A 63,197-nucleotide genomic window follows, 5' to 3' on the forward strand; every position below is an offset into this window, starting at 1 on the left:
TGTGAACGCGAAAGCATTAATGTCCAACTGAACGCAGCTGAGTGGTCCATCGAGTTTTGCGCTGCAAGTTTGTGTTTTCCAGTTTTGCGATTAAATTGGTGTGTTTTTTTTTCTCTTTTTTTCTTTTTTACAGTTTCCACGTTTGCATGTTGGCTGTAGACTGGCATCATTTGGACGATATTGCTGAGAAATCAAGGTCGCCGCATGCCACCAACGTTCTGCGCGACGAGACACCGTGGAAGCAGCAGCAGCAGCAGGTAATTAGTTAAAACGTAATGATTTTTTGTTTATTAGTCGATTGTGCATTTTATTTTTTTCCAAGTAATGTCCGCATCTTCGAGCAGACCAGCTCACGGACTAGAATTGTGCTATCTGCCAGAGGCATTTTTTTTTAACTTTCTGAAAGGGTTCGCTAAAACACCCTGTATACACCTTCCTCGAAGATCACTGTTACATTACGCCCACAAACCTGCCGTGGTTGCTCAGTGGCTATGGTGCTGCGCTGCTGAGCACGAGGTCGCGGGATCGAATCCCGGCCACGGTGACCGCAGTTCGATGGGGGCGAAATGCCAAAACACCCGTGTACTTGTGTTTAGTTGCATGTTAAAGTAACCCAGGTGGTCCAAATTTCCGGAGTCCCCCACTACAGCGTGCCTCATAATGAGATCGTCTTTTTGCACGTCAAACCCCATTTTTTTAATTTTAATTAGGCCCACAAGCGAAATACACATGCGTGGTAAAAGCCTAGTTACAGACCAACGAGGATCTTGGGAACTTGGCACAGCATACCATAGTTTCAAGTTAATTCATACATCGCCTGGAACGTAATTGCAAGTTCAAGATTGCTGTCGCTCTTGAAGCGTACGGCTCCCTTTTGCAGTGCGCGTGCAGCAGACGAGACGCGCTCAGCTTGCGTGACGCAAGGCGCGCGAAGGTAGAATTATCGCATGTCGGACGCACTGCGCATGCGCACTGCTTCTAGGTGCCGCCGCTAGACTGCGTTGGCAGTACGGGAATCTGGAAGTACGGAAAGCGGGTTGGAAAGCTAGAAAAGGAACTTAAGAGCGAACAGTGGCAGACAAAGGTGGTAGAAGAAAAGCTAGCCACCGTAGAAATACAGCTGAGGGCCACCATTACGCAAGGCAATGGTATAGCAATGGTGAACGTATTGATGAGAGCACCGTGAACGGAACTGGCTCCGATGCGGGAACATCTAAGGAAGCCGAAACCACCACGCTGGAAAGCAGTGGCGGAAACGTCAGTAGTGGGCACGACGGGGCTACCTACAAATTCAAAGCCTGATTTCTCTTTGTCTCATCGTTCGCGGCCAGCAAAACACAAGGTTCTGTGATCCGCCGCCAAGCTCACTATTACACTGATTATTCATTACATATTTCCTTTGCTTTGCGACGTTCGATAATTTGTAAAGACATGAACCTAATTCAGTACATGTAGGACAATGGTTGGTGTAAAGTTGCAGTCTTTTTTATTGTTCGCAAACTACAGCCTTTCTGAAGTTACGTTGTGTTGTTTGCAATTTGTCCATACTTTAGAGCAAGAGCGTGCAGCGCGTATCTGGATTTTCTGTTAGCGATATCTACATTACGCCAGGTTTTCGCCGTCGCCGCACTTCGCCGTCGCCGCACTTTGAGCCGTGGCCGCACTGTGACGTCACACCACGGCCCTCGATTCTCCACCAACTCGGCTCGTCGCGGTCGCCGCACGGCCACTGCTCCCGCAATTGGTAAAGTCCCTATATAGTACCGCCATATACTTTTCCTCCGCAGCCTCCTCTCCTAAAGCGCTTGCTTTTTTTTACTTTACTTTTTGCTTGCGAAAGCCAAGTCTATGGTGGCGCACCTAAAAAGTCTACGTTGAAGCTTTCAAGCCGTGCGCGTGCCGCCGCCACCGTCGCCGACGACTGTGGCTGCGCAGAGGACTTTCAACATGGCTCTGAGACGGAAAAAAAGCGCACGCTATCATCGTCCAATGTGATATACAGAAGAGAGAGAAGCGGCGATTATGAAAGGATGGCGGTACTTTTCTTATATAGGGATTTTAGTCATTGGTAGGGACCTACAGCGAGCCTGTTGTGTGTGTTGTTACTACACAGCGCTTGCATGTAGCTCCCTAGCATTGGGCGTTCGCCGCGCACTCTCGTGGACGTCACACCAGGGTGAGTCTACGGCGACTCGGCTCGTCGCGGTCGCCGCGCGGCCACCGCTCCTACAGGCGCGCGTCCGCCGTTGCCTGGCAACCGCCACAGCTGGCGACCTCTGTACGACGTCACACCCACGCTCCGCAGCTGTGTTAACCGGGAGTAGATAAGGGGAGAGCTCGCGTCGCCGTAGACATAGTTGAGGCCGCAGTATGGATGGTGAGTAGTCGGCCAGCCTGAAGGAGGCCAGGGATCACCGTAGAAATGAAGAGGAGACAGCGCGCTAAAGAGACTGAAGATGAGCATGCCGAACGGTTGGCAAAACGCCGTGAAAGCGATGCCGCTAGACGCCTAAGCGCAGTCGGGGGTCTGTAGCTATCGCTGCTCCACTACGTTTAACCAGAGCTAAACCACAGACAATTTTTTACATGGTGTTTAGGCCTTGATCAAAATCGTTATAATAATCGGTTCTTATCAAGAGTGCAAGCTTGTTGTTGTGCAACTTTGATGTAATCAATATGTTGTGTTTGGATTTCTGAACAGCCTATTGCTCAAGGCTGATGTACAGGAATTGCGCGCAGGTCGTACGTGCCTTTTTTTTTCCCATTACGTGCGTCAGCTGTTAACAAGTACTTTTGTGTGGCTCTCACGGGTAAGGTTTTAGGAGGGAAAACACGAACGCATATGCCCGTTTTATCTTTTGTTCGTGACTGTTGCCACCGCGTTGCCACCTTCTTTCCTGTTGCTCATTGTAATATGAAACATTTTATCAAGTGTGCGATCCAGTATTTTTATGAGCTATCAAAATGTAAACAAGAAAAAAAACTTTTTATGAAACCACTGCCTCCTATTGTGTTCAACTGATAAAAACCGCTCAAAAACGGTAAGAAATTCCATAATAGCAGCTCTGATCGCTTTCTTTTTCCAATCTGCATGACCTAATTCAGCCTCGCTTAGGTTCTTCGAGAATCTTGGCGATCTTTCCAGTAAAAAGATTGCGATCCACGAGTTTACTACCTATGTATGTATGGCATGCTTAAAATTAAACAATAAAGCGTTTGCGCTCCACTATAGACAACGTAGTTAAACATTTGAACAGCCAAAGATAAATAAGAATCGAAACATTGCTATCGAAGCCGAAACAGTGTTAGCCATGCGTCTAAAATCTCGGAAGACAAAAATGCGGTCTGAGCAGCCGCTCGGGGCGCTGGCGGCAGTGCAGTAGCTCGTCCGCAGGGCCCTACGGGAGTGTCCGCTCTTACGTTAGTATGTTTCTCTGTGGCGCCCTTTCGGATAACGAACGCGGTGCGACGCGACTATGGTAAGACCACGGAGTAAGATAAGACAGGAGCGCCGACTCCGCCGCCGCGCAACGCATTCGCTCGGGACAAAACGTGCAACGCAAATTATACATCTCGTAGCGCCATCTGTCGAGGCGCGTGGAAAACACTCAACAGCTTGCCATGTGCGCATGCGCTGAGTGGCGGAGACCGGCGGCGACGGCGGCGACGGCGGCGCAGAACGGACAGCGCGGCACCCGCTGAGCGTGTCGTCTGCTACAAACGTGGACCGTCGGCCGTCTCAATTTGACAGCAATCAAACACAAAAAATATATGCGTAAATAATAAAAGCGCAAAAAACACGCGGTAGCGCTTTTATGCCCGCATACGAAACATTTTAGATGTCTTTAGAGGGAACAGACGATAAATGATGCTGTACAAAAGACACAACACAGAAGTACTTGTTTTTCACTCCTCTACGTCTGCGCGGAAGCGAAGGTGCGAAATTTTCGTCTTCTTGCTTTGTTTACCATGTCTGCAGTATGTTTATTCATGCCTGACGGAACAAGGTATTGATACTTGTGCGTGAAGAGACTGAGCAACAGGACAGTGTTTTGTTCCCGGCTGTAAATCTGGTTATGGCAAAGGACGCGATAAGTTTTCGCTCTTCGCTTCGCCATCTGATCTTCAACTACTCCACCAGTGGCATCAAAAAATGCCTAAAATAAGCGAGCACTCAAAGCATTGGACAAAATATGTGCGCGACACTTCGAGAAGCAGCTTATTTTGATAGTTATTCAGGAAATACAAATGTGATGTCCTACTAGATGTAAAGAAAGTGCCTCGACTTCGAAGCGGAGCAGTTCCTTCAATTTGTTTAGGGAAGCCTGGCGTAGCTCAATGATGCTGAATGCCAGGAGGAACCAGAAGACGCCAATGCGGAAGGACGGGAGGAGCTAAATTTAAATTTCTCTTCAACTAAACACAGTGCAGTGCCTTTCCTTGCCCAGGACATGCCGTAATGTAGAGAGAGAGAGAAAGGGAAAGAAAGCCAAGGAGGTTAGCCAGTGTAAATACCGGCTGGCTACCCTGTAAATTCTCAGCCTTGCCTTCGAGATGATTCCCCAGTTATGCAGACACAATCAGAGCTTCTATTGTGAAATAATAAGCAGGAAACACTGGCAGGAATTCCCAATTATTATGTTTATAGAGAATGGCGATTCTGCTCGCAAGAGAACCGGACGACACGAAAAGCACCGCGAGAAGCAAAGAAGCAAGCGAAGCATCTTAGCACTTGATGCGTGCTCAGATAAAAAAGAGCGATAAACGTCAGCTTTTGCGTAAAACTTCTTTTCGCTGTCGTCTTTCATTGCTTGAGACCACCCGAACTGCCGTTATATCGCCTTACCATTTGCTATAGTTTTTCTTTCCATCTTTGTTTATTTTCTGTTCCTGTGCCTTGTAAAGTTCCATGTAGGCCACCTGACAAATGCCCTGCATTTGGCCTGTATAAAATAAATGAAATAAAATGATACATGACTTGCTCTCCTGCTAACATCACTTCGTGAACCACAACAGCTATGCGCGCTACAGGCGTCAGGACGTGCGCGGAGCAGACGACAAAACGGATAGGCAAGCAGCGCCGCGACAGAGTCCCCGCGCCTTTGCTCCTCTCCGCTGCAGAGTTTTTCTTAAGTCGTAGCGCCGTCTGGCGAACACGCTGTGAAGCAGGAGCCGGCGTTGCAGAATGTGTCCCTTCCAGACGAGCGGAGTCGGCGCTCCTGTCTTATCTTACTCCGTGGGTAAGACCATGAGTAGTGCGTACTCGTGAGGAAGAGGCTGCCTACCGCGAGCGTCAGCGAGAGTTGGCTCGTGAACGGGCTCGTCGCTTGGTCTCATTGCTTGGGCGGAAAAAAGGGGCGGCGCAACTTGCACGCGAACAAAGAAAGCACGCCACAACACAGGGATACCTCACGCGAAAAAAACAAAAGAACACACACACTCAGAGAACCGCAAATATGTAGCATGAACCAACGAGGCAACGCACAGAGCTGCCGCCGACGTCGTCCGCGTTTCCCCGCGTTCGCGCCGAACGCGCGGTGTACGTGACTGCTGCCGATGCCTCTGGCGGCGGCTTGGCAGGTTTAGACGAGAGAACTGGGCACTTGTCGAGTATATATATATATATATATATATATATATTTGTAGCGTCGGAAGTCGCTGCCTCTTCTCGCCTCGCAACGTTTTGATACAAGTTCCTATTGTAGATATGTGTTTACCCAATTGGATCACGTGCAACACATGCACATGTAATACTCGGCGTAACTAACACACCGTCGCAGTACGACCACCATCATAGAGTGGAAGGTTCGTCAATTTTTCGTATATGCAACGCAATATTTTTGGTTGGAATTGCAACCAGTGAAATAAGAAATAAATAAATGCGGGTATTAACGTCCCAGAACTGCACAGGCGCCAAGGGACGCCAAGGTGGAGGACTCCAGGTTAATTTTCACAATGTGAGGTTCCTTGAAGGCCAATTGCAACAAAATTTCCATAACTAAATTTGTTATGAATTAGTACATACCACTGAAGCAATCTTGACAAAATTGCATAGTTTTCTTTCTAGAAGCCTAGAAACACGTATACTGATACTTATGTTGGGACTATTGGGGGGCACGTCGTATACCGTGAATTCAGCGCCGAGCAGACGATGTGGATGAACGAATCTCGAAGGGCGTTCGTTCTTCCGATGGCTAAGCAGTGTTGTAGCTTCCACAGGGCGGCAAACAGGCGACGGTGCACCGGGGGGCTGTCAGTATGACGCGAGTACCAGGTTACCAGATTAGCTTCAGTTTGAAACTGCGGCGCGAAGCGTGTCACCTTTCGGGTTCCTTTAGGTCCGGGCTTCCCTTCAGGGAGCCACATACACAGAAGCGCACGCACACACACAGACGCTTTATATACAGATACCCCATTAGACAGTTAGCAGAGCGCCGCTTACGCTCCGCTCTGATTTCCCGTCTGAGATATTGCAGGAACTGCGTAGACTTCGCATTTGATAAGCGCGTCTTGCCTAGACGGGTAGGACGCGCTATTAACTCGGCTGCAAAACGAAAAGAGGCCAAGTAGACGCGCTGTCACGCTCCGCTCAGTCGGCTTTAGCGGAGCGAGGGATGGTCTTCGTTCCGCTGCCGGTATCAGCGACGTGCGCAAGCGCAGTAGCGTTCCCGCTATTGTGGTCGCATTTGGTAGCGGTTGTGTGGCATTTTGCTAGCATATGCCGGTCTGAGCGGGGCGGACAGCAAGCGTCATCTAAAACGCTCTATTAACTCGAAGTATTCAAAACTGTAAGACTTCCGAGATAAGCGGAGTTTCGAGATTAGAGCACTGCACAGGCCGATTTTTTCAGCCGGAGCCCGGCCCGGGCCCGTTTTTACTTGGGCGGCCCCCGAGCCCGATCAAAACATATATGGCGAGACGCGGGCCCGGCCCGGCCCGGAAATAATCTACGTTACCCGCCGGCCCGGCCCGCCACCCCATTACCTTAGGCCCGAGCCGTGCCCGAGCCGGGCCCGAGCTCGGCTCGAAACTGGCCCGAACTCGGCCCGAGACCGAAAAATACATTTTTTCAGAGTTGAGACGCCCGAGAAGAACTCGCTGCAAGTTACATGCACACTACCAGAAAGCCCGAGCCCGGCCCGGGCCCGCGTCAAAAAACCCAAGCCCGGTCCGGGCCCGCGTCAAAAGCAGACGCCGTGCCCGAGCCCGGCCCGAGCCCGTGAAAAAAACTGCTCTACCCGGCGCCCGGCCCGGCCCAGGGTGAGCCCGAGCCCGTGCAGTGCTCTGTTTGAGATTGCCCCAGAGTTTTAGACCGAGGAAACCTCCACAGGCGTCGTACTGACCGCTTAGAAAGCGCAAAATGAACTGCCCCGGATAAGCCATCGCTCCAAAATCACGGGGGTAGGGGATTCCAAAATTGTTTCCGCCGTTTGCAGCCAGCTGAACAATGGCCTCAACATCGTATCTCTCGAAAGTGCCATGCCGCGCGTTGCGACAAAAACGCCGCGGGAAAGCGCTCGCCACCACCCTGCTTAGCAACGTGACCACCGCCAGTGCAGCCACAATCAATTGCTGCCTCCAGCACTGCGGTGTACAATGGCGGTGCGCTCACCTGTGGCCGACTAGTGTTCCATATTATATGCACAGGGACACTATGGCCGATGCTACTCTTCTCGCACTCTTTGCAAGCGATTTAGCGATGGATGAAAGCAGCGGCGTGGCGCTGCGAAGCATTCGCGAGATTTTGTTTCACATGCATTTTCCGCCGCGAATTTCCACCGCTGTGAATATCGTCCTGTGCGCAGGCTTTCCCGCACTAGTCTTCCACTGGTCACGTGGCGAGGTGGGCCGTCGTTGGTACGGAAGCGGTGCTGCCGCGCTGCCGCCGTGATAAAATTACAACTTGCCCTAACCTCGCCGCTCCAGACGCTAGTGCACCGCTCGAAACAGGTTTGAGCGCCGTGGCGGCCGGAATTGCGAGCGTTCTCGCTCGCATGTGAAACAGGCTTAAGGTGATGGAGGGACTTTAGTCGTAGCGACGGTCCGCCTGCGCAATCAATGGGATAGGCGGCCGAGAACTGTAGATGAGGGTCAAGTAGAACGAAGCACAAGGCAATGGACAAAATTGCAGGCCTGGTCGGTATTTTGCAGCGAGGCGTTATGTTTATAGGCTCCGTACAGTGAACAGGCGGCGTGCTGCGCAGCAGCGGTGGCGCGATGCTCAGCGTCGCATGTGGCGGGCGGCGCGAACTGGGAAGTGGGGAAGACAACGAGATTTCGGAACTACGTATACACGCCTCCGAAAGCGCACAGTATATCCGCGATCCGCTTTCTTTTTTTGTGCGTGTGTTACGTGAAAGTACAAGCGTGGACCTCTGTGATGGCACAAATAGTTTTTGCGGGGTTCAGACCTATTAAAAGAATAGACGATTACTTTCACGGTGCAGCGTTAACCAGCGGAGACAAGCTCTACGCTGCTTAGCATGTTGCTGTGTGAAAGACGGCGTGGACATTCACGCGAAGTGCCATTCGCAACAGGGAAAGCAAGTATACGTCGTCATCCTTCACGTGAATACGTTACTGTTAAACTAAAATGAAGTCACTAAACTGGCACCCTGAAAAGTGACCCCGAAACCGATTTTTAATCGACGCCTCATGTGGCAATGCATGCCTCATTTCGCTAAGGCGCGTTGTACGCGCGGCCTATCATTTTTTGCCCCTGTCACACTGTTACTTTAGATTGTCATACAGCTCGATCTGGACCGCGTGCAGCTACACGCTCACTCGTAGGCTGTCGTCAGCACAGTCATGTCGAGTGAGCTAAACGATTCGGATTGTTGGATCGTGTGTGGCAGTGACTATGCTATCCTCGTTGACTCGTTTGGGACCCAGTCGGAGCCACCTGCTGCGCTGATAAACGAGATTATTAACTAGGCGATCTTAATTTACATGACGCGAATTTTCGTTCTTCATCATGTACAATGATCGCGGCTCATTAGGCCCCTTTCACGAGATACGATATCGCATGCGAATTCCTTTCCTTGCATACGCGCTTTGCTTTTACAATGATACATCGCAAATGTATATCACAAGAAAATCGCACCATGTGAAATCGGCCTCTCAAGCGCCAGCGGCCGAAACGAGGATCGTCGAGGGTGGCTCGCCAGCCAAAATAGGCGTCCTTGGCGCAAAATATTGCTCATCGCACATGCCAGTGCTATGCTGATCATACCGAATGCTAAGACAACGGCAAGCACTCGTCAAATCAGCAAAGTCGTGAAAAATTTCTTTTAAATGTTCAGCAGCTGGCCATGGCCGCTGGCGTCGCACAACGAGCTGTGAAACGCACATGTGTAGCACGCTTTACAGAACAAAACCTTGTCACAAATATCAAAGAAGCTGACTTACTTTACTCTCCTCACAGCTGCGACCCATTTCTTTCGCCGTTCGATCTCATAAGATTTGCCAGGAAACCTGTACAACTTTATTACCGGCTGGCCTTCGTGGTTGTGACAGCCCTTTACGCAGCAGTATCACCGGTTCCACTTGCCTTTTTTTTTTCACCTCCGACGCTTGCCGATGAAGCGCATGTCATTGCACCGTCGCAAGACGTATAAAAAAATAAGGAGGCTGGTGAACAAAGCAAAACGGCTTCAACCGTGGCCGAGACTAAATGTAGCGCGCGGGAAAGAATTCTCATCAAGCCGGCCAAGCTGCGGCGCCCACTTCCCAACACTGTTGCGTCGCTGCGCCAGGTGGCGCCAGAGCAGCCGCAAACTCGACTCTACGGAGCCTATAGCGAGGCGTTATGCTTTGATGCAGCGAGGCGTTATGCACGAAAAGGATTTAGCCTCGGAAAAGGCGTCGCTAAAAAATTAGGGGCGATGGTTACACTTTTTGGCGATGCCACAGCGGCACAAAAAACGTACAAAAAACGTTTGGGTACCGTCTTTTTTCAGCATTTTGGCAGTCTAGGTTTCGAGATATTCGGAGTTCGGTGCAGAGGAGTTTTGAGATATGGGGTGAAAAACCCATGCAGTTGGCACCTTGCCAGGGAAAAAAATCGACTTGCCGATAATTCCAGATATCAGTGTTCGAATTAACCAGGATTTACTGTATCTTACTGAAGTGTTGAATGTCAGAATCCGGCAGTGAAGATCAACTCCTGGCCGTCCGGAGAGCTCACAACATCGGGAAAGCCTTTGGCCTACCCGTGCTTACGTGGGCGGAGCCACCGACCTAGCCTGGGGGCTTTTGCCCTCGGGCCCTAGTTTCTCTGGACCAAAATAAAGTTCCTGTCATGCCATGCCAGGCCGCGACCCCCGGGGCCGCGGTCTAGATCGATATACCTCGCATTCAAGGTTGCACAGATATACCTCACTGATCCTAACACTAATCACAGAGAAATCATCGTGCAGTGGACAAAAGTCACGGTGATGACATCATACGACCGTGACATTTCCAGCCCTGTAGAGCTGCTATGTATTGCGAATGTCATTTTTATGTGATAATTCTGAGCGAATATATGAATTCCTTTCTGTGCTATTTCAGGATCTTCCATGTGTTCTCTGAGCTGCCCTCGCTACAGCTGATGCCAGGCGTCATTCAAGGACCACTGAACCGCTACATCATGGCCGCGCGCCTTTCTGCGCCGCACTCGCCGATTCTGTGCTGTGGTCCACCAGCACTCATGGACAAAGTATGCAGGGCAGCGCTCGCAGATATTGGCTACAATAATGAACACGTCCTCTTTTATTGAGCCGGTGACAATGAAACACCACACTAGGTAAACAATGCTTTCTATATGCTTTATTTTATAAACAAGTGGCACATTAGTGGGTTCCCAACTGTGACACATTTACTATAAGTACATTTACACATTTACCTTAGACTTGGGCTACAGCACTTGTCCTTGTCGATTGTTACTTTGTCATGCACAAATTAACATCTCTGATGGAGTTAGATACTGCAAGGTCATAAGACAGGCAGGATATGTCTGTGCCCAAGTGATATTTACATTAACTGTACTGTGCCGTAAAAGTGCAATGGGCTGGTCAAGTTGGCAATTTTCATTGTACTTGGGCTACAGCACTTGTCCTCGTCGATCGTTACTTGCTTCACAGTATAACCCTTGCATTGTTTTATGTACTGCCAGTATGCTTGTGAGAAATTAACATGTTTGCTGCAGTGACATACTAGAAGGTCGTAACAGGCAGGACATGCCTATGCTAAAATTTTAAGCGATAGAAATGCAGGCCTGCACATTGGAAATAAAACTTAGGCGCCATTTGGACTCACAAGAGAAGGCTGACAGCTAGAGCTCTTATTAAACAGTCCACTAAGCCTGTCGTTCATCCTGAAGACAGCAAAAGACAAGAGAGCAGTCAGATGCTTCTTCGGCAGGCTGCTGTTGGCGCCGTCTCGCTACTTTTTTTTTTCTTTTTTTTGGGCGGGGGGGGGGGGGGGTCGTCGAAGCAACATCGAAGCATCGCAGAGTGGCTACAAAAGTGAACAAGGCCTCCTTGCTGAGCCGGTTACAATGAAACACCACGCCCTGCAAACAATGCTTTCTCGACGCTTTAATAAATAAACAGGTGTCACATTATTGGGTAGCCCCACTGACAAATTTACTGTGGTGTACTTTAAAATTGCAATGGGTTGGCTTAGTTGGCAATTTTAGTGTACTTAGGCTACAGCACTTGTCCTCGTTCATCGTTACGTTGTCATACATGTGCTTCACTCTGTAACCCTTGCACTGTTTAAGGGGAGATGTGGGTATTTGAAAAACTTTATTTTTTGAGATATGGTGCTGAAAACATGCACATACATATATGTATTGTTATGCGCTCATTTCGAATATAAGATTCTTTTTATATAAGTTCACATTCCACTCTATTTGCTATCTGCCGTGTGCTCACGAAGAGCTCTTCGGAGTGTCAGCATCGTCGTCGGTAGCTCGCATGATGCTCAGCTCGTGTTGAATAAACGAAGCGAGCGAATCTGAAATCGGCTGTTCTGACCAGTCCTGTTCCTGCAAGAGACAAGAGGGCAGAAATCAAAACTGTGCAAAAAGAGGAGTATTGCACGATACCTCCGACAACATCCAAGATACAATGTGAAGGAATGAACATACATTCATGCAAAAAAACACAATTATAGTTCAACCACGATATATCGAAATTCAATATAAAACGACTGCCTAAATCTATGTAGTTTATAACTTGTGCTAATAGAATACCAGGTTATTAGAACCTCAATATAATAGTGTGTTTATACGCGATTTTTAAGTAAAATAGTAGAAGTAGCAATTAATAGTAAAACCTCGTTAATTAAACCCCCGCTATTTCAGAAAATGGAATAAATCGGACTCGTGCTCTGGCCCCGGCAGGCGTATGCATTTAATGCAATCAGACTGTCGTTAATTCGGACGTATTTGGAAGCACATCGGTTGATCCGGACAACTGTCTGAACTCGGCGAACGCGGAGCGCCGCAAGTGTACCACGCAAGAGAGCAAGAAGGGCGCTGGCGTCCAACTGGAACTAGAGTTATTGTATACGCTACCTACGGGAGCATAGTTGCGCATAGTTCCGCCATCTTGCCCGCCGACGCATCCGTGTTAAGCAGAAAAGCCACTCCTCTTGAATGCAGAATACGGCGCGGCTCAGCTGCGGGTGTGCTTGCTCCTTCATGCCTCGAAGGCGGGTGGCGGGGCGGGCGGCAGTGCAGCCTAGAACACTGCACGGGCTCGGGCTTAAACGAAAGCAGTTTTTCACGGGATCGAGCGGGGCTCGGGCATGGCATGTGCTTTTTATCCGGGACCGGACCGAACTCGGGTTTTTTGACGTGGGACCGTGCCGGGCTCGGGATTTCTGGTGGTGTGCGTGTAACGTGCAATGAGTTATCCTCGCGCGTCTCGACTCTGAAAAACATGTCTTTTTCGGTCTCGGGCCGGGTTCGGGCCGGTTTCGAGCCGTGCTCTGGCCGGGCTCGGGCCTAAGGTAAAGGGGTGGCGGGCAGGGCCGGGCGGCTAACGTAGATTATTTCCGGGTCCGGGCCGGGCCCTTGTCTCCCCATAAAGCTTTTGGTAGGCCTCGGGTGGGGAGCCCAACGTAAAAACGGGCCCGGGCCGGGCCCGGGCTTAAACAATCGGCCCGTGCAGTGCTCTAGTGCAGGCCATAGAAACTAAGGTGCAGGCGCAGCCGTGAAATTGGCTTTTCCTCAAAAGGCTGCTTTTGCGCATGTGACCATATTTGGCGAATAGGGGCGCGGCGCGTTCAATCAGATGCGCAACTCCTTTCTCCAAAGGGAGCATATACAGTAACTCTAACTGGAACGAAGAGGCGGAGTCCGCATCACTATAGTCATCAACGGGAATCAACTTCAAAACTGCGAAGTCGCCATCTATGACCGCGTCGATAGCGGCTGCGGTACGGTGGCTAGATGGGCAGGTGTGCCAACCGGCGCCTCTGGAGCGTAGTTCACCGCTTCTCCGCGTCATGACGCAAAATTGGCGCTGCGGTCAGTAGAACGGTTCCGCAGCGCGCGTCGTCTGCTACAGGGGGCTGGCGGACTGGCGGTGAGCAAAAAAAAAAAAAAAAATAACAAAGCCCGTATTGGAATAGTTGTATGTCGTCTGTTCGTGTCAGATTCAAAGGTGAAGAGCTCCGCATCTCGTACTGTTTGTAAGTTCCTAAGCGATGTGGAATGTTCCAGGTCGGAAAAATGACCGGCGAGATTAGCGGCGGCGTTGCTCCACCAATCAAGACCACCAAGGAGACTACTCCTTCGCTCCGAACTGCAAGTCGGGCTCTAAATTTGGGACAAAGACAGCGGAAATGTTCACCCCGAGCTGCTCAGTAGCTTGCTCAGTATCGGTACGGTGGCTAGATTGTATCGGCGACGTTAATGAGCAAGCGGTACACCGAAAAGCGGATGTCCATGAGCTCCTCGACGTAGGAAATTTTCAAGCCGCACATGAGGTGCTCAGCGCCTGCGATATCGAGCACCGCTGCGCTGCTACAGGGAAAAGAAAAGTGATTCTAGGCTGATATTCTATATAGCAGGCTATGTAGCAAGGAAGTTCCTGCAAAGAACCAAGTGCTCCGATTGCTCAGGGACATTACTAAATTCAACAGAATGAGTAGGTCAGGGCTGTTGCTCCCTTCTGAAGCACTAAAAAAACTGGTAGCATCGCTCGAAGACGCCTTAAGCTTTGCTTCAGTTTAAATGAGGCACGAAGGAACAGTATCGCCGACTTTGCATCCTTTCTGCAGCTGAATCCTTCGAATTTGATCGCTGTGAGCGGCACAAGGAAGAGCTCACACAACGATGTCGTGAAGTTCTATTCAATTATACGCGTTTACTTTCTTGTCAAGGGCAATAACATGGTGGGCGAAAGCAACAGGGAGAAGAAGAATCACCTGAAGTGGAGGCGTGTGCTGTGAATATAATGTTATGATGCGGTGGACCAACGTTGCGGCCTTGCTGGCGCTAGGCTATTTATGTTGGTGCGTTTGCTGACTCAAGTTACGAGAGCGTTTCTTGTATTTTAAATATATTCACGAATTTAGCCCAAGACGTATTACTCTATTTTATTACAATGAAACAGTGAACCATATGCACTTACCAACACAATTCTTCTCGCACCAATTTAGATACCGTAACTGACGCAGCAATAAAACAATAGCTGGATTTCTCGAAATTGAAACATTAGAACTCGCTAAATATCACGTAAACACGGTTCCACATACCGTATAAAACCATTGCAGTATTGTTTTATGCATGGAAAAAATGCATTTACGTCTTTAATGCAATGGGCTGGAGCGCCGCCTTTATATCAATAAATGTGACCGATTGCCAAGCTAGAAAATTTACTTCAGCATTTAGTTTTTTCTGACTAGACGACAACAACAAGTTCCTCATTCTGGCTTGGCCTACACTGCTCAGAACGGTATTATAACGCGCTCGTCTACACAGCGCAGCCGCCGTTGCGCGCCGCTGAACCGTTCTACTGTCCGCAGCGCCAATTTTGCGTCATGATGCGGAGAAGTGGTGAACTACGCTCGGTCGGCACATCTACCCATCTAGCCACCGTAGCTGCGGTATCGTCCGCACTTGCTGCGGCAAGTGGTAATTTCGTTCTGACTCGGTGCAAAGCTGTCGAGGATGAAGAGCACCGGCTACATCGCGATGGACGGACGATCTGTTGGCGACCAGCTGGCGAAAAAATAATTGGCATGCGCGCGCCGCGGCCGCGCTGCATGGAAGGTCGCGGGGCCATCGCCGCTGCGAGAGTCAATCATCACGATATGATGAGAATTGCAGCTTCCACACTGCTTTGGAGCAAAACAGAAACAGCATTTGCTCGTTCATTCAGTAAATAAAAGTGCGTTGGCGTAGTAAGTTTCTTTACTTTTCTTGATTCTTCGATAATCGGACATTTTTTTTCGGTCCCGTGAAATTCGAATTAAGGAAGTTTTACTGTATAAATAAATATAACGGCGTCCACGAAGGAGTGCAGAGACAATAAATCGAAACTTTCGCGGGCGCCGATGGTCAAATGGTTGATTTGCAAGCGGCTGCTTGCGAACACACGTCTCATATTGCACGCCGCGCGATCGCACGCGAGCGCCGAAGTAAGCCAACGTAGCCGAAGCAAAGGAGCGTCATGTGCTTATACAAAGTAAAAACGCGATAAGGTCCTATCTCGCTCTACGCACTCTACGCTTTGGGCATGAGTGAAAGTGTGCGAGGGTGAGATGTGCGAGCAGGAGGAAGGAGAGGGGGGAGCGGACCCGTGGTAACGCAATCAAGCGCGCGCGTGGTAGGGGGAGGAGGTTGGCGTGCGTCTCCTTTTCTAGTGCAGCCGTGTTTGTGCATGGCTGTCAGCGCGTCTGAGCGCATACGCAGTCTTCGCGTTCGCCGTTTTGGAGATAATCTGCCGCGTACGCAAAAAGTGGGCGTGGCATCATGTGCGCTGTCTTCCTGCGCATTTAGTACTGGAGGTTGCGTAATCTCGAGTTTCGGAAACACGTTGAAATGATACTCAGATGAAGCATTCGCTCACCAAATGTTGGCGCATTTCATGATAGTGCCGACCCTATCAGCTGCGGGGGCACAGTGGACGCGAAAGCATGGCTGGCTTCGCTTCGTACCGCCGTTGTGAAGATATCGCCCACACGGCATGAAACCGGTCTTTCGTCGCGCTCTCAAATTCAACAAATTGAATGTTATTTCTCCTTCAGATTTGCTTTTTCCGATTGCTGTTCATAGTTGGCTAAATTTTGAGGCCCCTTCCGTGTAAGAAAAATCCATCGTTGACTGCACGCATTTGTATAAAAGATCAAATGTCAATATAACGAAATTTCGATATAATGAACAAAACTGACAATATTACAGATTTCGTTATCGAGGATTAACTGTACCAGTAGTATTCATTCCTGAAGTGTACGACAAAATACATGGGTACCATTTATATTGTGTTTCAATGCGTAACGCGGTGTTTTGTTACAAAAAGCGGCTCAACAGTCCATGTATATATACCACAAGTTTGATGGCTCATATCATGGTGCACATCTCAAAGCCCGTGCCATCCTCCGAATTCGTTTCAAGTGGACAAACCTTGCAAGCTCACCGGATACAATGCCTAATCAATACGTGCAATGAAGTAACTAATAAAAGTTGATTAGTGATTTGTTAATTAGTGGAAGACGCATTTCAATTTCTCGTGTAAGCAATGTGTCTCGGAGTCATCCAGCTTAGTAGTACAATTAGGCCGTTTCCTAAAATTCTGTATAGTATGAAATAAAACGCCCGGTATGAACAAGTGCCAGTGCAGAGTTTCCATCCGGTAAGTCTGCAAAACACCTGGTAAGTGCGACAAAGCAATGCGACTTACTGCCTCCTCTTCCAGGCATACCGCCATAGTGGCGAGGCTGAACTGAAATTTCCATCAACCAACGTTGGCTGCCTTGCATTGATGATGAGACTATTCTTGATTTCACGCAGAGGTGGCCACTGCAAGCACAAAAGGCACCCACATTCAGAGCTGCCCTTTTGCTAGTACTACACCACTAATGTCGACATTTTTTACGACACTGTTGAATGAGCTAGCATTTGAACGGCCCCTATACACTTTTTGTACATAGACAACACTGCCTATCTGTGTGAACATAGACAACACTGCCCACCATTGGCTAGATTTGTGATCACCAGAATATTCTCAGATTCTCCGTAATAGTATTATTGGGAATTTTGAGTTAAACGAAAAAAAACACATATGTCTGACCTCAAAAAGGCTGAAAAACCATTTCAGCTAAGCACTACTGGTCTACACACGATGGTTGTGTGCAGCTGCGTCTGCTTAACGTGGCCTCTGAGATAGCAGCAGCATGCTGAGTAGCGTGGTCTACCACGGATACCACGGCTTCCAATGGCCGTCGCAATGAGACCTCTCGCTGCCGAAGTGCTTAAGTTTTCTACGGGGCTTTGCCACTTAGGCTTCTCTCCTGTGATGCTTCCCGCTCGAGTGGAGACGAAATGAGATTGAAAGTTGCTCATCGGTGTGACAACTATGTCTAATTCTGCTTATACTTCAAGGATATGAACATTTTATTGCGATAGCAATTATATGGACACTCCAAAGCAGATTTCTCCATCGGCGTCGTCGTCGCCGTGTCCGTCGCCGTCGGAGAGCAAAAGCGCGTTCTGCGCCGTGCTGCCTGAAGGGCTGCAGAATCAGGCGTCTCTTTCCTTCTTTACAATCACCATATATAGACAGCAAACGCGACTTCTATCGCGCGAAAGGCTTTGTGGGGACGGGATGGAGTGAGTGAGTGAGTGAATAAACTTTATTGTAAAATAAATTATTCAGCTGGCCTCATGCGAGGCTTATCTATGGTCGGGGCCCCTATTTCAGGGCTCCGCTGGCTTCCGCAAGTGTTAGCGGACGGGATGGAGGGAGGGGAGGCGACGGTTAGCTGCGGCACCAAATGCGTATTTATATAAAAACGTTTGCGAGGCGAAAAGGTGGGTAAGGTTTCGGACGCTGCTCGACGAGCGTCCCATTCTGATCTCGTCGAAAACCTCCCAGCCACCCCCAGAGGCGCCGACATCAGTCACCAACGCCGCGCGCGTTCGGTGCGAACGCGGGCAAACACCCATGGCGTCGACAACAGTTCTGCGCGTTGCTGGTGCTGCTGCATGTCCAAGTTTATACAGCTGATAAAACCACTATCCTTGCTCCGTATATCTCTCTACTAATTTGCTATCGCAATTGATGCTTCGTCTTTCGGGCGAAACTGCGACATTTTTTTTAGGGCAGGAGGTTTGCGAGATGATGTCATTTATTAGTGAGCATGCCGTTAAAGGACCGCTTTGATACGCGAAGAGAAAGCAGATGGGACATGCCGCGTGAGATGCGGTCAGCCATTCTGTGGTAGCGGTAGCCTGTAAATATTGTCATATACAATTCCGTCTCTCCCCTGTACTTGTGAATCCCCGTGACAATTTGGTGGAGGTGCGGGGTACCAGAAGACGCGCTGTACAACGAAGCTCCGCAGTGGTCGTCGAGTCGGGGTCATGATGATCACACACGAGACCACGACGACGCAGCCTGCGCCGGCCAGTACGACGCCTGCACCAGCCCCGACAACAACGTCAATGATCGTCCTTACGCATCCTAATGACCCAGGGACGTTCTGGGGCACAGATGAGGTTGACGTCAAAGGTTGGATTGAAATTCACGAACGCGTCAGTGAGATAAAGCGTTGGGAGCGACGATGATGCTGGCGAACGTGCTGTTTTATCTCAAAGGAGCGACAAAGGTGCGGTTCAATAACCATGAGGCGGAGATTTGAAGTTGGGACACTTTCCAAGCAAAACTTAGTGCCTTGCTAGGGAAACCCATGGGTCAAAAGGCAGCCGCAATGAAAGAGCTATCCATCCGCACTCAGATATCCACTGAACCATACATATCCTACATTCAGGACGTCTTTGCTCTTTGCCGGAAAGTCGACATGGACATGACGAAGTCGGACAAGGTTAGTCAGGTGTTAAAGAGAATGTCACACATTTGCGTTACACCTATTACTGTGCCGAAATTGCGTGACCATCGACGCAATTATTGAAGAATGCAGGCGTTTTGAGCACGCCAAAAGTAGAAGTATTGCGAGGTAATTCGCTTGGCTACCGAACACCGCTACAATGTCATCATGCGAAGAAGGACAGACCTCTCATCTGCAGTCGTCGCGGCTATCGGAACTTACACGAACCCTCCTTCGGGAAATCGAAGCAATTGCTGCCACTTCCCCAACAACGGCCACGGCGATTTTCACGTGCCGGCCGGTTCCTAGTCCAGTCCATTGCGCTGGGCGTAGTGGCATGAATTCTGCCGCTAGCGAAGTTGCGGCACGCGTGTCGGGAGTCGGTCAATTGACTTCAACCTGTGTTTGGGAGAGCACGAAGGCTATGGCCGCTTCCTCGGCTTGGAGGGATTGTATCGGGTGAGCGAAATGCTGCTCCGATGTTTTTTGTTGACGATTACGGTGGTTGTTGTGGGGCGCGTCTGGTGTAACACCCCGCATCCGTGTAAGCGGTTGAGGGTAAAGTCCCGTATCGCTTGTGTATGGCCCGAGCCCGGGCGTCCCTTCGCTGTGCGTGGTGCACTGGGTGCATGTTGCGAGGTAGAGGAGGTACGGTGATGTTGCTCCCGAATGGCATGGGGTAAGCTAACACTCTGAGGTGGCGGATGGCTGAGAGGAGCAGATAGCCGCAGACATAAGAGAATGGACCTCCCCGCTTCTGTAACCGCCAACCTTGTTCGCTGGCTGGATAAATGTGCCTCGATCAGCTCCTCGGCCGTGTTGTGCACGCCTAGTCGTAGTAGGCGTTCTGTGGACGTATCGATTGGCATGCCCATCACCTGCTTCTATGCCTTTCTGATCGTTGTGTTGATTTTTGTGAATTTCGTCGCGTTGAGTAGTGCGTATGGAATAGCGTAAGTTATTCGAGACACGACGAAGGCTTGGACAAGCGTCATAGGGGCTTCCTCAAGCCCGTGGGCGTCACCTGTCGTCTTGTTCAAAAAAAAGGATGGCAGCTCGAGATTTTGCGTCGACTATCGTGCCTTAAAGAAAATAACGCGCAAAGACGTATATCCTCTGCCAGAGATCGATGACGCCCTGGACGGTCTTCAGGGTGCGAGATACTTCTCATCCATATATCCTGTGCTCATGTTACTGGCAGATTTAGGTTGATGACTTGGACCGAGAAAACAAATGGCTAGTTACTATTTATTAGTTGGAAAAATGCGTCAGGGCCCCTTTAAGAAATCTGTAACCTCTGTAAACAAACAGTAAATAGATTGAAACCAGCTGGCTGCTGTCGCCTAAGACGCAGAAGTCTACTGCATTTTTTTAAAACTACAAGTTACAGTTAGCAGGACTGGAGAGCCACAATCTACCTAAACAAGAGAAGGAGTGCTAAACAAGAGAAGCATGTAATAACATTACGCAGCTTTGTGCGCAACCTTGCCGACTTACAGAAATAGGTTACGCAGTAAAACAAAACATAACCCATTTTTAGATTTACTTCATGATTCAAGTTACGAAATTTGCCGGCCCAAATTGGAATCAGCTAGCGCAAGACAGGGGTAATTGGTGATTGCAGAGAGAGGCCTTCGTCCTGCAGTGGACATAAATATAGGCTGATGATGATGATCCGGTAACATTTATTGTGCTCAATATACAGAAGAATCACGTTAGTTCGACCTCCATGGGGACTAGAATTTTATTTGAGGTAAACAAATTACAAACAAATGAGAGACCTTTAAATATGCACCTGATCAATGGTGTGGTAGAGTAAACAAACCCAAAACAGTTACTGGGCTTGCATTGAAAAAAAAATGTGGCCAGCTTGCACTAGTGGTACAAGGCTGGAGTAACCAGCGGAGCTGGTGATCGACCTAGCTAATTCCAGGTTTTACTCGGCTTGGCTAAGTTTTACTAGAAAATGCTAAGTGCTGCTAGGCACGGTATTCAGAATCGGCGCCCCGCGAAGCGCAGATTATCGCTTGGCCGCGCGACGCGCTTCTACATGAGCGGCGGCTTCTTCAGATGTCCGGATATTGTTCGATCGCCCCATGCCAAGGCTACATGTACTCGCCACCGAATCAACGAGTTCTGTCGGCGTAGCGGCGGCTCCGAGCCTTATCTCCCCGAGGACGTCATGGCCAAGCTGCGTCTCCACACTTGCCGGGGCATGCCTGGTCTAAACCTGCCGAGCCGCCGTCATAGGCGCCTGCTAAAGTCACGGACACCGCGCGCGTTCGGCGTGAACGCGGGGAAACGGAAACGCGGCCGGCATCGGCAGCAGCTCTGCTGGCATGATGGCATGTGCTGGCCGAAGCGTAGGCTCATGCTCATGAAGTCCACGTGCACGAAGATTGCACCTCGAGTGTCGTTTGCTGTGTGGGTGAGGGAAAATGTGCGAGGGTGAGCCGAGAAGGATGGTGCTTTGAGTATGCCGTACTCCCACCTGCGCAATGTTGTAGATTACGTGATCAAGCGGCTCCTTCCTGCTAATTTTAAGCCTGGTGAAAAAAAAGGAAGCACGCGATGGCTCTGCTAGGTCCAGTTGAGTCTTGGCTTTCAGTGCTTATTTCCTCGTCATTTTTTCCGACACGTGACATTCAGGTAGCTAGTGAGGCATCCAACCTTCGCCTATGGCTTGGGTTTGCCCAAAAAGCGGCGCATGGGAGTGAGAATTTGTTCGAAATAACTGTTGTGTCGTTTTTGGAGTTCGAATTCGTGGCAGGTTTTCTTTATTCAAATAGATAGGGCTTGCCGGGACCACCAAAGCAGTTCGAATTATCCATCAATTAAAATTAATGTATTGATATTTATATGTATCCAGTAGGCGAGTTCGTCTAGTTGACTGTAGTAAAGGAAGTATTTTTTACATGGTGACGCAAACAAGCCCTTTGCCAAAATTGTGTCCAGATGTGTTGATGCCTGCTGGTGTTCCTGTGGCAGTATTTGCAATTTTAACAGTATCTCTTGTAATACTACATATTGAACACAAAGCTCTTAGTAAAGATGATAAAAGGTATAAAGAAGTATGCTTGCATTCATTACATGGTTGGCACTTTACAACTACTGTATCAGTGTGCAATATTGCACAACCTCCATGCACAAACTTATAATTACTACGAAGGTTGTGTAATTTTTTATGCTCACAGCAGGACGAAGGCACCCGCCGGGGTGGCTCAGTCAGCTAAGGCGTTGCGCTGCTGAGCCCGAGGTCGCGGGATCGAATCCCGGCCCCGGCGGCCGCATTTCGATGGAGGCGAAATGCAAAAACGCCCGTGTGCTTGCGTTGTAGTGCACGTTAAAGAACCCCAGGTGGTCGAAATTATTCCGGAGCCCTCCACTACGGCGTGCCTCATAATCAGAACTGGTTTTGGCACGTAAAACCCCAGAAAGAAGAAGAAGAAGCAGGACGAAGGCCTCTACCGGCGACCTCCCATTGCCCCTGTCCTGCAGAAGCCGATTAGAAGTTATAGCGGCAAATTTCTCAATTTCATCGAACGACAGAATTCTTGAGTGTCCTCCAGTGCACTTCACTGCCCTTGGCACCCATTATGTAACTAGTGGACGCCAGGTTATCCACTCTATGCATTACATTACCTGCTCAGGCGTCACGTGCTCGTGACGCCTGCGGCAGAAAGGATGTTCCACATCCGCCCTTAGGTTTGTGAGTGGTGGCGCTGGCTAACACTCCCAGTGTTAGTTCTAGTTGTAAAACATAAATACCCCAGAAAGTGGATGGGAAAACGGCTCCGTGGTAACTCAATGGTGAGAGCATCACACGCGTAATGCGAAGACGTGGGTTGGTTCCCCATCTGCGGACAGTTGTTTTTTCATCCGTTTTTACTTGCATTAATTTATCATTTCTTTATTTCAATTAGTAAGAACAAGTAATTTACCCTATGTTGTTCTTTGTGTCATTGTTTGTTGGCTTCCTATGATATGATTAATAAAAATCGGGCCCCTCGGTTCCCTTTTTTCTCATTCATTAAATTGTACCATTCATATACAGTACGCCATAAACAATACTAATCGAATGATCGCGTACTTATGGCGCAGTTTTTCCAAAGCACCGCCTGCTTTAATGCTATACAGCATTACAAGACTAATACGCTCAAAACTTCAATATGCATCTGCAATATGGGATCCCCGAGTAATGTTAATCTCACTACTTCACTTGAACTAGTACAAAATAACTCTACCCATTTCGTTCTTTCTAGTTACAACCGTACAGCGAGTATAACCTCAATGAGAACTAACCTAGCATTTCTTCCACTATCTAATTACCGAAATGTCTCGAGTCTTTCGCTATTTCATAAAATTTTCCATCACATCACACTACACGAGGAGTTCACACTGTGGCCTTAATACATTTGAAAATGCATCGATCATCACAGTAAGGTAAGAATCGATTCATGTCACACGAATACTTTCAGTCTCTCATCCCCCGCACATCTCGAGAATGGAACCACCTTCCCTCAAGCATCGTAGCCATCGCTGATAAACTTTCGCGAAACATTGGCTAACTTTGTACAATCAAGGGAATCATTGTACTATCAAACCTCACTGCACTAGTTCGTTTGAGTTGCTTTACTACTTTGTAAACACTGCCCCCCTTATTGCCATATTTCCCCGAGGGTACTCCAAATTTAAAAAGAACACGAAAACGACTGTTCGCTAATATGGCTGCAAGGTGTCCAAGCTTTCCTTCATTGGCGCATGCATATGTACTCCTGAGCGCAACAGCCAGCCTTGGCCACCTGAGCTATACGGGAAGACACGGGACTGCCGCACTTGTTTCTGAAGGTGTAATGAGTTTACAGGCGGAGCCTTGTGCTAATTCCATTTCCCGCATTTTCATTTGTCATAATCTCCTTGCTCCCTCTCAAGTTATTCATTGAGCGTACACTCTTGGAGGGGGGGGGGGGCAGCAATATGCAACGGTGGATGGACAGACGGCGTCTAGAAGTGAGGGGAGAGGAAGAATAAAAGCAGTGTTCGGACGACCATGTTTGTACACGCCTGCAAACTCCTGCTTGCGTCACATATGGTATATATAGACAGACAGACAGATACACACATCGCAAGAACAGTAACGGTTCGCTGCAGAGCAATTACGATTCATAGCTTCTGTTCTTTAGCAAAGCAAGCATGCTTCACATTACGTAGATGTCAACTGGAGTTTGCTTAATTTTTGCTCTCCTAAGTCACTGCTATATCCATGTGTTATCTTGGCACTGCCACTAAACACCACCTCCAGTTCCGTGACAAAGGCCCTGAACCTAAGCAAATGATTAGCATTTGCAGCAGGAGCTCAAAGTGCAACTGCGTGTGCCACTCGCCTGGTGGAGCCACTCGTTTCTGGAGTCTCTAAAGCCGCAAGGTGAGCTGGCTGGCAGTGGCCACGCTGTAAGAACATACACACTCCGTGGCTGGCCTGCAACAGGTCCCCTACGGCCAGGACTTTGCTGGGAGGCAGCTGTCCTTGAAGCTTGGCTGGCAGCAGCATCTTCAAGGGCCTGCCGCAATAGACAGGACTGTGTGCGTTTTTAAAAGCATACTACAGTTGAAAAGGCAATGTTCATCTAAAGACACCCAAAGGGCAGTAGTGTGTTGGTGTGCAGTCGTCACTATCACAAATTGCAGTTTGAACTTGGCCATGACGACTGTGTAAACACTATTTGAATGAACGGTGCGTTTATTTACACGATCTCACAAGGCAATGAGCCCAAAAAAGTGTGGTTATCGATGAGCACAAAGAATTGTGTTCACCATGCTCATTTTTCGTTCAGTAAGCATTCAATCATAATACTTATCAACTAACCCGCATCGTATCATTTCCATGAACAACTTTCACGAACGAGTTCCATGTCAATTTTCACCCAAACCCTCACCTGCCCAGATTGTATGCATAAGCAGTCGCGTCTTAAATGACACATATTGCTTTATCTCAGGAACTATTACATCACTCAAACAATCTCAGACAGGTATTTACATAGCACGTGCAAAATCCATATTACTGATTGGATTACCGAGCTACCTTACATACACTAACGATAAATACATGCATTTTATGCTAGAAGATCGTTCTAAATCTACACATGCATTCACTCAAAGGCTGAATTCTAGTAGAGAAAATGTCAAACTGCATTCTTTAACAGTGAGCGCCAACCACAGTGGTAATACCAATGCTCTACCTAAATGAATTTAATGTGTTTAGCCTCTCATGCTGCAGAAATGTCTAAAGTAGCGATGAAGTTGAGCCTGCCTACTTTTCAATGCCGTAAAGTTGTTCTTTTCCTGACGATCAATTAACTCGCACTAAACATACGCTGCCGAAATGTACTGCGGCGAAGAGAACTGGTGTAGGAAGCTTGAAGCAACGCCAATACATGTGTATTGTTCTTTTTTCTCTTCCGGCTTACCAAACTACCAGTAACAACAACATTGGCATACTTAGATTTGCAGAAGGACAACACGGGATTTACTGAATGATGTGGTTTAACATTTAACAAAGGGACTATGAGAGATGCCGTAGCCAAAGACTACAAATTATTTCTTACCAACTGCGATTCTTAATATGCAATGGAACCTCTGTAACTGAACAGCATTCACATTCGATCCTCATCACAGTGGCGGCTGCGAGGAATAGAATGTGCGACCTCACGCCCAAGTAGCTAAACGACTCTTCCACAGAACCATTGCGATTGTGGTATGTACCATATATTTCTCTTCAGCGTCTTTATGAAGAGGGTAGTTCTAGTCAATCGATATTTTTCAATTACAAATAAAAATATCAAGAAAAGCTGTCTTACTGTGAGGGGGGACTTAAGTAAGCCAGATATAATATGAAACCAAATAACAGGTGGTGACACACAGATGTGATAGTGTCTGCGTAAGATAAGTTGAGGCTGTTTAGGAGAAGGCATTCAAAAATTAGCCATGACTAAATCCGGCCAACTTCCAGAACTTCCTCTGTAGAAAGGTGTGCGGAAATGATGAAACTACAGTGTAGACTGATGCTGAAGTGACGTCCAAATGTCCTCATTTTCATTCCTATTAAATGCCCGATAGAGCTCTGAACGAAATTTCTAGCAGAATATTGATATATTGGTTGCCTTTAAATCGCTCTACCTCTTCAGTCCAGCTCAGAAGTAATTTGTATGGATGCATGCGCACCATGCGCATGCATCCATACTACCTACCGTAAATATTGGAGGACGCTTAAGCTTCGCCTTTCTGAGTCGAACGCGACAGCATTCAAAGATCCCTGACTGCTTCTCACGCTTCCCGGCAACTACAGTTTATGTAACCCTAGTGCTTACCGGGAAACGCTGGCGGGGAACGCTATGCACAGAGGCGAGCTTTCTGGTAGAAACGCGGCCTCATGCGTGGGCCGATGCCGGAGGTTGTGCATAGCCGCGCCAGAAAAATTACATCGTCTTCTGGTTTCTTTAATAATTTCGCACCTTTAATGTTTCAGTCTGAGGAGATTTAACGTAAAAGGCATGCGCTTTCGGTGTTTTGTTTCATGTCATATGTTTGTGGGCCGTCATTCTCACACTTCGGTGGAATGACTTTGTCAAGGATGTAAGACAAGGCATGACCAATTTTAGTGATAGAAGCCCATGTGATATGTATGCATATGCGCATATAGCCGCATATATGCGCTATATGTGCATATAGTGCATGTCCACAAGAAAATAGAAAGATACCTACAAAGAACGGGGTCTTGCAAGGAGGCACAATCTCTCCAATGCTAAATAATTATGGGGTTTTACGCGCCAAAACCACGATCTGATTATGTGGCATGCCGTAGCGGGGGATGCCGGAAATTTGGATCACCTGAGGTTCTTTAACGTGAACCTAAATCTAAGTACAAGGGTGTTTTCGCATTTCGCCCCCATCGAAATGCGGCCTCCGTGGCCGGGATTCAATCCCGTTACCTCGTGCTCAGTAGTCCAACACCATAGCCACTGAGCATCCACGGCGGGTAATCTCTCCAATGCTATTCACTGCATGCTTAGAAGTACTCAAGCACTTAGACTGGGAAGGCTTAGGAATGAGGATCAACGGCGAATATCTACGCGACCTTCTGTTTGCAGATGACATTGTCATATTCAGCAACAATGGGGATGAATTACAGCAAATGACTGAGGAACTTACCCGAGAAAGTATAAGAGTGCGGTTTAAGATTAAAATGCAGAGGACAGACATGATGTTCAATAGCCTGGCAAGGGAACAAGAATTTAGGATCGCCAGTCCGCCTCTAGAGTCTGTAAAGGAGTACGTTTATCTAGGTCAATTATTCATAGGGGAGAGTAAAAATGAGAAGGAAATTTACAGAATAAAGTTTGGTTGGAGTGCATAAGGTATGCATCCAATAATCTTCACTGGGAGTTCACCATTTTTGTTGAAAAGAAAAGTGTACAATCGTTGCATTCTGTGGGTGGTAAGATGTGGGGCAGAAACTTGGAGGTCAACGAAGGATCTCGAGAAAACGTTAAAGGCCGCACAAAAAGCGATGGAACTAAAAATGTTAGGCCTAACGTTAGGAGACGGAAGAGAGCGGTGTGGATCAGAGAAAAAACGGATTGAATAGCCGATATTCTAGTTGACATTAAGCGGAAGAAATGGAGCTGGTCTAGCCATGTAATGCGTAGGATGTATAACCGGCGGACCAATAGAGTTACAGAATGGATACCAAGAGAAGGGAAGCGCAGTCGAGGACGGCAGAAAACTAGGTGGGGCGATGAAGTTAGGGAATTTGCAGGCGCAAGTTGGAATCAGCTAGTGCAAGACATGGGCAATCCGGTTTTTGCATGTCCCGAGTGCGCATGCGCTGTACCCTAGCGGCGAGTGCCGAATACGTTTTGTACGGCGTCGGTGATTCGTGCAGCTGACGACGCACGCGTATGCAGCATAGCCGTCGAGCACGCGAACTCTTTATTGTCGGCGCTGTGCCGGTTGACGACGCGGTATTGCGCTGTGTTTCGCTAGAAACTTCATCTGTTCACAGCGATATTCGGTTAACGTCCGGTACATCACAATATATACCGAGACGACACCGATGTCCGTCAGAAGTCGACCTCACGCCGGCGCCAACGCTCGGCCGGCTGTAGTTGTGATACTGTGCCAGTGGGAGACCTAAATTGTCATACAAGTATATGACGAAGAAGCGACCGACGACAGCGAGTGATCGTAGTGTGATAAGCTTTCGTACCAACGACGCCGACAAAACCAGTGTTCTGATCGCCGTGCGAGCAGCCGCCGAGCGAGAACATCGCACCGACAACGTGAATATCGCCGCAAATGCGATCGTGCATGTATTTTCATTTATTGACGCTCAAATTGAGCCGAAACGTGTTTCCGACGCTAATATGCATGATCTACAGCCCTTTCCAGTCCTCCACATCATTTTTGAGGCGGTGTCGATCTCCTTCAGGCAGCTTCATTAGGCCTGACACAGCCTACGGGTTCGTCCGCTACCGGCGGACCTGAAATATAGGATAAGCAAGTGCGACGAAAGAAACTGCTAATATAGTTCAGTACTGACCTTACGCCTTGAAGTGAACCACTCTTAGCATAGTACGATGCACACACAGAGTGGGAAGACGCAACACGGCGCAGTGCTAATACCTCGGTACAGGCACCGTTCTTGAACGAAACGAAGGCTGTCGGTCGCAGTCGCCGGCGCTTCCATGAACTAAGGGCAACTACGGCGAGTATCTTTATGCTGCCAGATTTAGTAGTTACCGAAAACACAGTTTGCCTCTTATGCTAAACAGGCAACAAGTGATGGCCCTTTCGATACTGCATCGTAAGCAACAACACCGCTCGTTGCCACGCGAGTACGGCTGGCATCGGAATTTTCGCGTGCCAGTGCGGCTAGGTGGTCGTTGTCGCCGTTTTCAATGTGTCCGGGATGTTCATGCCTTCTCGTCTCAGTGCGATCGCTTCTGATATGTGCATGAGAAGTGTTCATATATGCTTTGAACGTTTCCTCGTTATTTCGTGTGAGTGGTGCACGGTTTCTTTTTTACTTGAAGCGAACAGCGAACGGTGGCCGTACGCGTGCCGATGTAAACAAATGCGCCGTTCTTGCGTTGCATAAATACTCTGGGCGCAGTGTCGCCCCTTCAAAGAGCTGTGGCCACTGTGGTGAAGAGTCAGCTATCAAAGTAGTTTTTATCATCTTATTAGCGTACGTTCAGTGCAGGTCAAACAGTGGCAAATGCATGAACTCGGCTGCTATATACCTCCGCTGACTGGAATCGACCCCAGCTTAAACTTTATGTGGGCGGCTGGCGAATGCTCACGTTCGTGCATTTCAACTTTCGAAGCATGTTTGGACTCATATTCGGAACGAATAAATATGAATAACAGGAATGCAAGCGTAGGCGCTGTGTCAATCGCGTTACGGTGCGATGTATTCGTTCGGAGGCACATCGCACGGTGACTGGTTTTGTCGGCGCAGCTGCACGAAATCCCGTCATCATATTTCGACGACCTGCGGTTCTAAGTTGCACCAGAGTCATTGCCGGCCTAGGCATCCTGCCCAACAAGCGGCCACTCACACAAAACAAAAATTACAACGACTGACAAATGCACAAACCCATTTCAGCTCTCTTCTTCCAGCGTGCCTCTGCGTCCCGCGGGGCCCCGACGCCGTACATATTGCTTCTCGCGGAGCCCGCTGAGGTGGCGCCACAGCGCAATGCAAAAGGCGAATTGGAGATCGCAGGGAGAGGCCTTCGTCCGGCAGTGGTCATAAATATAGGCTGATGGTGATGATAGCGCATGTCATTATAGCATGGCGTGGCATATACATAGACCTAAATATATACAGGAATTTCCGCTCACGTGACGCCGGCGCCGGACGCTGACAGCGGACTTTCTGCGACACGAGGCCCTTAAAGGGACACTAAAGAGAAACAGGAGGTTCAGCTGGAATAAAAGAGGGACCTTCAGGAATGCATGCAGTTTTTGTTGGGTGCAAAAATATGAGTTATAAGCGGAGAAATTCGTAAACAATGACCAAGTATATCTTCCTCAATTTCTCTCACCCCAGATTTGGCGCTGAAGCAGTGTCGTCACAGATTTCATTGCTCTCGGCGAATCAGAATGCGCCATGATACGTCACCGCTTGCGTACCCGTACAAAAATGACTGTTGATTTTCTATTGACGTATTGTTGGGGTATTGTTGAATCAACGGACTCTCAACAAAGTCTCTAAAGTCTTTGAGTTCGCTCAACAGTTGCACAATGATATTACCATTGAGAGCTTCTCAATAAATAATTTATTGAGTAATTTGTGTTGATTTTCGTAGTTGTTTTTCTGTTGTGTAGCAGTTGAGTTTAGCATATAGTAATTAGGACTTGCATATGAAGGCGACAATTCAAAACTTTATTAAGAAGCATTCTTTGCCTAATTCTTGTCGCTTTGCGGTAGGTACGTAGGTTCTAGTTTGGGCTCGCTTTCGTAAAAAGAAAACAGTGTGTGACCGACTTTGGCACCGAACGTTGACCTTCGAGCGCAGCAGCCCGGTGCTCTAAACTTTAGGCCACGAGCGCACGCGTACGTCTCTCGTTCCGAAACCAGTCAGCGCTTTGAATGCTCGGCGCGCGCGCCCCATGTAACTTCCTCGTCTTCTTGCGACAGCTCGCGCTTTGAGGCGCCATTTTAGACTGTACTATGTCCGGGGCCAGCCCGCTTTCGTAGCCGTTTACGCTACGTAGAAACTGCGACGTTGAACCATCTTCATGATCGCCCACGAGTGACTTGCTCGCCGGCGTACAAATGCCATCGTCGTTTTAACATACAACATATGGCATAGCCACAGGTGCGATCCAAAATGCGCACGTTTTAGGGAGCAAAAGAATGTGAAATTCACTTGCAAACACGGTGACTGCGTGCATTTGGAGTTCCCCAAAAGTAGACACGGCGGCAGCGCGGATGATGACGATAAGGCAGGCGCCGACAAGCGACGACGCTACCTTTGAGCATCGGACGCGCTGTGCGAGCCGTAGGACGCAAGCGCGCACAGGCTGTAAATACACTTCAGAGGTCTTAGAATTTCCTGTGCCACACCCTGTGTCTCGAAAGCATAATACATTTTTTTTATCCAACGGCCGTGGTACTAGATATCAACAACGAACGCGCTTTGAGACCACAGCGCGTTGAAAGAGTTTCGGATTCAGCAAAAGCCGCAACATTACGCAGTTAATCGCTGTCTCAGCGGCTGCTCCCGACACTCGCCTTGCAGAAGCATGCGATAAAATTCTTGCCATGGAAGCCTCCCAAGCCTGCAGCTCTCCTATGTTCAGTGAAACAAACGAAGGCCAAAGAGAAATGAAAGAAATCAAACAACAGTTACGCGCCCACGTTATGCCCTACTTTTTACCGCGTCATCTGCAAACGTTCTGCAAACTACTTAAACAAATTATTGTTCACAAAAATAAAGATATTAGTAATAACTTTTACTCATAGGTGACGCAATGAACGCCAAACCAGTGTTTGAGCATGAGTGTTTAAGTGTGTGCGTGCGTGCGTGACTTTATTGTGAGCAGTCTTTGCAACGGTATGCAGTGTGCCGTTAGTTTCGTAGTCGCAATTTTGTTAATCGTATTATTTTTTTTACGCTACAAATTGAGTTCTCCTTCAAAATTTATTATGTTTTCTATGAACAAAAATTATCAATCATTATTTATGGATTTTAGTGGTTATTTTTAGTAGGAACGATTTTATTAACTTAATACGATACTGAGGCTGCGACCGGTTTTCGACTCTGTCACTCGTCTGAACTTGTGCGGTGGTTCGTGCCGCGCGCGCTTTGTTGAAAGCATTTTTCTTTTGTTTTTGGACATCATGACGCAAGTTTTAGTGAAATTGCTCTATGATGATAAGTGGGATGTTTATCCGTTGAAGGCGTTCGCTGACGCAGCCACTGGTCTTCGGGCGATGTTCGAGCCTGGCAGTTTAGATCAGTTGCGCGGCAGAATTCATGATGGAAGGAAGGCGAACAAAGCCGCAGCCTAACCTTCTGCACACAGGTGTGATTTCGTTTTCTTGAGCACATAGCCGCGTTTTTTTTTTTTTCACTTGGACGATCGTGAGATGTTAAGCACACCGTTCACTTTCTGCAGGCAAACCGCATGCCCTGGAGCGAAAGCGCGCGAAGCTAGCGCTTGCTGCCGCCGCTGCTTCGATTGAAATGTTCGTAATATTATCTACTAATTTGCTATCGCAATCGATGCTTCGCCTTTGGAGCGACACTGCGATATTAAAAAAATATTCTTAATCTGTAGTGGCTCATCGTATACCTTAAGGCTAGTGTGCACATTTTCTCGCGTAGTCGTTAACTGCGCCTCTATTTGCGTTGTGGCTAATGTCGCGGTGTGCTGCAAAATATATTTCGCCTTTTCGGTATGTGCGGAGAACAGCCTACCGATAAGTCCTGCATCGGCGCGATGATTACACGGATACACATCGTAAATGAACAGAGGCGTGGTGGCGACGTCGGCAAAGCCGCCGACGGGCTTGCCTTATCACACATCGCCACCCCAACCGCAGTAAGCATATTTATCAAACGTGACGTGTTGCCGTTTAAGGCGTACTGCACGCTTTTAATAGGCGATAACTCAAGCGCGCCGCCGTTCTCTGATACCTCTTTGAGCTGGGCCGACTCGAATGTGCGTTGCTTGCAGAAACGAAAGGAACGCCAGACGGCTCATCGGCGCCTCAAGCTAAGCGCCGCACTCGAGCACCGTTAGCGCGGCGAGGAATGGCACGTTCATGAAGATAGCTCACTGCACAGACGCAAGCGTGCAATGCGCACAGGACGCGTACGCAACGCGCGGCACACAAATCGCGCGGAATGTTCTTAGCCACGCAGCAGCGGATACTAAGCTTCAAAGAAGCGGTGCCGGTTCTCACTAGCACGCTCGCGCGCGCATCGCTCTCGGCGAATTTTTAGGTCTGCCCTGCTGCTCCCGAAGATTCGGACTGCTGCTTGGTATCGGCTGTGTACTATAGCATGGTCTTTCGTGTTGTGAGAGAGCCGGGAATATATTTCACCGGTGTGAAACAAACATCGCTGTGCGTATCTTTGGTAACATTTACTGTAACAATCCATTTCATCATTTTCGCGACGGCCCTCTTGAAAGAGACGCAAATTTTTAATTGCCAGTGTAGTGTACTAATATTTAGTGCGTGGTTATGTATATTTGTTGACAGATTTTTAATTTGCATTATCTAATTCTGTCTACATTCCCTTCTCTACAGGTTACACATGCACCAAATGCCCAGGTGCTACGTGTCGTTCGTCAAGAACAGCTTGGCGTCGTTTCTCGCAAGAGACATCCATTGATCTGCGGCTGATTCACCAGGAAGCTCGCATCTCTGTTGCCACTCTGCGTCAAGTGGGATTTTTAACTATTTTTTATTCTGCCCTGTGGTGTACGCTGTGACGCTGTGAAGACTTACTTTCATGGACGCTGTGAAGGCTTACTTTCGATGTGTTCTGCCTTTTAGTTGTAAAGAATTGGCTACCTTGTGAGTGGAGGTAGTTCCTTTTTCTTGTGAGAATGTTTATCAGCCTAACCAAGTGGTACATGCGTACTTGAAACAGCAGCACAGACGAGGATAATGAAATAAGTAGGAACACATACAAGCGCCGACTCAACTAGAAGTTTATTCTTGAAGACAGGTTGTAAACACATTGGAACTTGACAAAGATAAGAAACCATGTATGCGTGGCCTTTGTGATTAAACAAAATTGTGTTTTCTGCTGTAAGGGGTAGAACGAACAATTGTTTCATCACAAAGACCAGAACACAAGAGAAATTATGGAAGCCTTATTTATTGATTGCAAAGAAGACAAATGCATAAGCTATCTGTTGCTCTTAATGGGAAAGAGTTGGGATTTTTAAAAGAGCTCTCCTTGTTTGGTGGTATCACTTATAGGACATCTTTCACTGTTTTTTTTACCTGCATATTTATACTACAAAACACGTCTTTGTTCCTTTTTTTTGTTGCACCGGGCTGTCTGCCACGCATGCATGGCTATTTCTTTGTCAAGTTGGCCAGTGTGCTTAATATCTTTGTCGTCACGAACAAACTTCTAGTTGAGTCAGCATTATTGTGTGTTCCTACCTTATTTCACCGTTCTCATCTTTGTTTGAGCTGTTTGTAAAGTATGTACACACCAAATTACCAAAGTATCCGTAAAATTGAGATACATGAAGTTATTTGCACTATTCATTTCTGCAAGAATGGTATAGCTTCTCATCTCGTTTGTTCTTAACGTTGTTGTACAGTTTTTGTAATATATAGCTGGAAAGACGTTTTCTGTCAGATTAAATATGCATGTATGTCACTTTTGATATTTTTTTCAACATGGGTAGTGCAGCTCCTTCCGTCTTTCAGTTACTGCTTTGTCGCAACTTTTATATATTTTATGCAGCGAAATGCTGGTGGAATATATATTTATGTGCGCAAGTGTGGTAAATGGTGTTTTGTATGTGCATTTATTTGCGTTTTTTACTAGCTCTCCAATCTGGCTGTACAGTTATTGAAACCTTTTCTCATGCTTTATAATGAGTCGTTCTGGCTCTTTGATGATGCAGGTGACCATTTATTTCACTGTTGGGAATTGCGTTAGCTGTGTGTCACTCCAGTTGTCTGTGTATTTTATGTCACTTTATTATATCATTGAAAGTATTAGCCTTGCATTAGCTTTTTATTGACCGAGGTACCAGTTAGTTGCTGTGTAGGGTGAAAAGGCCCAAAGAAATGATTTCATTAGCTTTGTTCAAGTCCAGAAAAAATTCACTGATGAGCTCACTAAATTAGAAAATGCCACCAGTAAACTCTTCCGTACCCAAAGTAACACAAGAAATTAAATACTGTTCACACTCGAGAGGGAAACAGCGCGAAAAAACCGACAAGAAGGGAGACACACACCAGCGCTTCTTGTCCCTTCTTGTCTTGTGTTTTTTTGCGCTGTTTCCCTCTCGAGTATGCACCGACTAGCCCAAGCCTCTACTGTCTTGAAATACTGTGCAGTTCTTGACTTATGCCAGGGAGGTAAGCTGCTTTTACAGCACAAATGTTTTAGAAGTTTACCTCTGAAAAACACGATTCAGGTGTTTTGTATATATACATGCAGTCATTTGTTTCCAGTTTACTTGTTATTTTGCCTACTCACAGGCAGCCGTAAACCCTTCTGTGAGTGTTTACTGGGTGTGTGAAGCATTTTACTGTAAGGTATCCAGTGGTCTTCATTTTTGTATTTATGCATGCAAGCCAAGAGTTCATGTGTTCAAAGTTAGTTACAAGGGTATGCTTAAGGTCTGCCTTTGAGTCACTTGACTGTTGTTTTTACAAAATATATTTTTTTCTGCTGTAATTGTGAAATATAATTCTTTCTGCTGTAATAAACTTCAAGTTGAGTGAGCATTCGTGTGTATTCTTCTTAATTCAGCGTTCGCATCTCTGTTTGAGCTGCTGTTTGTCAAGTCTGTACATACACCAAATTGCCAAAGTGCTCGTAAAATTGTGACACATAAGCTATTTGCATTGTTTATTCTGCAAGAAGGCTATAGGTTTCCATCTTCCGTTTGTTTTTAACATTGCTGTACATCTTTGTAGGTCAAGTTCAAGGAGTCCCTTAGGTAGCCAATAAGAGTGATAACTTTGTAAAATTTATCAATTTCATCCATCATCATCGTAGTTTTAAACCCACTAAGTTCTACTTTTCAGTTCTCATGACCCTGCTTTGTGCTGTGCTGTACAGGCACAGGAAGCTTTTTTATGCTGTAAGTGCAGGTGGTGTTGTATATCTTCCAGAAAAAATTGTTGCGAGTTTAACTAGGCATGTGTACGCTTTTGCTACATTTTTTCAGCATGTGTGCTATAGTTCTGCTCCCTTACACTTAATAGCACTGTAGGCACTAGTATGTGTCTTCAGGTTTCATACAGTTGTGCCTTATATACTGTAATAATGTGTCATGTGCACGCTATATTACATATTAGGGTACATGAAATATGTCAGTCGCTCCTTTGCTTCCGTTCGGATTAGGGAAAGTTATGTGAAGAGGCACCGGGGCATGCAAGTGCAAATAGCAAAGCAATTTCAAAATTAAGTGCACTAAAATGCCACAAGCCCAACAAAATATCAATGATATTTCAGTGGCAATTTTCGAAATATCAATGCCATCTCAACAGGCGCACAATGTACTTTTCAATGCTGTGTCAATAATCACTCAACAAATGGTCAACAGAACAATCACAACAGCATTTCAAGACTGCATCAATGGAAACCCAACAGAAATTCAACAGAAATTACACAATGATATGTCTAAGCACAATGTGCTTTCAATACTAACTCAACAACTATTCAACATTGACTTGCCCAATTGTGTTTCAATAAAATTTCAGTGGCCAATATTCAAGAGCCCTCAACACTTTGCTCAATGATATCCCAACAAACTCCCAATGAATGCTCAATAAGATACTCAACATTGACCAATGATATTTCAATGCATTCTCAACAAAAATTTTTGTAAGGGTAAACGGCCGAGGCACTGGATGCATCATGGCTGCATGCATAGTCGCTGCGTTTGCGTTCGCCGCGATGGATACCGTTGCTGCAGCTGAACCTTGCAACGAAAAGCTCGCCAGGGAAGCAGGACTGCATTTCAGCGATATTCAGTGAAACGGAGCGCGAAATGATCCTCCGTGCTCGAGCGGTAGGTGTTTCCGCGTGCGATGGCGGTGAGCCGCCGGCCGCGCCGGCGGAGAGCTTCGTTTTCGTCGACGGAAGGCGAAGCTAGAGTGTACTAGAATATGGTCCATTGTCTAGTACACTCTAGGCGAAGCGTCCGGTCCGCCAGGCGACGATGCTCCCGACAGATCAAGCGTAGAAAGTTGCGCACGTACTCGGTATGGTTATTTCGTGGCTTTATTTAATGACATTCAGCACTCACCGAGCCGCCAGTTTGCTGCTGCAGGGGCACCGGTAGGGGTTTTGATGAAAGCCGCATTGAGGGAACAGCTGCTCGAGAAAGGACTGGCCTCTGGGGCACGCCAAGATACTTTCCGAGGCCAGGATTATACACATAATCCGAGGGCGAGAAATGCAGAGAGCACACCATCGGTTTCTCTGGCTCTTTTGCCGTTTTATCTTCGGCAGAGCACTGAGCCATTGCGAAAGCCGGGGAGCCAGGGCTGACCGCGCGACACCACATGAAAGGACACAATCGAGTCAACACTGCCGCTGCCCCTGAGCAAGCGCCTTGGGCCATATATACAGCCCTCAACACTACACACACGAAGCATTTTCTGGCTGTTTCCCGCAAGTCAACGTTTTTCGAGCCACGCAACACGCAACCAAACACCGTAGAGCGGAACAGGCGCGCGACGATGCATTGACCAAAAACGAAACTACGAAACACGGCCGCATGTATCGCCATGCCATTTTTCTTATTTATTTAATTTTGTGCTAAACTTGTACTTCCTCGCTTGAAACGGTTAAAAAAGTTGGCAAATGCTGTTTATGTACGTTTAAGATGTATTTCATTTTGCGTTTTATTAACAGCGCTAAATCGCTCTCGACCAATCGCGACCGGTCTGCATTTGTAATCTCCGACGTCAGAACGTGTAGTGCGGGAAATTCGAAGGGGCGTCAGCACCTATCCTTCAGTTTTTCGCTATTTTCTCGCCTATTAAACATCTGTTTACAGTAAGAATGGTATGGCTGTGATCGTGAAAGGATAATCTACCATTTAAGCGCAACTTCCCGTTTCTCTTTAGTGCCCCTTTAAGGCTATCGCGTTTTTTAAAAACCAAATGTCAGGCAATGTCATTTGGGAATGTAGTGACCGGACAAGCTGACTATTCGAAAACAGTCAAATTGTTCCCTTTTGTGTAGGCATATCTCATGGTCATGTACAGCATTCAGTAATTGAAGCACGATCTGTTCACTATGCAAATTTTGTTGCTTTCGCATGTGCTGCCCGAAAGGTATTACTCTCAAATGTCTGACATCATAGCCTCGTAGACTGTTTTCGTCTTTTCATTGCACTGTTCTGAAGACTTAAAACTAAGCGCGTCACAGAAGCCAGTGACATTGTCCCAGTATGCTGGCTTGCTCCAGACCGTTAGGTGCTGCTGGACACTACCGTCCCTGAAGGAAGTTTCGATCCAAAGGCCTCACCTGGTAGAATCTTGGCATGGCGTGCAGCTCGAGGCACTCCCCCTTGGGGAGCTGCATGCCAACTCCTCCCGCAAAGTCCCGCGCACGGGCAGGTAAAAAGCCTACAGGTGTCAAGAGAAAGGGCACCAGTCAGTATCTCGGCACAATAAGCTGTGAGATTGACCCAGTTGCACTTAAGCGCCCGACCAGCAGTATTAGTATAGACACAATCCCTGACGTGTTAGGCATGCAATCACTCCAGGTTGGACTTGTCGCGTCCATAGCCAGCGATCGTTCCTTCGAGAGATTCAACGTTTAACTTCGCCTGGTAATAGCTGTAATGACACTTCGTAATAACGGAGGGGGTAAAAGTTGGGACTATTTAATTTAAGAACAAAATTTTCTCTTTCTAGCAAAGCCCGCGACTACTGACCGCCCGAAGACTGCGTGTCACAGGACGCGGTGTACGCTCCCACAATTTTATGCCGGTTCATGCCATAAGGAAAGTCTGGCGTACGCGCTGCATGTATGTGCAGCATTAAGATTGTTGCTCCTTAATCCGTAAAACAGACGTAGTGAAAGTGAGAGCACGAGGGCGTGTAGGTGAAAAATCTGACAAACATTGGGTGGGCCTCTGCTGTGTGTCTTTCACTCTTGACGCTTCCACTTCATCGACATAAAGAGCAAACCAAAAGCAAAACTACAGCGTAGAAACTAGGGAAAAGTAAGCTTAGTTTGCGGTCGCTTAATCACTCTCTCACTCTGCCGAAACACTGCGATGCTGCTGTGTCCCTGTGCCGGAGTTCTTGACTCGAGGGAACGGTGTAAAAATAAGCCGGAGAGGTGCTCACACTCTCCCCACAACGCGCGCAAAGGCGCCGCCCGCTCGCGTCCAGATTATGTCCGGCTCGGTTACAGCTCGGTCGGTGCCGCCGTAGAGGGCGCTGCGGAATGCGGTCCCAGCCTCGGCGGAAAGGCGCGTGCTGCCGCTACTGCCGCTGCTTCGTCTTCCTGCTTGTATGTGCGACCGCGCTGTTTTGAAGGCACGATTTTTGTTCGTGCTGCGTTTCATGAGCTTGTGCTTGGTTATTGTCGCCAGGGCGCCCTCAACAAAGGTGACAGCGGCCTTCTGAGGGGCGTTTGAAATGGCTAGAAAGTGCTTCGTTCCGAACTGAAATTCTGGACACAGGACTTGTGCGGAGCGTGTGCCTTTATTCAAAGCGCCGTCCGACAGCGATCGTCTAGAGCAGTGGCGCCGTGCAAACATGAGAGCAGACCGAATACTAATGCCTACCGACCATGTCTGTGCCAACCAATTTTCAAGGGATACGATATCGACGGCATATACGCGGAGCTCGATAAAAGGGTTCCCGCCTTATTTCCGAACCGTCCAAAGAACCTCACAGGTCAAATAAAGCTCGAAAGCCGCCGCGGAAGAAAGAACCTCCTGTGTGCCACAGTAGTTTGTGCAAATTTTGCTGCATGTACAATATATATACTGGGCAGCTTAACTATCATGCACCAAGATTTAAAAATTCACCAAGATTTAAATGTCACGTATCTATACAGAACCAAGGTAATGTCTCCCGTCGCTTGGAGGTACTCAGATGATTTTTTTTTGCATTCCGCCTAATTACATAATTATTTTTATAATTGATTCATCAACTTTTCTAATTCTATAACTGGATAAAAAGTGTGAACGACAGAATTGTACAGCAACACGGAAAACTCTCGATACAGCTTTTTGTTGCTCAATACGTGATACATATAAGTGTTTTCCGAGCGTGTAAGAAACACGCGAATGCACGCAAAATTGCCGCACGACTGGCCGCTCGAGGAACTTTGCGTGTATTCGTGGGCTTCTCACGCTCACAAAAACACTTCTACGTAGCGCGTAGTGAGCAATAGAAAGCTGCATCGGGAGTTTTTCATGTGCTCTACAATTTCTCATTGACCCTTTCATCTAATTATATTATTTCAGAAGTTCGTTATTAAATTAAATACGTATGCAATTAGGCGGAATGTAAAAAAAATCTCAGTATCTCCAATGGACGGCAACAACATTACTATGGTTCTGTCCAGCTACGTGACATTTGCATATTTTTAAATCTTTGTGCACCCTGTATAATACTGCTGTTTTCTGTGCAGATGTGTGCCTAATTTTGAAATTTGTTCCATACTGCCTACTGATTTTTTTTTACAATGCGCGAGAGGTGTATGTTACACGCTTGCATGTTTTTATTCAACATTTTTTAATTGTGGGAGTGTATGAGAGCGTAATCTTCTGGGATGGTTATTCCCTATTAAAATTATCGAGCTGCTTTATGCATGATTTTTTTCGTAGTATCTTTGCAATAAAATAAAAAAAGTAAAATGTCTATTGTATTATTGTGTGGTGGGCGTAAGTGTATTTGTGGACAGGCTGTAGCGTGCATTGTCAGACACGCTTACATTGGCATGTCTCCATATGCAATTTAAGAAAAAAGAAAGTCACCTCTTTTTTTTAAATCTCGCAAGAGCCACTCAGTCCTCAATGGCCGTAAGCCAAATGAACAATATACGCGGTCTATGTTTAGTGGAATTGAAATAAAAAAAGGCATTTGCTCAGCCTTCTTTCTGTAATCCAAGATAAGACGGCTGCCTTCGTCCCACCTAATAAATTCCCATTTGAGAGTTTTTACATAGCTGATGTGCATTCTCATCATAAGTTCTAGCCATGAACAACCACATTCCTCTAGTACATTGCATATCGCAAGCTTGCGCCGTTTCATTTCTTAATTTATATCGCGGCCACACTGAATTCGCGCAACGATGCTTGAACGGTTTTCTGAGTGTGACTGGAAGCAGCGATAAGCATGAAATACATTTTTCGGTGCAGTCACTATTTTCTTCAGATCGAGGGGAAGCACGTGGGCTAACGCTTTTATTTTTTTTATGCTTGGATGAACGGCTGGACCGGACGAAACAAATTGTGCGCGCGAGCGTAACTTGAGTGGGTTTTGAGTGCTGCCCGATGGATCCGTGTTCATGTCATTCACGCCTTGCACAAGGAACCTTCATGTTGGCGATGCATTAAGCCTGGTATACTTATAATTTCATCTGAAATAACGAATTTCCTTCGGGATTTGAGTTTCACTCACTCCACTATGAACGAAATTTAGCGGAAGCAGAGCAATGTCAAGCTGCCGGCGCCGCTAAGCGGGACTGTGACGCGGCGCCATCTATCGGCTTGCAACAGAGCTACTCGGTGCGCCGCGAGCTGCCCAACATATTCTGGACGCTCGCGCGCGCGCAGTGTCAACACCTAAATGTTCTTACACCGTGCTCGCGGGCGATTGATTGAAATTTAGTCTGCAAAGAGAAGTGGCGCCGCCATCGCTGGCGCTGCCCGCGCGTTATTCCGTTGCTGCTGCTTTCTGCATGTTGACGGTGGTAGTAATTGTGTTGCAAAGGAGTCTTCTGGAAGAAAATTAATCGAAAAATTTCAAAGCCGTGCATTTGTTTCAAGAATAGTCCTGCTCTATTTTACGTGAAGTCTAAAACGACGCGTTTAGACATCCGACAATATACCATAATGTTTAATTCAGTAACTATTGTATGAAACTCCATGCTATATACTTGCGCACAACTTTTCTTGGCTATGAAGCGAAGGATACGGAAGCCCAGCTCGCTTATTTCACGGCTGCTGGAAGTATATCCAGCAGGTTTCTTCACGGCTTCTTACGTAGGCAAAAAGAAACAATATTATTTTGTTTTTTTACAGCACCAAATTCGAAATAATAGGTAACATGCACAGGTCAGCTACTATAATTTTATTGTGTTTTTAGCTCGCCCTTTCAATTTTACGCACATGCGAGACCGTCGCATGTTTTACGCATTCCTAAAATGTAATATGGCGCCCACCTCGTCGACTGAGTGTCGTTGCTTGCAGTCCTGCCAATAAACTCCATGAGTAGGTGTGACGAACATCACCAGCAAAAAGCCGTCGAAGCTCACAAAGCAAGTGTTTGCAGGGTCTAGGCGGATACAAAGTGAAGCCACTGGAATCGCAACGTCGGCATGTGGTACAAACTGCAGTCGAGTGAGCGAGCTCACTGCGGCGCCGGTTCTAAAGACGCCAGCGCCGGTTGCGCGTCAAACTTCCAACCGACGCCAAGGTCACATGGCCGCTTCGGGGTTTCGACGTAGGTTGCAGTGCTCGCTCGTTGAAACTCGGTACATATCGGATATGTTTAAACATTTATTCATTCACGCTGAGTTAAGTGTCTCCGCCTTCACTAAAGCAAAGAAGTTGGGCGAGGTCGGAGAAGCCGAAACCTGTGATACCCTCGCCACGATTACATTGCGTATGAACACAGTCATGTGCAGAAGCATTGCCCCGTAGCTTTTGCTGCATAGCCAAGAAACGTTGCCAGCAAGTAAAAAGACATACTTCAGCTAGAGTGACCTAGAATATCGGGAGTATTTTTATGTCACTCTACTTCAGTTTCACAGATCCCTTAGGGATGGTCGAATAATTATTTTATTCGTATAACGATTAATTGTTCATCGTTTTAACCTTTAATCGATTAATCGCTTTCGATGCAGGGTTTTTCATCGATTCATTGATTCATCAAAATTTTCTCCGGGCACTTTCAAGAAGGCTGAAACGCAGTTATCTACTTTTGTATGGCCCTATTTAATATTTGAGAGGTGGAACCAAGTTTGAAACACAAGTGTATACACGTTTGATAAAGGTAATCTTTACCTTGTTAAAGACTAACTATAGTTGTAACTAGTGGCTTTTGACAAGATAAACAATATATGTTATAAAACGGGTACTTAGTCCAGAATGAAAAAAATCGTCGGGCCTTTCACTCCGTGAATATGGTTAACCAGCGAAGCTGATACGTGCGGCCCCAGTATTTATCACTAGGTTCATCCCTAGGGTTCATTAAAGTATTTCTCAATTATGAGGTTACACAGACGTTCGGCTGCGACGGAGAGAACGTCACTGACGGTATGCCTGTAGTTCGCCGTTGTCGCTTGCGTTCGATGTCTCGAGTTAGCTCGGCGGCTTGGTTAGCAGCATTCGCCCGCCACTGCCGCTTGCGATTCTTTGAAATCAACTTGCTTCATAAATTAAATTTGTCCGTCACGTAAGACAATGAATGGCTCATACCCTCTTAAGCAATTGCTCATAGCGCCGTATAAACTCTGCCTCCCCATAACGACGACAGAAGAGAAGTGAAATTCTACGCTGGAACGATCAGCGGCGACGCAGCCAGCTATGGAAGCAGACGACGACGACGAACGCGGGAGCAGTGGCACGAGTGCATGCCGAGCACGAGCGCAACCCAAGGGGCGCCAACGAGCCAGCTGCGGAAGAAGACGACGACGCTCGAGCCAATGCTGATGACGATAGTTTTGTGTACACAGGCGATTTCGCCTAGCCATATACGATTTCGCCTAAACTAGGATAGAACTCTAAAAACTGCAGTTGGCAAAAAAGGCAGACGGACCACGCGGGGTTGTGCTACTCCGCCAGCCAATCACAGAAGCAAACAAAATCGTCATCCGACGTTTTCAAACTGGCACCATACTTGATACGACTGTACTTGTACTTGTATTTTCTACAATAATAGTTGAGTGAAACCGTATAAAATTAAGCGTTTATAATGTTATTTTTGTATTACCGCCTCATTTAGGTAACAGGGAAACTTCGAAGTACGAACTATCTGCAGCCTCGCGGAGGAACAGTGGCTGGCGGTTATGACGGCGTGGGCGGGGCTTCACTGTCGACTTAAGTTCTTCTTTCTTCTTCTTTCTGGGGTTTTACGTGCCAAAACCAGCTCTGATTATGAGGCACGCCGTAGTGGAGGGCTCCGGATTAATTTTGACCACCTGGGGTTCTTTAACGTGCACTACAACGCAAGCACACGGGCGTTTTTGCATTTCGCCTCCATCGAAATGCGGCCGCCGCGGCCGGGATTCGATCCCGCGATCTCGTGCTCAGCAGCGCAACGCCTTAGCTGACTGAGCCACCCCGGCGGGTATGTCGACTTAAGTTGTATCCGACTACACACATATGAAGCTTCGCTTTATTAAGCTATATTGCACTAGTGAGTCCCAGTACAGTGCAGTTAAAGAAGAATTAATAAAAGTGGCAAAAGTGAAAGGTGAAGTTTAGCTGAAATATGCAAGAAATTGCAATGTACACAGGGGAAAAGAGAAAGTCAGTGGTTTAGGATTTTAAAAAAAGAACATAATCTTTTCTACAGAGCGAAGGAATGTCAATTGGCTGGCATGTTTGGGTAAAACCGACACCTACTTTGAATGGCACACAACCAGCATGCGAGAATATAGAACTCCATCGCTATGTGAAATGCATGGTCTAAGCAGGCGTGCATGCTGCGTAACATTTTTAGTGGACTAGGAGTGGCATTACGATCAACGACTGGGTTGCTTTGAATTGTGAGGGCATTTCAAGCCTCCGCTTGAAAGCCTCCCCCACCGTGCGTGTGCGGTGGGGGAGGGGAGGCGGAGAGAGGGGAAGCGCTCAGATTGGCATCATTCTGGACTCGGAAAGACAGTCGACAGTCGGTCTACCCCAGCCGCACAGACACTGCTCGTGGGCCGCCATTCCAGTACGATTTCAAAATTTTCGTGCCACTCCTGTCGCACTCTCGAATACGATTAATCGAACAGTCCTAATCGATTAAGTCGATTAAATGAAAGGTCGACATCGATGAAGATTAATCGTTTTGCGGGATACTTTTAATTGATTAATCGTTCATCGATATTACCAACCCTAAGATCCCTATGCGCGTCCACTGGCTGGCGTGGCCGCAGCGGCTGTCAAATGGAATTACCGGCGCTTCCAGCCGCGCCTTTCGTCACGCGCCGCGCATCAGCTTTCCTGCTGCGATGCGTCGTTTGCTCCGACTGGCCTGCACAGCTTGTCGATCGGTAAATGCAGTTTAGCTACACACTACGGGTTTGTGTTTCTCGTTGCAAATTGTAGCAATTAGCTACAATTCGCCAATTGCAATATCTGTCGTAAAGTAATTAACTAAGAAGTTAATTAGTGAATTGTTAAAATTTGTTGAATATGTGTTTCCAGTTCTCGTGTTACTAACATCCGCCACTTCGAATAACCCAGCTCAACGATAAGAATTATGCTACCTGCCCCAGGCCGGGGTCCGGCCTTCGTCAGGGAATACATGGAAAGGAAAGGCGTGTGCTTAATTACGTATACATGGTACTGGGGGGCATGACATATTGTTGCTGTAAGGTACTTGAACGCGTGTCGAATCAGTATTGCACATGCTAAAGGTGGTGAAAAAAACGGCAAAGCTTGCACTAGGCCGCGCAAAGCTCGAGACACAGCGAAGCTCACCGTCGATTGCGTCATAACCATTGAGATACCTGGCATAACCAAGCTCAACTCAGGCATAGCCAAGGCCGAACATAGCTGCTACCATGTTCAAACTTGATAACACCAAGTTCAACTGCGACATAGCCAAGTTAAACCTAGCTACTACCAGGAGACGCAATCGTCTCCTGGTAGTATAGAATGCACCCCGGGATGATTGCAAGAACAGGTTCGTAGAGCAACAAATGCAACAAAGGCAGGATTTACAAATTAGCTTAGCCAGAGAGGTGTGTACCCAAGTTGTAAACAATATGCGACAACTATTATTCGTTAATATTACTCGTCCTGACACATCAGCAACTAGATAATTGTGTCGGGCGAAGCTTGCGCAAGTGTGTAGGGTGGGCGATCAGCTATTCTGACGACGTGGCATAAACGATGCGATGATATACGGGCTGTTGCTGCTGGGGAAAATGGGAAAATAGATCTCTATAAAGTGGTCGAAGAGTTTGTTTATTTATATACATATACATATATATATATTATATATATAGCTTGCTGGTTTTGTCGTTGATCTTGACTAAAGCTAGGGTAAGGCACGAAAGACTCCATTGGTGTCCCGTTCAGTGCACAGCGTCGTCACTGATTGTGTGAGACAGTGCGCAAACGGAATTCGAGGCTGCTTAGGTTTTTCTTTTACATTTAGAGGGCAGCTTCTATAAGCCCGTTCCTGCGACGAGCGTCGGCGTAGCCGAGTAAACGAGCGCCATAGCGAAGGACCAAAGAGCAACGCGGAGCGCGGAATGAAAGGCGGCGATAGCGAAGAGCGCGCGAGTAAGAAGGTGTGGTGAAAGCGTGAGAAGAAAAGCGACGGTCGCTACGAGATTGGGCCATTGTATTGCGCGTCGTCTGTTCACTTCTTTGCCTCTTCGGCCACTGCCTTTCTTTGGCTAACAAATGTTAAACGTCATCCCTCCATGCACGACGCGCCTGCATGTATAGGAAGTTTCTAGAATGTTATCGATATTTCTATCCATTGGCTGTTGTTCCAAAAGCTTTTTCGTAGTCTGATTATATCGACTACCTTGAAAGATCCATCTGGCCGTATGGCGCGCTGGAGTCTTAGGGTTCAGGAGTTCGACATGACCATAATTTGGAATCACCGATGTGGATCCGAGCGGCGCATGTTCCCGTTGGTTCCATTAACTGGGCACCGGCACTTTTTATGTGTGGCCCGGCACACGGCGTCTTCACTTTCCGAATGCGGTCGGCCAGCTCCTGCCGCACGATTGAGAAGTCTGCGCCAGTATCAACAAGTGCTGTGACGTGATGTCCATCTATGAGAATGCGAAGATCGGCACGGGCAACGTCGTCGGCGTTAGTATTCGTCGTCGTCGTATCGTCTTCTTGGGTAGTGTGGGGGGTATTTTTGCCGTCGCGACAATATGCGTGACGCAAATTGTGTAGAACTTTCTCGAAGCCACGCGGGCGCCAGCGATTACCCTTGAACATGTTCGACCAGTCACGCATAAAAGCCGACGCGCTTGACCCGCAGATCAGATTTCCGACGATCGCCGACTCTGCTCGCGCTACCGTTGTGCTTGAGTGTTACTTCTTTTCCTGGGCGCTGGTTCGCCCAAAATAAAGCGGGTGCTGCCTGCTGACGTCAGTGTTTCAGTGCGCAGTAACAATGTACGTACTTTCTCGAGAGGTACGGTACGTGGTTTACACTAAACACGAATATGTATGTCACCTTGCATGCATAGGCAGTACACAATATTGACACGTAATGCAAAGGCCTTCTGTACCGGCTTCTTGAATTTTAACTCAAAGTTTCGAAACTGTGTCGATATGCATTGTTTCTGTGTCGTGACAACATAATCATAATACAATATAGTGTCAGCCAGTTCTTTCTTAACAATGAACGAAGCAATGGGTATATTACCCGATTGCTTCGTTCATTGTTAAGCAATCATTGTTCATTGTGAAGCAATCACTATATTGCCTAGAGGGAAATCTTGCGCACCTGAGCTGTGGTATGCTTGGGAATGCCACTATATTGTGACTTTGGATTGACATCGTGGTTGGAGAGCAAGGAAACTTTGAAGACGCGCCTGGCTAGCACCGTTCCCTATGTCACAATGATTTATTTCCTGGTGAAACAGCACGTTAAAAGCTGTTTTAGCTTTATTATGCTTTAACTTTATTTAGCCAGCCCAAGCCACGCAGACACATATCCCGCCATTCCGATGACGGTACAACGCCCTTTAAGAAACTCGCATAGACGGTGGCGCCAGATTACCCTCTAGGTTTTATAAGTGAGAAACTGTTTGCAATTCCAAACCCGACGCATGAGCTGCCCTTTAAGTGCCTGTATACCTGCCGCGTATTCAATTTGCCGGCACTTACGTGATTGTTGTAGGGAGCTCCCATGGTAGGCGAGTACTTGTTCTGGAGCGTGCCTGATCCGGGGGCCACGTAGTCCTGGCCCTTGTACTGGTCGCCGAACGCGTGGCGCGCGATGATGATGGGCCTGCGCCACTGCTTCACGAGCGGAGGCATCTTGCGGCAGGCGATGGGCTTCCGGAACACGTCACCACCGAGGGCGTTGCCAATGGCGCCGTTGGGTGACATCCACGTGCGCTTGAAGTGGTACTTCTCGAGAACGTCCTTCTCGACCCTGAGGGTGGCGCACTTGACGCCGCGCACGTTGTGTACCTTGAGCGCCTGGGCGGCATCCAGGGTGACCGTGTCATTGGTCTGGTTGCGATGGTCGATTGACAGATCGAAAGACCTCAGGTCGGCGTCCACGTACGGCTCGATAAGCCTCTCCCGGATCAGGTCCGACACGACGCGCGCCATGTCGTCACCCCGCATCTCGAACATGGGCCCGCACTAGTGTTTCTCCGTGGGGACAGGGGCCAGCAGGTGCGAACAGCGAGGCTCGTCGATGGTCACTGGGCAAGTGAGCGGTCGCCTGGAAAAACGAACGCGTTCGTCTCGCGGCCGTCGTGCTCGCGACCACGAGCTGACCGTGCTCACGCGGCAAAAAGAAAAAGAAGTTTTTGCGTTTAAGATTACATTTAATATGGCAGCATGCATTCAGGTTAACCACTTGATAAATGCATCGGTCCATTGCAAGTGTGTTACGAGAATCACTGAAAATTAAAGAAAATTATTCATTACCACCTTCAAAAATATGTGGTACAGCAATTCACTGCTTTGAATACCCACAGTTAGCATAGCCCCGGAGGAGGGTGATGATGATTTCCTCAATGTGGCACACACCCATCACGGAGGGTGGACCAAAAAGCGGGCGGCACAATTAAAATAATCAATCAATCAATCAGTCGAAACGAACTTTTCTTTCTCTTCTAGGAATATGGAGGTTGTAATCCTGCTGCCAAAAGCACTAATTATTTCTTAAATTGCAGCTCGGAGGGCTGCTAAACAATGAAATGTTGGCAGTATTTTCGAGCCTGTTCTTCAAGCAAGCATTCAGCACACATATAGCGAATCTCTTAAATTAACAATGTTGACACATTTCATGCAAACTTCAGCAGAGCAACTTTGATGGCCATTATTTGGTCTCAAAAATAGGTTTAAAATGAGGAAGTAGGAAAGAGAAATACCAACACAGGTGCGGAAAGAATAAGACGACTCCTGATCTCTCGTCACAAAAGGACGCATCAGTCGCAAACAGATATTTAGCCTGGATATGTTTTGTGTGTTCCCCCAAAAGACCACATAAAACGCTCCTGAGCAAGGGCTTAGAATTTTTTTGATAAGTGTCGTGGAATTAAATGGAAAACTTGGTGCAGAAATAACTTGTGGAACGATGCTACGCATATCTCTCTAATGTTCTTAATTGTACTGCAATTCACTGCTTGGAATACCCGCAGGCAGACAGGGGTGTACAACATCGCACGGGAAATCGATAGAGGCCCACCTGGTACGCCAGAAGTAAAGACTACTACGCACAATAGCGGGACGCTGCTTCTTGGAGCGTCTTGGATATTCCGTACGGAAGATCAGCGCACTGACCAAAATCCCAACACAGGAATACAAGAAACTATGCACGTCTCACCACTTCCCAGGAACATGTGCCCAAACTGCCACATCGGACGGAGACAAGCCCGAGCGCAGGCGCTCGCGAGAAAGTATGGAAACCACCTTAATGTCTTGTACATAGACGCGGCCAGCACCGCAAGGAGCACCGCATTCGTCACCAGCGTAGTCGACAATCACGGGTCCGAAATAAATGCGTCGTCGGTTTCCAGAGTGAGCGCTGCGGAGGCAGAGGAACTAGCGATAGCGTTAGCCATCACGACGCCGCAGTGGGATTTCGTCATAGTTCTGACGGCATGCAGAAATTATTCCAGTGTAAAAATTCTGAATGGAGCCCACCAGCTGCCACCATACATAATATTGTGTGGACTCCGGGGCATGAGTCCTTACGCGGCAATCAGCAGGCACACGCCTACGCCCGAGCGCATGCACACCGGGAGCCACGAGATGACCGCGCCGAGCAGTTACAAAAATTTGAAACTAGCGAGGCCCGTCGGCTACGACACCGATAAGCAGGGTGGCCAAGGGAACTCCTACACGGGCGGCCGCGACCGAGCGTAAGCAGACGATAGTCGGTTTCTTCCGGCAGTACGTAACTATTATCGAAATTTCAAAGCACAGGTCCGCTTGTTTAATAAGCCTGCTTATTGAAGTTCCTCAATAAATATACACAGTAACAGTAAGAAGACGCGCACTGATCCAAACACATTTGGGGTACGTGTGTGCGAGTTCCGCTAGGTGCGAGGCCAGTTGGGTATTTAAAACTAGACGAAATTAGGGAGACCCGACGGCTACGACACCGATGAGCAGGGTGAACAAATTTGAATTGCTACTAGGGTGGCCGAGGCCGAGCGTGAGCAGACGACAGTCGGCTTTTTACGGCAGTACGCAATTATTATAAAAATTCGAACGTACGATCTCGCTTACTTGAAACTTGTTTATAAACTGCATCAAAAAGTCAAACTTTCGCCCGAAAGGCGAATCATCTATTGCGATACAAAATAAATCAGAGAGCCATACGAAGCAAAGATAGTACTTATATTGGCCATATCAACATGTAAACATTCGATTTCTAACTAAATTAACGAGCATGGTGTCAGCGCTCCCAGCAAACATGAACACATCACACTCGATGACCCTGGACACTCGCTGTCAAAACGCTGGCGTGACGAAACGCGACAGCAGCGGCGAGCGAAGTGAGCTTCGTGTTGTCTAGCACGTGACAGTGGGAGCGAGGGGGTGCATGCGCTTTTTTTTTCCTTTTTTGCCAAGAGCTTCATTGAATGCAGAAAATCGAGTGAGTCAGCTAGTATGGAATAAACCAGTCTTTTTCCCAGCCGAATCTCTCTTCTCTAAATTCTATAGTAGTCCTAGTCGATATAAAGAATACAGTGGCACCTTGTGTTGGCCTTTTTGTGTGTCTCCTTGCCCATATGAGAGCAACTCGGTTTCCCGAGTTGAAGTTTATTTTGGTTCCTTTACAACAGAAAACAAACCATGGAGAGCCAGAATAAAGGTGCTTTTCACACCTGACTAAGCCCTTCGCTCCCTAAACAATAAGAAAGCAAATACTTGCAGCTCATAAGCACGCATCGGTTACAATAGTAATATGTGAGCACTTACATAAGCGTTAAAAATAGGTGCACGTTGTCAAGAAAACACAAAATACAAATTGTGAAAATCAGTAGTACTTGCGCAGAGAAATGTGCCACCAGCACAAACTGAAACGTCCAATTTTACGGTAGGAAACAATAGAATGCTTTCTTTTCTCTCTTTTTGTATTGTGCAATAAGCGAAGCTCTCTCAGATGCCAAGTATACTGTAGAATGCATTTTCAAAAAGTTGTGCATTTGATAGCAAGCATTTGGAAACCGTAGGGAGTACGAGTCCTATGTGTGGTAGTGTAGATTTTGAAGCTATAGGTTGTAGGCATATGCACTTATCCTTCTTTAATGTCACGTTTCTTGTATCTAATAAAGTTTTTAACAAGATCAACTAACTTTTTTTTCGTTAGACCTCATAAATAGTCAGCAATTTAAACTCACCGAATGACGATTCAATATTCTGGGTATTCGGTACACTCATAACTGCTCTATAACTGCATTTTCTGCAGTATTAAAAACTATATTAGGTTCGTATATCAACAGTGGAACCCCGCACAAGCAAACACAAATACACGTGAGAATGAATAATGACAAAATAAAGCTGTGACGTTACGGTCAGGATTAATGTATTTCACGCCTGCACTGTTGCGATTTCCAAATAGGACGCTTATTACTTGCAAACAAGCGTGGATATTGAGTGAATGAGACAGCTATTTCCCGTCGCTCTTTCTTTTTGCGCGAACCTTGCAGATATATGTATATATCTATGAGAAATTCCCGGAAAAACGGAGACTGGCGTTTTTCTTTTTCATTATTACACTTTCTTTAACGACATCGGATGCTTGTAAGCGCAGTTAAGCAAGCAGACCTCGTCTCGGGCTTGTTGTCTTGACATGATGCGATACCTCATGGCACATATACTATGCATGTCTATCAAACCTTCACGTGCACTTATACTTCGTTCCATACACATAGCAGTCAACGCTGTGGAAACTATACGCAACAAGTTCGGTCAAGAAAAGTTGTCACTGCGCGCGTTCCGTCCACGCTTCGCTGCGTGCCAACAGCGTTCGCTCGCACGAGCATGCACGTGAGGCTCCTCGCGACGGGTGGCAAATAAAAAAAGGCTCGAAAAGAATAGCACAAATAAAAATTATGTAAAAGAACGCATTAGCAGCCGTACACCACAGTGTGTTTGGTTTGAAGGATTAAAACTTGTTTCATTCAACGGTGAGCCTATATAAAGAAACAGTTCCGCACAATTGCCGTCAAAAAAACATCGAACTGTATCCAAGTGCGAACGAAGCCACTTCAAGAAGTCTCTCTAGCCTCCGCAGCGCTGACTGCTATGTATGGAACGGGGTATATAGTGCGCGGCGACTTTCTGAGCAGTCGCATTGACCCCTTTGAAGCGGCGTTTGATAGCGGCCTGGTGCTTCGCGTCGGCTTCCTGAAGCGCTTGTTGTGGCAGCGCCATGTTGCAGCTGCGAATAAGACGAGAGAATTAGCAGCGTTAACTATTTGGGTCCATATCGCGCAGTGATATTCCTGTTGATTTCCTCCGTTATAGGCATGTCCATCACTGTTCTTTCGTTCGTCTGTCTCGTCGAATAATAGGGTGTCGCAGTTTGCTATAGGTGCTACCGGATATCGACAGGAGTCGGCAACTGCCAAAAAAAGCAGCGGATCGTCAGGCATTGCTGCTTTCGGCGCACATGCTTACTCGCTGGATGTTTTTCTACGTAATTTTTGACCAATGCGGCACATGCCCCGCTCTTCGAAGAGCAAAAAACACACTTACGTCGATTGGCGATTGCTTGCTTACTTGCTTGCTTCCTATACCATGGCGCATACCCACCTCGGGGGATTGGCGATCCGAGGAACGATGATGATAATGATGATGTCCTCGGCACATGGCTCGTACCCACTTCGGGGGATTGGCCACGAATTGAGCCCCTGAACTTTTAGGTCTGGCTTTTGAAGCTACAGTTATTGTGCAATTTAGTAATCAGAGCAGACAGATCAATTTTCCTAAATAGCATAATTTATAGTAATAATGCCATGTATTAAAACTGAAATATCTCAGAGAATTGTAGAAGGGGGATATAAAGTTTTATTCGTTTTGTTGACTGAATGAAACCACAAACGGCATCAAATACGTTCCTGTGGCTAAAGCCAAATACCGAGGCACCGAAAGTGAGTACTGTTTCTGATGTTAAATTAACCCTTAATTTATCACGCGGTATTTCAAGAAGCCTTTTTTTGTAATTTATGCGACGGCATATTAAAAAATTAGTGTTTTACGGTTTCTATTTCTAGGCAGAATTGACACAGCGGCGATATCGCCGGACCAGCCCTGTGTAAATGTAGGTTTTATGGTGCGACACGGCAGAGTAATTTTGTAATGATTACTTCATATTGTCTTGATGGACACCAATGAATTTTCCACGGAAATTTTAGGTGCTGAAATTCAGTCCATGATGTTATTGTTTCCATGATATCCATACGAATTGTATATTTCCGACATCTGATCGCTGTTATTTGTGCCACCACTGGAAGGACCGATATTAACGGTGTATTCAGGGATGCTCGCGCTCATGAATCGGCCATTTCATTGAGATGTAATCCGCAGTGTCGTGGTACCATCATAATTTTGCAAGATTCAGCTGGAGGGGGGGGGGGGAACTAATGTTAGAAACGTCTTTAGAGCTGGGTGAATTTGTTGAAGTTGTAAGCGCAGTACAGACAGAAAGGGAATCTGTTATAATAATCGCGTTGGATTCATTTAAAGGTAGTTTACGCAGTGCAAGAATCATTGCTAAGAGCTCAGCTTCAAATACGGGAGTAAACTCTGGCAGTCTCAAGGAGAATGACCAGGCAAGCGACATCGAGAAAATGCCTACGCTCGCCTTATCGTCGCTCACAGAAGCGTCAGTGGCTATTATGTTAATTGTGTGTACATCCGCAAGATAATCTTGCAATAAATTATTTAATAACCTGATTGAATGAAACTTGGGTTGTGTGGGAAAATTTCATCGAATTCATCTTTAAATTCTGATTTGAGTCATACGATGGAATAACGTCTCGAATTTTTACATTTAAACTGTCTATTTGTTTTTGTACAAAAATAATCTGTGGGTGTGAAAACGTGGCCAATGAGCTAGGAAGGGGTTGGATCGTTTATAAATGCATACTCCGATCGTTAATTGGAAAACTGTAAAATTTTAGAAATGTTTGGTTGAGCGGCTGCTCGTTCTTCTCTTTGTCGCGCTCCAAACGGTCACGCGCCGAATTGCCACGCGAGAGTGCGAGGTGGTGCTTGCTGTCCGCGGAGCCAGTGAAAGCTAACGTGTTCCAAATTGTTTGGGAAAGAGAAAAAAAAAATGACTCTTCTCTACTACCGTCACATCAGAGAATTAAGAGCCCGTGTAGAAAAGTGAGGCAGGCGGTTCCGCTTAATATAGCCAACCTCTCTGTTGAGTGCATGTTTAAACACTCGAAACGCGTTTCTTTCAATGAACAAGTACGTGCGCTTAGATAAATGAATGCGAGTTGAAAAAAACTCACAGTTATACACTGGCTGTACGCTAAGTTGCATCTTATAGACCCCTTTATAAACTCCGCCCACAGTCCACGTATAGCTAGAGTACAGTCGCGGTCTTTTTGAGCGTGAACACGGAAGCGCGTGGCTTTCTGTACTACCAGCACCTCACAATATCTGTGCGCGACGAGAGTAGCTTCCCTTGGCGCGCATCACGTCATCGGCGCGCTCGCTTGTCGTCTGCTAGCTGTTTTTCTCTTCCTCGGTAGGGACCGTTACGACTGTAACGAAAATCAGGACGACTAAACACGCCTTACGAGTTGTGAACGCGAAAGCATTAATGTCCAACTGAACGCAGCTGAGTGGTCCTTCGAGTTTTGCGCTGCAAGTTTGTGTTTTCCAGTTTTGCGTTTAAATTGGTGTGTTTTTTTTTCTCTTTTTTACAGTTTCCACGTTTGCATGTTGGCTGTAGACTGGCATGATTTGGACGATATTGCTGAGAAATCGAGGTCGCCGCATGCCACCGCGTTCTGCGCGACGAGACACCGTGGAAGCAGCAGGCAGGTAATTAGTGACAAACGTAATGATTTTTTTTATTAGTCGATTATGCATTTATCTTTTTCCAAGTAATATCTGCCTCTTCGAGCAGACCAGCTCACGGACTAGAAGTGCACTGTCTACCACAGGCAGTTTTTTTTTAACTTTCTGAAAGTGTCCGCTAAAACACCTGTATACACCTTCCCGAAGATCACTGTTACATTACGCCCACAAAACCTGCCGTGGTTGCTCAGTGGCTATGGTGTTGCGCTGCTGAGCACGAGGTCGCGGGATCGAATCCCGGCCACGGTGATCGCAGTTCGATGGGGGCGAAATGCGAAGACACCAGTGTATTGTTTAGTTGCATGTTAAAGACCTCAGGTGGTCCAAATTACGGAGTCCCCCACTACAGCGTGCCTAATAAGGAGATCGTCTTTTTGCACGTCAAACCCATATTTAATTTTATTAGGCCCACAAGCAAAATAGACAGCGTGGTAAAAGCTAGTTACAGACAAACGATGATCTTGGGAACGTTGGCACAATACCATTTCAAGTTAATTCATACATCGCCTGGAACGTAATTGCAAGTTCAAGATGCTGTCGCTCTTGAAGCGTACCGCTCGTTATTGCAGTGCGCGTGCAGCAGACGAGACGCGCGAGCTTGCTTGACGCAAGGTGCGCGAAAGTAGAATTCTCGCATGTCGGACGCACTGCGCATGCGCATGCTTCTAGGTGCCGCCGCTAGACTGCGCTGGCAGTACGGAAAGTGGGGTGGAAAGCTAGAAAAGGAACTTAAGAGTGAACAGTAGCAGACAAAGGCGGTGGAAGAAAAGCTAGCCACCGTAGAAATACAGCTGAGGGCCACCATTCCGCAAGGCAATGGTATGGCAATGGTGAACGTATCGATGAGAGCACCGTGAACGGAACTGGCTCCGATGCGGGAATATCCAAGGAAGCCGAAACCACAACGCTGGAAAGCAGTGGCGGAAACGTCAGTAGTGGGCACGACGGGGCTACCTACAAATTCAAAGCCCGATTTCTCTTTGTCTCATCGTTCGCGGCCAGCAAAACACAAGGTTCTCTGATCCGCCGCTAAGCTCACTGTTACACTGGTTATTCATTACATATTTCCTTTGTATTGCTTCGTTCGATAATTTGTAAAGACATGGACCTAATTCTGTACATGTAGGACAATGGTTGGTCTAAAGTTGGATTCTTTTTTATTGTTCGCAAACTACAGCCTTTCTGAAGTTACGTTATGTTGTTTGGAATTTGTCCATACTTTAGAGCAAGAGCGTGCATCGCGTATCTGGATTTTCTTTTAGCGATATCTACATGACGCCAGGTTTTCACCTCTTTGCCGTCGCCGCACTTTGAGCCGTGTCCGCACTGTGACGTCACACCATGGCCCTCGATTCTCCACCAACTTGGCTCGTCGCGGTCGCCGCACGGCCACCGCTCCCGCCATTGCTAAAGTCCCTATATAGTACCGCCATCTACTTTTCCTCCGCAGCCTCCTCTCCTGAAGCGCTTGCTTTTTTTTTACTTTTTGCTTGCGAAAGCCAAGTCGATGGTGGCGCACCTAGAAAGTACGTTGAAGCTTTCAGGCCGTGCGCGCGCCGCCGCCACCGTCGCAGACGACTGTGCTGCGCAGAGGACTTTCAACATGGCTCTGAGGCGGAAAAAAAACAAAATATAAAGTGAAAAGCGCACGCTATCATCGTCCAATCTGAGATACAGGAGACAGAGAAGCGGCGATAATGAAAGGATGGCGGTACTTTTCTTATATAGGGACTTAAGCCATTGGTAGGGAGCCTACACGCAAGCGCTGTTGTGTGTGTTGTTACTACACAGCGCTTGCATGTAGGCTCCCTAGCCATTGGGCGTTCGCCGCGCCCTCTGTGTTACGTCACACCACGGGCCTCGATTCTCCGGCGACTCGGCTCGTCGCGGTCGCCGCGCGGCCACCGCTCCTACAGGCGCGCGTCCGCCGTTGCCTGGCAATCGCCACAGCTGGCGCCCTCTGTATGACGTCACCCCCACGCTCCACAGCTGTGTTAACCGGGAGTAGATAAGGGGAGAGCTCGCGTCGCCGCAGACATAGTTGAGGCCGCAGTATGGATGGTGAGTAGTCGGCCAGCCTGAAGGAGGCCAGGGATCACCGTAAAAATGAAGAGACAGTACGCTGAAGAGACTGAAGATGAGCATGCCGAACGGTTGGCCAAACGCCGTGAACGCGATGCCGCTAGACGCCTAAGCGCAGTCGGAGGTCTGTAGCTATCGCTGCTCGACTGCGTTTAACCTGAGCCAAACCACAGACAATTTTTACATGGTGTTTAAGCCTTGACCAAAATCGTTATAATAATCGGTTCTTATCAAGAGTGCAAGCTTGCTGTTGTGAAACTTTGATGTAATCAATATGTTGTGTTTGGATTTCTGAACAGCCTATTGCTCAAGGCTGATGTGCAGGAATTGCGCGCAGGTCGTACGTGCCTTTTTTTCCCCCTTACGTGCGTCCAGCTGTTAACAAGTCGTTTGTGTGGCTCTCACGGGTAATGTTTTAGAGGGAAAACACGCAACGCATATGGCCGTTTTTTATCTTTTGTTCGTGACATGTTGCCACGCGCTTTTCCGCACCTTCTTTCCTGTTGCTCATTGTAATATGAAGCATTTTATCAAGTGTGCGATCCAGTATTTTTTATGAGCTATTCAAAGTGTAGACAAGAAAAAAAACTTTTTTATGAAACCACTGCCTCCTATTGTGTTCAACTGATAAAAACCGCTCAAAAACGGTAAGCAATTCCATAATAGCAGCTCTGATCGCTTTCTTTTTCCAATCTGCATGACCTAATTCGGCCTTGTTTAGGTTCTTCGAGAATCTTGGCGATCTTTCCAGTAAAAAGATTGCGATCCACGAGTTTACTACCTATGTATGTATGGCATGCTTAAAAATTAAACAATAAATCGTTTGCGCGCCGCTATAGACAACGTAGTTAAACATTTAACAGCCAAAGATAAACAAGAATCGAAACATTGCTATCGAAGCCGAAACAGTGCTAAACCATGCGTCTAAAATCTCGGAAGACAAAAATGCGGTCTGAGCAGCCGCTCGGGGCGCTGGCGGCAGTGCAGTAGCTCGGCCGCAGGGCCCTACGGGAGTGTCCGCTCTTATGTTGGTATGTTTCTCTGTGGCGCCCTTCCGGATAACGAACGCGGTGCGATGCGACTATGGTAAGACCACGAGAAGTGCGTACTCGTGGGGAAGAGGCTGCCTACCGCGAGCGTCAGCGAGAGTTGGCTCGTGAACGGGCTCGTCGCTTACTCTCATTACTGGCGCCGAAAAAAAGGGGCGGCGCAACTTGCACGCGAACAAAGAAAGCGCCACAACACAGGGATACCTCACGCGAAAAAAATAAAAGAACACACACACGCAGAGAACCGCAAATATGTAGCATGAACCAACGAGGCAACGCGCAGTGCTGCTGCCGACGCCGTCCGCGTTTCCCCGCGTTTGCGCCGAACGCGCGGCTGTAGTGTAGTTATATATAATATATATATATATATATATATTTATAGCGTCGGAAGTCGCTGCCGCTTCTCGCCTCGCAACGTTTTGATACAAGTTCCTATTGTAAATATGTGTTTACGCAATTGCACCACGTGCAACACATGCACATGTAATACTCGGCGTAACTAACACACCGTCGCTGTTCGACCACCCTCACGGAGTGGAAGAAGAAGAAGAAGAAGGGAAACTTTATTATCAAATCGATAAGATTTGAAGCGGTGCTGCCGGACTCACGGAGTGGAAGGTTCGTCAATTTTTCGTATATGCACCGCAATATTTTTGGTTGGAAATGCAACCAGTGAAATAAGAAATAAAAATGTGGGTGTTAACGTGCCAGAACTGCACAGGGATAAATGACGCCAAGGTGGAGGACTCCAGGTTAATTTTCACCATTTCGGGTTCCTTGAAGGCCAATTGCAACAAAATTTCCATAACTAAATTTGTTATGAATTAGTACATACCACTGAAGCAATCTTGACAAAATTGCATAGTTTTCTTTCTAGAAGCCTTTAAACACGTATACTGACTACGTATGTTGGGACTATTGCGTGGGCACGTCGTATACCGCTAATTCAGCAGTCGCCGAGCAGACGACGTGGATGAACGAATCTCGAAGGGCGTTCGTTCTTCGGAATGGCTAAGCAGTGTTGTAGCTTCCACAGGGCGGCAAACAGGCGACGCGTGCACCTGGGGGCTGTCACTATGACGCGAGTACCAGGTTACGAGATTAGATTCAGTTTGAAAACTGCGGCGCGAAGCGTGTCACCTTTCGGGTTCCTTTAGGTCCGGGCTTCCCTTCAGTGCAGCCACATACACCAGGAAGCGCACGCACACACACAGACGCTTTATATACAGTAATACCCCATTAGACAGTTAGCAGAGCGCCGCTTACGCTCCGCTCTGATTTCCCGTCTGAGATATTGCAGGGAACTGCGTAGACTTCGCATTTGATAAGCGCGTCTTGCCTAGACGGGAGTGACGCGCTATTAACTCGGCTGCAAAACGACAAAGAGGCCAAGTAGACGCGCTGTCACGCTCCGCTCAGTCGGCTTTAGCGGAGCGAGGGATGCGGTCTTCGTTCCGCTGCCGGTATCAGCGACGTGCGCAAGCGCAGTAGCGTTCCCGCTATTGTGTGTCGCATTTGGTAGCGGTTGTGTGGCATTTTGCTAGCATATGCCGGTCTGAGCGGGGCGGACAGCAAGCGCTCATCTAAAACGCTCTATTAACTCGAAGTATTCAAAACTGTAAGACATTCCGAGATAAGCGGAGTTTCGAGATTAGAGCACTGCACAGGCCGATTTTTTCAGCCGGAGCCCGGCCCGGGCCCGTTTTTACGTTGGGCGGGCCGCCCGAGCCCGATCAAAACATTTATGGCGAGACGCGGGCCCGGCCCGGGCCCGGAAATAATCTACGTTACCCGCCCGGCCCGGCCCGCCACCCATTACCTTAGGCCCGAGCCGCCCTTACAAAATTTTTGTTGAGAATGCATTGAAATATCATTGGTCAATGTTGAGTATCTTATTGAGCATTCATTGGGAGTTTGTTGGGATATCATTGAGCAAAGTGTTGGGCTCTTGAATATTGGCCACTGAAATTTTATTGAAACACAATTGGGCAAGTCAATGTTGAATAGTTGTTGAGTTAGTATTGAAAGCACATTGTGCTTAGACATATCATTGTGTAATTTCTGTTGAATTTCTGTTGGGTTTCCATTGATGCAGTCTTGAAATGCTGTTGTGATTGTTCTGTTGACCATTTGTTGAGTGATTATTGACACAGCATTGAAAAGTACATTGTGCGCCTGTTGAGATGGCATTGATATTTCGAAAATTGCCACTGAAATATCATTGATATTTTGTTGGGCTTGTGGCATTTTAGTGCTTAATTTTGAAATTGCTTTGCTATTTGCACTTGCATGCCCCGGTGCCTCTTCACATAACTTTCCCTAATCCGAACGGAAGCAAAGGAGCGACTGACATATTTCATGTACCCTAATATGTAATATAGCGTGCACATGACACATTATTACAGTATATAAGGCACAACTGTATGAAACCTGAAGACACATACGCTACAGTGCTATTAAGTGTAAGGGAGCAGAACTATAGCACACATGCTGAAAAAATGTAGCAAAAGCGTACACATGCCTAGTTAAACTCGCAACAATTTTTTCTGGAAGATATACAACACACCTGCACTTACAGCATAAAAAAGCTTCCTGTGCCTGTACAGCACAGCACAAAGCAGGGTCATGAGAACTGAAAAGTAGAACTTAGTGGGTTTAAAACTACGATGATGATGGATGAAATTGATAAATTTACAAAGTTATCACTCTTATTGGCTACCTAAGGGACTCCTTGAACTTGACCTACAAAGATGTACAGCAATGTTAAAAACAAACGGAAGATGGAAACCTATAGCCTTCTTGCAGGAATAAACAATGCAAATAGCTTATGTGTCACAATTTTACGAGCACTTTGGCAATTTGGTGTATGTACAGACTTGACAAACAGCAGCTCAAACAGAGATGCGAACGCTGAATTAAGATAAGAATACACACGAATGCTCACTCAACTTGAAGTTTATTACAGCAGAAAGAATTATATTTCACAATTACAGCAGAAAAAAATATATTTTGTAAAAACAACAGTCAAGTGACTCAAAGGCAGACCTTAAGCATACCCTTGTAACTAACTTTGAACACATGAACTCTTGGCTTGCATGCATAAATACAAAAATGAAGACCACTGGATACCTTACAGTAAAATGCTTCACACACCCAGTAAACACTCACAGAAGGGTTTACGGCTGCCTGTGAGTAGGCAAAATAACAAGTAAACTGGAAACAAATGACTTCATGTATATATATACAAAACACCTGAATCGTGTTTTTCAGAGGTAAACTTCTAAAACATTTGTGCTGTAAAAGCAGCTTACCTCCCTGGCATAAGTCAAGAACTGCACAGTATTTCAAGACAGTAGAGGCTTGGGCTAGTCGGTGCATACTCGAGAGGGAAACAGCGCAAAAAAACACAAGACAAGAAGGGACAAGAAGCGCTGGTGTGTGTCTCCCTTCTTGTCGTGTTTTTTCGCGCTGTTTCCCTCTCGAGTGTGAACAGTATTTAATTTCTTGTGTTACTTGTGGGTACGGAAGAGTTTACTGGTGGCATTTTCTAATTTAGTGAGCTCATCAGTGAATTTTTTTCTGGACTTGAACAAAGCTAATGAAATCATTTCTTTGGGCCTTTTTCACCCTACACAGCAACTAACTGGTACCTCGGTCAATAAAAAGCTAATGCAAGGCTAATACTTTCAATGATATAATAAAGTGACATAAAATACACAGACAACTGGAGTGACAACAGCTAACGCAATTCCCAACAGTGAAATAAATGGTCACCTGCATCATCAAAGAGCCAGAACGACTCATTATAAAGCATGAGAAAAGGTTTCAATAACTGTACAGCCAGATTGGAGAGCTAGTGAAAAACGCAAATAAATGCACATACAAAACACCATTTACCACACTTGCGCACATAAATAAAATTACACCAGCATTTCGTTGCATAAAATATATAAAAGTTGCCATAAAGCAAAAACTGAAAGACGGGGGGAGCTGCAGTACCCATGTTGAAAAAAATATCAAAAGTGACATACATGCATATTTAATCTGACAGAAAACGTCTTTCCAGCTATATATTACAAAAACTGTACAACAACGTTAAGAACAAACAAGATGAGAAGCTATACCATTCTTGCAGAAATGAATAGTGCAAATAACTTCATGTATCTCAATTTTACGGATACTTTGGTAATTTGGTGTGTACATACTTTACAAACAGCTCAAACAAAGATGAGAACGGTGAAATAAGGTAGGAACACACAATAATGCTGACTCAACTAGAAGTTTGTTCGTGACGACAAAGATATTAAGCACACTGGCCAACTTGACAAAGAAATAGCCATGCATGCGTGGCAGACAGCCCGGTGCAACAAAAAAAAAGGAACAAAACACGTGTTTTGTAGTATAAATATGCAGGTAAAAAAAACAGTGAAAGATGTCCTATAAGTGATACCACCAAACAAGGAGAGCTCTTTTAAAATCCCAACTCTTTCCCATTAAGAGCAACAGATAGCTTATGCATTTGTCTTCTTTGCAATCAATAAATAAGGCTTCCATAATTTCTCTTGTGTTCTGGTCTTTGTGATGAAACAATTGTTCGTTCTACCCCTTACAGCAGAA

At 47.0% G+C, this 63,197-nt stretch overlaps 1 protein-coding gene across 1 annotated transcript; it reads right to left on the reverse strand.

Moving 5' to 3' along the window:
* Positions 1-24,400: 24,400 nt before the first annotated feature.
* Positions 24,401-48,522, reverse strand: LOC119435217 (isocitrate dehydrogenase [NADP] cytoplasmic). Its single transcript, XM_037702135.1, has 3 exons — positions 48,046-48,522; positions 38,304-38,404; positions 24,401-24,605 (listed from the first exon to the last, which is right to left on the reverse strand). Exons 1-3 carry the CDS (start codon positions 48,520-48,522, stop codon positions 24,401-24,403), a joined length of 783 nt encoding a protein of 260 aa, XP_037558063.1.
* Positions 48,523-63,197: the final 14,675 nt, after the last annotated feature.

Source organism: Dermacentor silvarum, unplaced genomic scaffold (genome assembly GCF_013339745.2).
Source record: "Dermacentor silvarum isolate Dsil-2018 unplaced genomic scaffold, BIME_Dsil_1.4 Seq536, whole genome shotgun sequence".
NCBI lineage: Eukaryota > Metazoa > Arthropoda > Arachnida > Ixodida > Ixodidae > Dermacentor > Dermacentor silvarum.

Coding starts and splice junctions, on each gene's coding strand:
- LOC119435217 (XM_037702135.1), bottom strand. CDS start 48,522: ATGTTCGAGATGCGGGGTGACGACATGGCGCGCGTCGTGTCGGACCTG. Junction 38,405..48,045: donor GAGCTCCCTACAACAATCAC/GTAAGTGCCGGC, acceptor TGACACCTGTAG/GCTTTTTACCTGCCCGTGCG. Junction 24,606..38,303: donor CCATGCCAAGATTCTACCAG/GTGAGGCCTTTG, acceptor CTATTGCGGCAG/GCCCTTGAAGATGCTGCTGC.